Source organism: Helianthus annuus, chromosome 2, assembly GCF_002127325.2.
Source record: "Helianthus annuus cultivar XRQ/B chromosome 2, HanXRQr2.0-SUNRISE, whole genome shotgun sequence".
Classification (NCBI taxonomy): Eukaryota; Viridiplantae; Streptophyta; class Magnoliopsida; order Asterales; family Asteraceae; genus Helianthus; species Helianthus annuus.
The window spans coordinates 42312044-42384132 of NC_035434.2; the positions used below are offsets into that span (position 1 = coordinate 42312044).

The 72089-nt window shown below is 39.3% G+C and overlaps 1 protein-coding gene, 1 long non-coding RNA gene and 1 other non-coding gene across 4 annotated transcripts; 2 read left to right on the top strand and 1 right to left on the bottom strand.

Moving 5' to 3' along the window:
• Positions 1-25845: 25845 nt before the first annotated feature.
• LOC110903076 lies at positions 25846-26979 on the top strand. 2 transcript variants are annotated; one of them, XR_002571649.2, is made up of 4 exons: positions 25846-26127; positions 26221-26372; positions 26478-26548; positions 26618-26979. It is a non-coding gene; the product is annotated as an uncharacterized LOC110903076 (long non-coding RNA). The 2 variants fall into 2 exon arrangements; XR_004886915.1 differs by having other exon boundaries at positions 26478-26979.
• Positions 26980-30847: 3868 nt separating this feature from the next.
• Positions 30848-33745, bottom strand: LOC110913581 (putative dihydroflavonol 4-reductase). Its single transcript, XM_022158406.2, has 5 exons — positions 33400-33745; positions 33199-33327; positions 32160-32324; positions 31355-31660; positions 30848-31255 (listed from the first exon to the last, which is right to left on the bottom strand). Exons 1-5 carry the CDS (start codon positions 33670-33672, stop codon positions 31115-31117), a joined length of 1014 nt encoding a protein of 337 aa, XP_022014098.1. The 5' UTR covers positions 33673-33745; the 3' UTR covers positions 30848-31114.
• A 14387-nt stretch (positions 33746-48132) lies between these two features.
• Positions 48133-48239, top strand: LOC118490011. Its single transcript, XR_004888022.1, has one exon. It is a non-coding gene; the product is annotated as a small nucleolar RNA R71 (small nucleolar RNA).
• Positions 48240-72089: the final 23850 nt, after the last annotated feature.

Consider the following 72089-nt stretch of genomic DNA (forward strand, 5'->3'; position numbering starts at 1 on the left):
GATGGGTTTTTTTTTTTTAATTTTCACTCCAATTTTATTTCAACCCCTTCCTCACCTAGGGTGTGGAGAGTTTAGTTATCGGTTAATCAGTTTGGTTAATTTACCGGTTTTCAGTTTGGTTTGGTTAATAATCATATCAAACAAGAGCTAAAATTTTTTTCTGAGAAATACATGTAATGGAGGTATAAATGCATGTAATGGATGTATAAATAAATGAAATGGAGGTATAAATACATGATATGAAAGTATAAAACATGAAATATGTGAAACGGATGTATAAAAGCTAGAAATATATGAAAATATACATGGTTCGGTTCGGCAGTTAATTTTGGTTAACCGATGGTAAAAATATAACCGATAACCGACTTTCGGTTAATTAGGTTCAATTTCGTTGGTTTTCGATTCGGTTAACGGTTCGGTTATTACACACCTCTACCCTCACCTATACATTTCATATATGGCTTCATATAGGTGACAACCACGCACTAAAAGCTGAAATTGGATAGTTATGCTCGGAGTAAACCTTATATGGGCGTATACGAATATTTTTTTTTATTAGTTTAAATTTCAATTAATATAATTAATATGATTTTATATAAATATGTTTTTTAAACTTAATAAAATTTTATTTAATACAATAAGGCTTTTAAAATTATGTAAATACAATAAGTCTTTTTAAATTAAATTTTATTTAGTATAATAGGGTTTTTTAAATAATATAATTATATTTAAATAAGCTTTTCTAAACTTATGATTTTATATAATACAATAACTTTAAATATTCAACATACATGTTAAATATATATTACAAACAAATAACTACTAAACTATTAACCTTGCTGCTAAACCACTACTATCATCATCAATTAACTATCAGTTAGTACCACTGGCAATAACAAGGAAATCATACTTAATGTTGTGTTATTTGTTACGGGTGCATGGATACCTGCATGATGCACGTATTATTCCTCACACTTAATGTCGTGTTATCTGTTACGTGTGCATGGATATGTGCATGGTGCACATATCATTCTTCATGCTTAAGGTCTCTTGTTCGCAAGCAGTGGCGAAGCTTGAATTTTTTGATCGGGGGGTCGAAAACGTATATATCCAAAAATTTCTATAAAACCGGGGGGTCGAAAACGTATATACCCAAAAATTTCTATACGAAAACTACATACTCTCAACTACTGAGCGAAAAGTTCGGGGTTTGGCCGCCCCCACAAAGCTACGCCCTTGTTCGTAAGAACAAGATCCGGACGAGTTTTAGCCACGCCCAGCGTTGGCAACACTCATTTTCCAAAGTTGCTTCTTCAAGTGTTTCCCCATTGTTTTCCTATGAGCTCCAATTGGTGCCCTAGAATTTGGTTGGACGGCATTTTGGAGAAATATAAGGATGAAAGTGAAATAGGAGGATCACGAAGAAAATACTAGGAAACCACTAAAACTGGGAAATTGAAAAATAAGTTATGTTTTGGCTATAGGAGTTGGATTGGATGAGAAGTTGTGTTACGACTATAGGAGAACAGAGGTCAATTAGAAGTTTTGAGAAGAAGTTGTTCATTTAGTTATGGAACTAAAGAGCTGAAGCTCGATTAACACAGTTTGTAAAGCGACATGTATCTTCATATTTTTGTGTTTATTCAACATAGGAAACCACTAACACTCTAAAGAACTTCAAACTCAATTAACACAGGTTGGATTAACACGGTTGTAAAGTGACATGTATCTTCGTATTTTTGTGTTTATTCAACATAGGAAACCATGGGCACTCTAAAGAGCTTGAAACTCAATTAACACGGTTTGGAGAAGAATATGTGTTTCGGTTAACACGGTTTGTAGAGTTACATACATTAGTACAAATGTACAATAGTCGTTTGTGAGGTAGTTCTCTTTTCTTTTTGGGACATTTGAATGAAAAATCCTACAAAAAACTAACAACAACCAAATAGAAATAGAGATAAACTGAATTATTATATCTTCATTCTATTCAACATCTATACTATATTATAATGCATGAGGCAAGGGCATTTTCAGATACCCAAAAAATAAGAACTTTTCCCCCCTTTATTTATAGATAGACCCCTAAAATGAGAGTAGTTTGGTCTTTTAACCACTATTTATTTTTTAGCCCCTAAGCTTATTACATTTAAATCCCTAAGGTTTTATCTAAATTTTAGATAATTAGTTACAATTCACTTCTCCATAACAAACTTATAATTTTTTAACTTATTCTTGACATATCTTATCTATACTATATTATAATGCATGAGGCAAGGGAATTTTTGTCACACCCTATCTTTTGCGGAAGCGTATGATGTGTGACTAGCTTGTTATCATTGCATTCAATCATAATAAACAACTACATGATTTAAAACGATGTTCATCCATTCGGAAAATTTTGAGTATTACAAACACTTGTTATTTAAGTTTTAAAACACAACCTTCATCTAGGTTACAATTCAGCAAAAGTGGATGACATCTAAACTTGTAGTCTACTTCTAGTTACGACACTTGCGCCCAAGATCCATCCTGTCACCTGAAATACATGTAATTTTGCAAAACATCAACATAAAGTTGAGCAAGTTCATGCGTTTTACATACCGTGTATGAAAACATGGTATGTATCTTGTATAAATAAAGTATTCTTGTATAAATCAAGTTTTCTTGTGTACACCACGTACTAATTGAATGTTTGTACAAGGACATTAAGGCATGTGAGGACATATGGAGCATTAGTGTTGGCTCCTTTAAGGCATGTGAGGACTTATGGAGCATTAGTGTTGGCTCCTTTAAGGCATGTGAGAACATATGGAGCATTAGCGTTGGCTCCTTTACCGTGTCGATTACCCTCGACTGTGTCGATTAACCTCGACTGTGTCGATTTCCCTCGACTGTGTCGATTTCCCCCGACTGTGTCGATTAACCTCGACTGTGTCGATTACCCTCGACTGGGACTCTGAAGCACTACTAGGTACTAGTTTTGACCATGAGTGGGGTTCGGCCGTACCCGTTAGATCTAACCCTCGTCCCTAATTACTGAATGTTTTTAATGGCTTGGTACTAGTTTTCACCAAGACTTTATGGCATTTTTAGTATTAAGTCTATGCTCACATGATCTAGTATTTTCTAGACATTTCTTAAAGCACATCATACTTGGTTCTCGTTCTCACCAAGTGTGCTTCTCGTATTTTTGTATTCTCAATTCGTATTGCACTCGGTACTCGTTCTCACCAAGAGTGCTTCTTGTATTTTTACCACTTGTAAAAATTGTAATATTTGTAACATGTATTTCACCCCCGAGAGTTATAAAAGCAAAAACTGTTATAGAAAAGGGGGAGCATGAACTCACAACTTTGCGTTCCTTGTGTCGTAAACTTCACCGGATTTGCTTTGCTAGCGTCGTGACCTAAACGTGTTTTATTAACGTTAGTCACTAGACTTGTGTCGCACAAGTACAAGTCACTATCTTTTGTGTACGTATTCTTGTGTTAAAAATAAGTTATATTTTTAACTAAGTGTCTTACTTATATTATTTTCCCGAAAACAAATATAAGTATTTTGTATTTTGCACTTTGCATCTGAATTATGTATTTTGTCTAAATATGTTGTATGTGTAATTGCAAGTCCTAATATACTAGCACGTATTATATATACCACATACATTTAGCACAAAGTTTAGTAATCAACAAATATATATATTTTTCCTCAGATAACATACTCGACATTTAGACACGCAAATTACAACTTATGTCATTTCAACTTAAATATCCAAAACTGGGCTGTTTTCAAGCATTTTAATAAAATAGTTAACTTATTCCAAAAATTTCCAAATTTTTACAGAATATCTCAAACGATCCAAATATTATTGTGTAAAAATATCGGGGTCCAGTTCATTGCCAATATTTTATAAAAAATCATTTTCCGGACTGCAATCAGATTCATTATTTTCTGACTGCAACCCACGGAATAATTCACTAAAAATTCATTGTAAGTCGGATTGACGAAATTCCAGTGGGACAATTACTACGACATTAGTATCCATCTACAGTACCAATTTCATGATCTAACTCTATACAGAACTCAAGTTATGATAGAAAACATATCGTCTATTTTCAGCAGCAAAAATGCAGCTCTAGCTGCTGTTACGAAAAGACACTTTAAAAATAGTAAACGGAGTCCAAAAATTATGATTCCGGTGCCATTAGAACCGTATTTCATAATACATAAATCTAGGCTTCAGAAAATACATTTTTCGTTGAGTTATGGTCCTGTTACAGCCAGTTAAAGTCGGCTGAAAATACAACTCAGCATGCTGTTTTTAGTTTAAAGGTTACTAAAACGCACGCATACGATCACCATTTGTCCTAATAACGATTTATATCGTAACATATATTATTTACAGCAGATTAGTGTTTGTATTACTCAGATTTATCATGTTTTACACATATATCTTCTCTTTATCCAACATATTCATCTTATATTCAAGACTTTACATTATGTTCTTGTGGGTTCTTAATTTTTAGCCTTTAAATCACCTATTAACCATCAAAAACAAGATCAAGATGAGGATTAGAAGCAGTTACTACTAGCACAAGGCTAGGGAAGTTCGAGTGTAGAAAAGTGGTGGATAAAAGAAAATGAGAACGGTCCTTCAACTTCAGAACGCACCGAGCTTCGTTGTTCACCTTCTTGCACCTTTGTATGGATGGAAAATGGCAAGAAGGTGACTTGAAGGAGGTTGTATGGTGGTGTGGTGGTGGCTGCCGATTTCAAAGAAGGAGAAGGGGAGAGAGTGTGTGAAATGTTGTGAAGTGAATGAACGTGATGGATGTTCTTATGGTCTTATTTATAGACCATGTATATGTATTACCCACTAAGCAATATGTCAACAAGATATTAGACAAACGGGATTAAAATAATCAAATTTGTAAGAGTGTGTCTCCTCTTGGGGGGCCGATTGTTGGGGGGGGGGGGGGTTATCTAGTTGGATTTCAACCAATTGGTTAAGTAGTAGTTGGTTTGGTTAGGAGTTTAAACTAATTACTAGTGTGTAGTGTTTTGTGACGGGTGTTAGGGTGTTCGGGGACCCTAACTAGCTCAAAAAAGGAAAACAATGTTATTGTTAATATTTTTATGTTCCGGGTAAAGTCCGATTGTTCGGTTGGATACTGATCCGTTAAAGTGCCTAATAAGCATTTAAAGTGTCGTTAAGTACCTTTTTGTAATATTTTCGATTCCCGTCACTTAGGGAAATATTCTGGATGATAAAACGACATTTCTGCACAATATTTATGTTGTTAAAAGCTGAATTATGCTGAAATTATTAAAATTCTGCACTTTAAGTGCGTTTCGGCTGCTTTTTAGTGCGTATTTTAGCTTCCGTAAAGTTTATACACAAACCCTTGTTTGTACTCTTGGGTTTTAATGTATTTTTGACGTTGGACCTACACCTAGGCCCTAATTCTAATGTCTGACTGCCTTCTGCAGTTCTGTTGACGCATTGCGTCCTACCGGTGAGTTTACTAGTATTTCTGACGCAACGCTCTCGTTAATGCTTAAAGCAATATTTGGTAGTATAGAACGTGCATGAATTCACTTGCATGGAATTCAAAATTTTATTTGTCTTGTAAACTAGATCATGTACGTTTATTAAAGCACACTGTTCATTTAGTGTACGGAATGTACGGAAAAGTGACGGTTGTCACAGTCTCCCCCCGTTAAAAGAATTTCGTCCCGAAATTCAAGCGATGCCATCGGTCGCAGGGGAGTGGTGAAACAAATATGGTCATTCATATTCGAAACACGTCTTCGTGTTCTCATGTCATGTATTTTATCGTACTTAAGTAAATCAATCATGTCTTTTCTGCATCTTGTGGACTCTTGGTCCGAAACCTCATCAGGTTCTATAGTATTGTGGACTCTTGGTCCAAAACCTTAACAGGTTTCTATAGTATGTCATTGACGTGAATCTTATTTGTGGGAACTATGATTGTCCCTTGGGTCAGACTCCTCTAAAGACTAGACACATGAATGTGTCGCGATCACTACTGATCTTTCCTGGAAGTTTCATCTTGTGCGCAATGGTTCTGATCCCTACATCGGGGATTCAACCTTTTTGTTTTCCAATCACACTACGCCTTTTCTAGGCGAGGCTCTCATTTTAGTCATGCTTCTTGTCTCAGTTTCTTACAGCTTCTGCCACTCATCGGCGTAACCTTTCTGTATCTTACGGGTCGTCTCGATATGATCACATATCTGAATGACCTTGCCTCTAGATTTTCCCGAACTAACGCGGGTCAGTAGATTGTTCATCTCCGGTCTCCGTCCAACATGACGGGGGTTAACTTATTACGTTCCATCTAAAGCTTCACATAAAGCGGTTTAGACGGCGGTGTGATAAATATTGTTGTAGGAAGACTCTACTAAGGGTAAGTGAGTGTTCCAACTTTTTATTGAAGTTTATCACACAAGCACGTATCGTGTTCGTATAGTCTGCATCGTTCAACAGCTCAGTTCATATTCGAGTTCTTACGATCATCGGTGTGCTGCATTCCTTGTGATCAGTAAAGATCGTGCAGCGTTTTCTTTCAAGTAATAACGTCTAGTTTGCGGCGCGTAATTACTGTATCCATCTCAAGGTCTCTTCTCATGATCCCTTAATCAATGTGTCGCGTATGCTGTCACACCCCAACCGATGGCGGAAACATCGAGATGAGACGTACAAACTGTTCAAAGACATCATAACGCTAGTTGTGACAATAATTAAAGTTTATTTCATTGATATTCATAAGTTTCATACAATACATGGAAATGAAAAAGTACATAACATAGATTGTAAATTTAAATAGTTGATGGGTTTCTAAGCCATCCTAGCCTTTTCTTGTTTTCTTGAATCCTCAGCCTGCAGTATGCATTTAAAATACAATCAACAAATAATTGCTGGCGAGTATACAGGTTTGATATAGCATAATAGAGTTAATAGTTTATCAAATCTAATCCATGTGAACAACTGATATTCAATTAACTGTCATACTCGTAACGATGAAATCCACATGTCCAAACCATAGTTACGCAATTAACATAGCCTAACCCTCGAAAGGGTGGTAATAGAGTTAATAGATTAAACCTAACAATACCCGTATATACGGGAGGGGCGTTACAACCTACAGCTCTAAAATTGGCGGATGTTACAGTCTCCCCTACTTTAGGAGATTTCGTCCTCGAAATCTAAGATTAACGTATTTCATAAAAATTTAGAACAATCCACATGCCATACTTAGTTAACAAGATTAACGTATCCCTGGCATGTGAATACACAGGTCAACCCATCGAGTATGTTAAGGTGTGGCTTCTTACGAAGTTAATGACAAGTTTATCACATAAAGTTTAACCCAAGGAACACGAATCCAGTATATCGTATTAGCATGCACGTGAAATAAATTCTAAAATTTTTGAAAAGGAACGTTCAATCATAAAATTTCATTGAGAACGAATAAAAGTTGGTAACTACCTCCGAGGTAGGAGAATCACCTCTAGCTCGTTGGTGAAGTTAGAAAGTGAGTGGAGCTAATCATCAAGGTTTGGGAATCACCCCTATCTTGATGATAAGTTTCCATTTTTTTTTTTTTGGGAATATGAGTATTAACAAGCATCAAGATGTATCAAAGTATTCATATATAATGTATTATTTTGTGCATTGCATAAGAAAATGTTCATGTTTAAATGGATAGATTGTGCAATGAAAGTGTTTATCATTGTGTTTTTGATAAGGAAATGCATACTACACCCAAACGTGTAAAAAGAAAATGGGTCAAGTATACTCACCTTGGAGTGCGTTGCGTTTCTTGGAATAAGATAGAATAAATAAAATGATAGAATCCCAAGAGATGTGCACAAGAAGATTACCCTATTAAGTTGGATGGATTTATCAATTATTGGGAATTTTGGGAATTATTAATTAACAAGGCAATTAAAAAAATAGAATTTAACATCTCTAAATTATATAAATTATATGCCTTATATGTTTAATAATTTATGACAAATAAATAGATAAAATAAAGATTAATCCTATCAAATATCACAAATAGGATTTCCAAAATATTGGATTAGATAAATAAAATTTAAATATGTAAATAATTATTTTAGATTAACAATCTAAGATAAATAATTTAATATTAACAATTCTATAAATAATAAACTTATTTATAAAATTCTAGTTATAATAAATCTGAAAAAAAACAAATTAAATAATAATTCTGATTTAATTTTATTAATAATTCTGAATATAATTCTGAAAATAAAATTCTGATTTTATTAATAATAATTTCTGATAAAAGAATTCTGAAATAATAAATAAAATATTTGATTTTATTAATTTCTGATATTAAATAAATAATTTCTGCATTAATAAATAAGAAGAATAAATTCTGAAATAATAATTATAAAATTCTGAATTAAATAAACTGTTTTAAATAAATAATAATGATAAATCTGATTTAGAATAAATAAAATATAAATTCTGTTTTATTAAAATAATAATCCAAATAATATAATTTCTGATTTATAAATATAAATTCTGTTATAAATAATAAATCTGAATAACATTTCTGAAAAATAATAAATTTCTGATATAAAAATAGTTATAAAATTCTGATTAATTAAGTGGTATAATAATAATTAATAATTCTGATATATAAACTTCTGAAAAAAATTCTGATTTTAATACTTAAAATTCTGAAATATCATATTCTGAAAAAGTATATTTTCTGATTTTAAAATGAATAAACTGATTTATATAATTATTCAAAATTATCTTTCAACATATATAATATATATCTGATTATATATTATAAATCTGTTTTATATTATTATTAATAATAATAATAATACAGTAATCTTATATATATATATATATACAAAAACCGATTCTGTATATATATATATGTACATAAACGAATACGTAACCGGAAAAGAAAGGAAACAAAACGAGTTACCGGAAAAAGGTCGGAGGCGGTTAGCAGGTGACGGAGATGGTCAGCGGCGACGGCGGCGGCACGTTCCGGCGACGAGCAAAGAAGACCGAGTTTGGTTTGGTTTTGATTAGTTCCGGTTTTGTTTGGTTCGGGTTCGGAAATCAGAAAGGAACCGGGAGAAGGATGGATACGGTTTATATAGATGTTGCAGGTTGTGGTTATGAAATCGAAAGGTCAAGTGCCGGTAAGCAGTTGAAGGGTCGGAGAAGAACGATCGGAACAGGCTGGGCGGTTTCTTTTTTTGATTTAAAATCAACATTTAATTACATGTTAAATGTAATTGGATCTCAAACTTATCACCAGTCCAAGATCCAGCCCAGCTGGTTGTGTGCGCGTTTGTTGAGTGAAGGGTCGCGGGTTCGAATCCGGTTTGATGCATTTAAACCACCTTTTTGTTATTAATTAGCCTGACTAACTGGGTTAGCCACTAACTGAGTTTTCTAACTCAGTTAGTGCTGCCCTTTAGTAAAACTAACCAGGTTAGGCTGATTTAACCCGGTTTTCACCAACGGAGTCAGATTCGTTAACGAAAATTCTTGAAAATCATTAAAAATTCATAAAATACTTATTTATTTAATTTAAATTGTTATTTTATAATAATAAATAATAAAATAACCATTTTTAACCCAAATTTCAATATTTTTACCGAATTAGCGTATAAATTCCAAATTTTTGTACGGTTTAGGGTAATCTCTTGGCAACGATGAATTAAAGAGTCGAAATTAAGATGGAATTCCTCTGTTTTTACGTGTTTAACATAGTTTCAGCGTGTTTAACATAGTTTCAACGTGTTTAACATAGTTTCAACGTGTTTAACATAGTTTCAACGTGTTTAACATAGTTTCATAGTTTCAATGATTCATAGTATTCAAACACAAAATATGGATAAAATCATGCAATTTCATTATGATTTCAAGTCTCGAGTACAATTTTGGAATTTGAATCAAGTACAACAAAGGTACAACTTACAAAAGTAGAAAGTACAAGTAGACTTTCCAAAAATGGAAAGTTTGAAAATACGAAATGTTACAGTCTCCCCTACTTTAGGAGATTTCGTCCTCGAAATCTAAGAGGAAGACTGTTGAAAAGATGGCATCCAAGGATTCCACAGAGGGAATAGATGAAACTTGATTGTGAATGGGAGTCATATCAAAGACATGGAATAATAGAGAATAGTGGGAGTATGGAAGTGAACGATTGACTCTAAGTGGATGCAAGTATAAGAATGGCATAAGTATTGGATATACAAAAGTTGCGTAGTAAGAATGGAGTTTCGTCTTGGATAATCGGACATAATGCGTTTGTAAGTTGTTTAAAGTTTGCATTAGGTCCAAAAAGGTGTGCAAAACACTGAATTTCTCATGGCACGTTTCACGAAAGTTTGGTAACGTGGTGAAAACACTTATATATATAGGATGTACCAGCGGTGTATCCACCATGTTTTGACCATGTTACGTCCGTTTCGTTATTCGTGTCATGTTACGTTCCATGTCTTACCATACACAGTAGTACACTCTATGGTTCTCATGCGCTTATTACTATAATCCCGTGTGCACCCGCGATTATACCAATCGTCGCATGATCCGCATAGCTTGTACTAATTTGCGTATGAATCAAGGTATACATAAATTTTTGAAAATAAGATTGTGTGCGTATAAAAATGTAACATGTAAGCATGTTCGCGTTCCCAATAGTATAAGACTAACGTAAACGAATCCTTCGGGTTTCGCCCGTGTACATGTGCGAATGTATAAATTTTGAGTAAAAAGCATGAGCATAGTATAAGTTTAAATTTGAACACGCACGTGAGCATAAACATAAAACGCATGCCAGGAGTGTGAGCAAAAGTATAAGCATAACGTGTATTAAAATGAGCATAAATGTGAGCACAATTTGAGCACAACCGAATGACGTGAGTATGGACAAAATTCGTATAAATGAGAGTATGAACACAAGTACGAGTGTGAATACGAGTATAAATATGAGTATAAACATAAGATGCATGAGTATGGTTGTAAATGTGAAAATTAAGTGTAAAACATGAATGTTTAAGTACGAATGGAATGTATGAGTATATATATATATATATATATATATATATATATATATATATATATATATATGAGTGTAAACGTGATTGTATAAGTACAAGTACAAGTATGTTGTTGCGACTATGAGTATAAATATGAGTACAAGTGTAAGCATACGAACGTATTGTGGGGAGTACGTGTGTAAATATGAGTCAAAGTATAGACACGAAACGTGTCGTGGTAGTTATGAGTATATAAATACGAGGATCATAACAGACGTGAGAATGTGTCTGAATATAAATACAAGTATAAACATAGCGGTATAAGCGTATACGCAAATTGCATACGTATGAATGTGTATATGATTATAAGTAAAACGAAGGTGTATGAATATGAATTTAAGTATCACGTAAATGTATAATTGTGAGTGTGTGTATAAACGTAAAACGTATGAGTTTTGAATCGTGAGTATAACATAAATGCGTAAGTGTGAACATAAGTGAAAGCATAAAATGTATAAGTATGGACGTAGGGATATAAAATTAAAATACATGAGTTTATGCGCATAAAAGGTTTAAAGTTTTGAATATGAAAGGAAAAAGAGAACGAGTGACACGCGTGAGATTGTTGTGAGATATTGACTAAAACGTGTAAAATGATATACATATATAGTTGTCTGTGCAAAACGTGAAGTTAAATTAGATTGAGTTGTCAGGAATGTAGAATCTAGTTTGTGAATTGTAAAGAGAATATAAAGGAAAACATCTTTTGATTATGCGAAAGGATACTTTGTAAAAGAATGGAAGTGCTATTATGGTTTTAAAAAAAAAAATTTTCATAGCTGAAAATTTGTCGTCCTTATAAAGTTTCCTTGCCCACGTGTTTTGAATTTAATTAACGTATCAAGCGAGGTTTTGAAAAGTTCTTCGAATTAAAAAGTTTGCATCGTTTTAAGAAGTTTTTTTTTTTTTTTTTTTTTGTATTACTAACTTCGAAGTTTACAGATTCTAGTGAAAAGGTTTAACCTTAGGAAAAGGAATTTTGGTATATGAACCTGGTGATCGTGAAAGGTGTCCTTAATAAAATGTTTTTGTTGATCTTGAAAAGAGTTTTGATAACTGATCGGATAATATTTGTAATATTCTGTATGAAAAGTTAGTTTGATTCTCAATTGGAAATTTAGAATTCTTTAGTATAGTGATGCGAGATGAGTGCGTTTTAGTAATTACGTGGAATACGAAATTTTGTGGGCAATAGATTTATTAAACTGATTAGGGTGACAGTAGTATTTTGTGAAATTTTTGAAATCGAGGAATACGCGTTTTTGGTAACATTGAAAATTTTTGTGTATGCGAGCGATGTGAAAATAGATTATAGAATAGGAGATACGTCTAAATAAATGAAGCATTTTGAAATACATGATAAATGATTTAGGTATAAACATGATCGTGTTTACGCAATATAATCTATTAAAGAAAGTATTGGTAACGATCACCTAGGTAAGGGAATCACCCCAAATCCGTTGGTGAGGTCGTTGTAAGATGAGAAAAGAAGCGAAGTTAATCGTCAAGGTAAGGAAATCACTCCTATCTCGATGATATGTCTTCACTCGTTGTTACGAAAGTGTAATTAAAATTAAGTGAAATTATGCATGCTAATGATGTATAATCGTATGATGTATGCGCAAAAGTGAAATCCTAAAAATGGTTCAAAATTGACAAGGAAGAGTTTCATCATAAAAGATCGAAGATAATAAAGTGTACATCTGATAAAAAGGAACTTGGATTTTCTGGGAGAGTGAGAGTACTGACGAGATGATGACATCTAGAAATTCAAAACAAGAAATGGATGAGACTTTTAATCATAATGTTTTTGTTTAGGAAAATTGACTTCATGTATGCATCACATAGCACATAGTTTCTCACATGGATCACCAAATAGTTTCACATAGTTTAACATAGTATTACACATAGAATGATGTTTCACATAGAATAATGAAAGCAATATAAATTTAGTTTGTTCACGAAAGAGAGTAGTTATTAATTGTTTTGGATTGCGATAATAACGTGCTTCGTGTTCCCAAATTTGAATTGAAGATAACGCTCAAATATAAATCACATGATAATTGAGATAGCATAAAAAGAGATTTTATCAATAAATATGGAGTGTCACGGAACGTAACATAGACTATTCCAAAGTGAGTCGAAGTCCGTTTCGAATTAAGGAAACGTGCTTTGGCCTAATAGACAAACATTCTCATCGAGGAGCGACTAACGATGTTTGTCCTTCCAGTTACTACACGTCCTTAATCGATTGGGTAAATCGAAACTTTGGCGAGATCGAAAATCAAGGAATGGGACTAGTTAACAAGATGCGAGTTTCACCTCTAACTTGATAACATCGTACCCTAACGTGGTTAGTACCCATCCAAAGATGAGGGTCCACTAGATTAGGAAATGGAAAACTCCCATCAAGATTTGGATATCACTCCTAACTTGAGGGTAGATTTCGTGCAAAATCAAAGTATAGCTGAGTGAAAATCATCACCAAGTGTGGGAATCACCCCTATCTTGATGAATCATTTCGATTGTGTTATAAGAGTGTCTTCAAAGCTTCCAAGTGTGTATTGTGTTAGCCTTAGGAAAGGCTTGTATATTAGAAGTCCAAAAGAATAGAGAGAAGCAAAGAAGAAAGCAAAGGATAATGTCTTTAACAGCAAGCAAATGAGAAAGCTCTTAAACTATAGACTAGGTAAAGCAAGGCAATCCTAATTCCCTATAGTTATGGCTCTGATACCAATCTGTCACACCCCAACCGATGGCGGAAACATCGAGATGAGACGTACAAACTGTTCAAAGACATCATAACGCTAGTTGTGACAATAATTAAAGTTTATTTCATTGATATTCATAAGTTTCATACAATACATGGAAATGAAAAAGTACATAACATAGATTGTAAATTTAAATAGTTGATGGGTTTCTAAGCCATCCTAGCCTTTTCTTGTTTTCTTGAATCCTCAGCCTGCAGTATGCATTTAAAATACAATCAACAAATAATTGCTGGCGAGTATACAGGTTTGATATAGCATAATAGAGTTAATAGTTTATCAAATCTAATCCATGTGAACAACTGATATTCAATTAACTGTCATACTCGTAACGATGAAATCCACATGTCCAAACCATAGTTACGCAATTAACATAGCCTAACCCTCGAAAGGGTGGTAATAGAGTTAATAGATTAAACCTAACAATACCCGTATATACGGGAGGGGCGTTACAACCTACAGCTCTAAAATTGGCGGATGTTACATATGCAATGTTGTGGTCTCGTTGCATTGGCGTACAATCGAGACTTTGTCGAGAGGCGTCACATAATTGCAACTCTAGCTCCTTAGCTCTTGGTTGCAGGGTTGGCATGAATCTCGTTGTTTATCCATCATGTATCTTAAAGTTCTAACTTCGCGAATTCGAAATCCGCTTTTCGTTATCATAGCGCATACTGTTCTTTCTCTAAGAGTTACAAGGTAAATTGCAGCTGTTGCTCACGACCTTCCTTGGTCGTTGGCCATATGAGAATATAGTCAATAAGTATATGGCTTATCTAGGTATGGCTTACACGTTCGATTCATGAGGTCCATGAATATTGTCGATGCATGTGTTAAGCCTAATGGTACGACAAGGAACTCGTAATGCTCGAAGCGAGTTCTGAGGGTCGTTTTAGGGATATTTCCTTCTGGTATTCGCAGTTGAGGACATCCTGTCCTCAGGTTGATCCTTGAGTGGCAACTAGGATCTTACGATTTTGTCTGTTTCATGTCATCAGTCCTTGGCTAAGGATTCTGATTCTCAATTCTCTGGAATTTATGCAAAGTGGAGTCTATCAACTTTCTCCTTGTGCCCTTAACTAAGGATGTTATGTCCTTAATTTCCTCTGTCTAGCAGCTCTTGCAGTTATGTCCGAAGCTCATGCTTTACAGACGAAGCTAGTCGGTAAGACGTCATTCAGCACTGGCGCTGCTCCTGGCCCGAGGTTTATCCTAAACTTCTCTTGACGCGGGGGGGGGGGGGGGGGGGTGGCGTTCGTGGCAAGTCTTTAGGAAAAGGCTTCTGGAACTTCTTCCATTACGGGGATGTTCTCAGGCTCTGCAGTCTACTCGGAGGCGTTTCTATGCCTCTTCGACCGATGAAGGATGTCGTAGATCCGCCGCCTCATGGGGTCTATCATCCTTGCGCCTATTGCAGGAAAGTTGGGTTTCATCATTCGCAAGAGGGATGTGTCTGATTTTCTCATATCGAACGACTTCTGCTGTATACCTGGATTTCCGATCCATGCTGACTATCATATTATGACTTCGCGAGTCAATGGTAACAGAAAGTTCCGGCCTTCTGAGTCCCTAATTACAATCCTTAATTGTTTCGACTGTTTAAACTAGCCTTATATATGCCCATTTCTAAAGAAAACAGGACGTCTATTTTACTTGAAACTAGGCCAAGCAGTTTCTTAAGTTCTAAGCATGTAAGGTTAAAGTTGATGCCAGTATTAATTAAAAGTAGATGCATTAGGTTGGTTAATAGGGAACGTACCCGTAACCGCATCTAGATCCTGGCGTGCTTCACGAGTTTCAATCGTGAAAACCCTTCCTTGTTTGTTTCTTCTTAGGGCAATCTTTCCTAAAGTGCCCTGCTTCACCACATCTGTAGCAACCTGGTATTCTCTTATTTCTTCCATCTGGGTCCTTCGCCCAACAGGCGTCCTTGCTGTGCCCTTCTTTTCCACACCTAGGCCTCAGACATCGACCTTTATGGTGAAAAGTGCATTCCTCGCACCTCGGCTTAGTTCCCGAGTAAATCTTATCACCAACCTTATTAGTGGTTCCAGAAGCATTCCTGTCATGCGGCGGGTTCACTTTCTTTCTTTTGTTTGCTTTAGAGCTTCCACAGCTGACTTGGGTGCTCATCTTTATATTTGAGGACTTCCTCTTCTTGTTGCCTGATGACTCCACATGAGTCTCTTTCTTGTTACCCTCAGATTCCGAAAATTTTCCCGCACGTAGAGCCTCTTCAGTAAGAGTGACACTCATATCGATAGCCTCTGCAATGGTTGAGGGTTTTGAGGTAGTAACCATGCCCCTGATCTGGGGTGCAAGTCCCCAAATGAATCGTTCTATCCTTTTAAATTCCGGTTTGACTAAGTAGGGGACGACTCTAGACAAGTCGTGAAATCGCTGGACGTATTCAGGAATCTTCGGTCCGTCCATTTTCAAATTCCAGAAGTCCACCTCAAGCTTCTGGATTTCAGCCCTAGGACAGTATTTCTTTTCCATCATTTCCTTGAGCTCGTCCCAGCTCAGTGCATAAGCAGCATCTGCACCAAGGGTTTGAACCTGAAGGTTCCACCAGGAGAGTGCGCCATCTAGGAATAACCCTGAGATATAGGTAACACTCTGTTGGGGCGAACAGTTACTCATTCTTAGAATGGACTCAGTCTTTTCTGTCCAACGTACAAATGCAACGGCACCTCCTGTGCCATCAAAATTCAAAGGCTTGCAGTCTAGGAACTGTTTATAGGTGCAGCCAGTTGGAGGGTTATTTCTAGTAGTGCCATTACTGTGCTTAGAGCGGAGGGCTTCATGTCGTGCAATTGCCTGCGAGATGCATTCTTGCAGCTCGGCTTCTGTTCTTGGTAGCGTACTGGTGTTTGTGTCTCGCCTGGGCGGCATTCTCTTCTGCCAACATGGTATGAAGTAGGTTAGACAACATTCCGATTGTCTATGAGGTACATAGCACCATAAGCCATCATGTAATCACCCAATTTCACATGTATATATAATCAATGTATGAGCGAGGAAACAGTTACTGAGCCTTCACATAGGCTTGCCAACTTGGCTTATTGTTTGTAATAAAATGAACTTGAGGCTACATTGCCTTGGTCATTCAAGTTTTAGTTATTTCCCGCTACATTGGTTTTCTTAGGTCTTTAGCTTTACTGGTGCGTATATTTTCCCTTAGAGGGGGTTGCTCGTGTAGGGGTGATAGAGAGTGTAAATTCGCTGAATCTTTTGAATGTTACTCATCTTCAATTGCTTAAATGTCGTTTTCCTCAAACGTCTCGTACGCAGGTAGAAGTGTCAGTCACGAAGTAGGCTGAGACAGGCTTCCTACTTTCTAACATGCTAAAGCACTGTTCTATGAGTTGTTCTACCAGGTGAAGGTGAGGACACCTATAGATTAAATTTGGTGTGGTTTTCATTAGCTCGACCCGCAGAGTCCACCAGGATTTCTGTGCACTACAAGTCGTTATTACGTGGGCCCCCGTAATAATAAATTGTCTTGCACAGTTACCCCAAATTTTCTCTCGTCCAAGCAGATAATCGATCTAGGAGGGGACACTACTGTCCTTATACCTCTTGTCACGGAAAGGACCATTGCGGTGGTCCATGCGCTAACATTTGTTATCGTTACGCGCGTATGGGCACGATGATTAGATGGGATAGGAATAGAGAGAATTCCTAGTAGTTAGAGGGGCACCTTTGTGATGAATACTTCATCTCCCTTTTCTGGTCAAGTATATCGTCAATCTTGCTTCACATAAGCCGCAGGGATCTCGTCCCGTTGATTAAGAGTTCGTTCAAGGTTGCCGCCTCTGCCTCGTCGTCACTATCGTAGTCAGGCACCTTCACGATCGAGAGGGAAGAGCAGCCATTTCCTACGGAAGCGAGCTCAGAATCTCGTCTGGTAATCACTCTAGCTATGAGTTTTGCAATGAACGCGAGGTTGGTAGCTTCATCGTGCGAGTTACGTATAGTAACAGGAGTAGGAGTCGAAAGTATCTTATTCACGTCAATAATCATTCCGTACACTTATTCGTATGTATGTATATTAATAACACATATGCTACCTAGCATAATCAAGCAATTTAATGTATCATATCACGTTTAACTCTCGTTTTGGGGGGGGGGGTCATTTTGTCTTTGGCAAGTCTAACTCGTGTAGACTATGCCTTGGTTGGCACTTTATTCTATGGGTATTCCTCACTATTGTCCTTGCCTTGTCTTTTCTTTGAAAAGTGTCTGACTCGTGGATCTTGGCGCTTTCGTGAATGCAATGAAAACCTTTTTGAAAAATGTTTTTGTGAGAGAACTTTTTATGTTATTGTTAATATTTTTATGTTCCGGGTAAAGTCCGATTGTTCGGTTGGATACTGATCCGTTAAAGTGCCTAATAAGCATTTAAAGTGTCGTTAAGTACCTTTTTGTAATATTTTCGATTCCCGTCACTTAGGGAAATATTCTGGATGATAAAACGACATTTCTGCACAATATTTATGTTGTTAAAAGCTGAATTGTGCTGAAATTATTAAAATTCTGCACTTTAAGTGCGTTTCGGCTGCTTTTTAGTGCGTATTTTAGCTTCCGTAAAGTTTATACACAAACCTTGTTTGTACTCTTGGGTTTTAATGTATTTTTGAAGTTGGACCTACACCTAGACCCTAATTCTAATGTCTGACTGCCTTCTGCAGTTCTGTTGACGCATTGTGTCCTACCGGTGAGTTTACTAGTATTTCTGAGGCAACGCTCTCGTTAATGCTTAAAGCAATATTTGGTAGTATAGAACGTGAATGAATTCACTTGCATGGAATTCAAAATTTTATTTGTCTTGTAAACTAGATCATGTACATTTATTAAAGCACTGATCACTGTTCATTTAGTGTACGGAATGTACGGAAAAGTGACGGTTGTCACAATTTTAAGATACCCAAAAAATAAGAACTCCCCCCCCTTTATTTATAGAAAGACCCCTAAAATGAGGGTAGTTTGGTCTTTTAAACACTATTTATTTTTTAGCCCCTAAACTTATTACACTTAAATCCCTAAGTTTTAACAAAATTATGGATAATTATTTACACTTTTCCCCCTTCTCAACAAACTTATAATTCTTTTACGTATTCTTGTAATATCTTATAAACTATAACGTTTTAAAAAATCTAAAGACAACATGACGACCTACTTATTTTTTTCGACGTTTCGATAGTTGTCTTGTTCAGTATTGACGTGCAGATTAAAAAGTACAAGTAGATGAAGCCTTAGTGTACAAGTGATTAAAGTCCAACGTACATGGTTATTATCATTGAATGTCCAGTGATACCGTCAATGCTACAAAATGTTTAATAGCTAATCTATAATATGTATACTATATTATAATGCATGTTTAAGATAATCAAAAGAAAAGAACTTTTTCTAGCTTTAATGCATAAGCTACAACAAAAAAAAAAAAACTGAGGGTAAATTAGTCTTTCAAACAATAATTACAATTTAATCCTCTAATCTTAATCAGACTTTAATTCCTAATTATAGATAATTAACTAGTAGTTACACTTTATCCCCTTGTGCCATAAAATTATAATTCTTTTATTTATTCCTAACATATCTTTTTAACTTTAAATGTTTTGAATACGTTCGAAGGTACAGTGACGACCTGGTAATTTTTGTTGACGTTTTGATGTTTGTTTTAGTCAATATCGATTTGTAAATTAAAATGTACAAATAAGTAATACGTTAATGTACAAGTGATTAGTGCACCCATAAACCCTAAAATTGAAAAAAAAAACATGTTTTATTGGAGATGTGAGGATAAACACAAACACTAGACTATATTGTGCTAAAGATCGGATGGTTTCATTCAATACCAAATAATAAGAGGTTAAATAGGAAAACATAACAAACGAAAATGCTAAAGATCGGATGGTTTCATTCAATACCGAATAATAAGAGGTTAAATAGGAAAAGATAACAAACGATAATTAAAAAAAACTACCCACCTAAACAAGTACTAACAATTAAAAGTTAGAAAAAAATGGAGAGAGGGAGAGGAGGTAAGGAGGCACGACGATGGAGAGTGAAGGAATCGATGACAGAGGGAAGAAATCGTACGGAGGAGGATGAAGAGTGGGAGTTGGTTAAGAGAAACAAAGGCAAAGCTGAGGACGGGGAGGAACCGAGCACGACATTTTTTGTCACAAACTTGCCGGAAGGGGTCACTCGGAAAGATGTCTGGTTGGAATGTAGGAGATGTGGACATCTTACTGATGTTTATATGCCTAACAAGAGGGACCTTATGGGGAAGAGATTTGCTTTTGCCAGATTCAATAAGATCCGGGACGTCGATAAACTTGTCAAGGCTCTGAATAATGTTTGGATTGGGGATCGACGAATAAAAGCTAACGTGTCTAAGTTCGTGAGGGAGGAAGTGAAGTCGGGATGGGGTGGGAGACAGAATCAGAGAAGCAGTCGGCAGAAGGACCCGCCATCTCAGATCTTTCAAGGGCCGGAGGAGGAAGGGATTGGATGGCCGCCTTTACAGAATGGGGTTGCGGGTGCTATGAAGTCTGGTGGGCATGGTCGAGTCTGGAATTTGGATTTGGGTGGACGGCCGATCTCCAAGGCGACTGTGGAGCTACCGGATTCCGGTGAGGGGATTTTGGAGTTGTCTAATAAGATGTCCATTATTTTGACCGCTAAATGTGTGGATGTTCTTTGCAAAGCCAAGGTGATACTGGGAGACTTTTGTCATCAGGCGATGGAGGTTAGATACTTGGGGGGCCTTAGGATTTTGGTTACGTTTGATTCGTCTCAGGCGGTAGAAGCTTTCTTGAAGGATTATGCAGATGTGTGGGTGCAATGGTTTGATGAAGCAAAGTTGTGGGAAGAAGGCGGGTATCATTACAATAGAATTGCTTGGGTTCGAATCAGTGGGGTGCCGCCTAATTTGTGGGGTAACTCTATTTTTGATTCTATCGCTGGATGCATTGGGAAGGTGGTGGAGGGTGCAAAAGTGAGTACTATCGACGGTAACTTGTCGTATGCCCCTGTTGGCATCTTGGTTAATAATGGCCTCAGAATAAATGTTGAAGTTGAAGCTAAGTTTAAAAGTTCGTCTTTTAAGTGTTGGGTTTCTGAAACTTCAGTTAATTAGGTGCCGAAGTTTGCATCAGAAGAGAACGTGTGGATTAATGCTCCCGTGGTGCTAAGTTCGGATGTAAATGAACAAGGTACAGTGGAAGGCTTGATTGATAAGTCTCATGATTTACATTCAGGCTATGAAGAAGGAGAAGTTATTAGAGACTCATCAAGTCCGGTGACCGGAGTTGACACGCCGGAACGTAATATTGATCAAGATGGTAATCATGACTTTTTGGTTTCAAATATGGAAGGTATTAAAAGTGATAGTAATATGTTTGGTGGGGATTGGAAGGAAATATTTGCTAAGTGCATGGGAGAAGGAAATGAATATTTTAGCATTAATGGTAATTGTGTGGAAACGTGTTTAGAAGAAGGAAATGATAAAATTGGAATTAATGATACTTGTGTGGAGAATATAGGTAATTTTGGAAGTGGGTCCGGGGGGTTTGGCGGTTTCAAAGCAAAAGAGGCAGAGCTGGATGGGTCAAAAGAAAGTGTTTTTAGTGGGACTAATGTGGGCGTTGGCAAAGTTAAAAGGCCCAAAGAAAAAAAGCCCAAAATTAAGGAGTCCACTAACCGGTTTTTTCTTTCAAACCCAGAAGCTGATCCTTTTAATTTACATGATATTATCTGGGGTACAGGGGGTTCAAAACAGACGCAAAAGAGGAAGAAATATGCTGATGCTTTCACCCTTCTGAAGAAAGATAGAGTAGCAAATAAAAAGTTAAGAGCAGCTTATGGAGCAGTGGAGTTAGGCGAGATGATCGATGAAGAAGGTTTTGATAGCCTTGATTGTACCTTTGATCTGAATAAGGAGCCAACGGATGAGATCCAGAAGGAAGTTGAAGCTACTTTGAAGGTGGGAAAAATTGCTGGGATAAGACTTTCAAGATTCGAGTCAGGTATTAACCAGATTGTTCAGGATGAATTGGTGCCTGTTGTCTCGTCATGAATTGGTTGGTGATTAATATTAGGGGTATTGGAGGCGACGAGAAGCCGGAATGGATTAGTGGGCTGGTTAGGAAGCATAGAGTATCTTTTTTGTGTATGCAGGAGACGCAAGTTTCTAAAGTGGATTTAATGATCATTGGTCGGTTTTGGGGTAATGCTGATATGGAGTGTGAATGTGTTGACGCGAATGGTAGATCTGGGGGGCTGGTGTCAGTGTGGGACCCAAGGGTTTTCACAAAACTAAATGTTATTAAACATGAGTATTTTATTGTGATAACTGGAAGAATAGTTGGGTGTGATGCCTTAGTGAATGTTGTCAATATCTATGCGCCTAGAGATGTGTCGAAGAGAAGAGTGCTATGGGAGGAATTAAAGAGGATTAAAGTAGGTGGAGACGGGTTATGGTTATTGGCTGGGGACTTTAATGAGGTTAGGGAGGAAGGAGATAGAATGTTGTCGCGATTTGATAGCTTCGGGGCGTCGATTTTTAACATGTTTATTGCTGAAACGGGGTTGATGGAATATCAAATGAATGGTAGTAAATTTACATTTATGCCGGAGGATGGGACGAGTTTGAGCAAAATTGATCGGGTTTTGGTGTGTGATTCGTTTTTGAATAGATGGCCTCTAGCGCGGTTTGAAGCTCTTTCCAGACATCTTTCGGATCATAGGCCATTGTTGCTTTCATGTTCAGTGATGGATTTTGGACCGATTCCATTCCGTTTTTATAATAGTTGGTTATCTTGTGATGGTATTGAGGAGGTGGTTAATCAGGTTCATGGGTCGTACGTTTCAGATGGTAGCAGTATGAGAGGTCTTGCTGGTTTTCTTAAGGCCCTGAAGGCTAGTATAAAAGGTTGGAGAAAGCAAGCTAAAGAGGTGGAGGAGAAAGACTTGATTAAAAATAAAGAGGAGGTTGATTTTATTGAGAAATGTGGGGAAACCAGAAGACTTACTGCGGAAGAAAGAGAGAGGAGAATTCTAGGTAGGTGGAAAATTAAAAAGTTTGAACAAAAGAGGCTTAGAGATCTGAAGCAAAAGGCGAAATTTAGATGGGCGAAAGTGGGAGATGAAAATTCAAGATTTTTTCATTGCTTAATTAATTGTAGAAAAGCTAGAAATCGTATTAATTCTCTTGTGATCGACGGGAAGATAGAATCTGATCCTATGGTCATTAAAAATGAGGTGAAGACATGCTTTGCATATCGGTTCTTGGAACCTTGTTCGAGTCGTCCTTCATTGGATGGGAGGGGTTTTAGACGACTAACGGAATCGCAAGCTAGCTCTCTGGTTATCGGGTTCTCTAAATTAGAAATTAAAAATGCTGTGTGGGCGTGTGGAAGTGACAGAGCACCGGGACCTGACGGGTTTACATTCAAATTTATTAAAAAATTTTGGTCCGTCTTTGAAAGTTTTTTTGGTGATGTCCTTAATGACTTTTATAATAAAGCTTATATCGAGCGAGGTTGTAATGCGTCATTTTTAGCTTTAATCCCTAAAGTCCGGGACCCGAAAGTGATTAATGAGTTTCGTCCCATTTCTCTTATTGGGGTGATTTATAAAGTTATAGCAAAGATTCTTGCCATTAGACTGAAGAAGGTTTTAAACTCTCTTGTATCTCCGGTTCAAACGGCATTTGTCGAAGGTCGTTCAATTCTTGATGGGCCGTTGATTACTAGCGAGATTATTTCTTGGGCAAAGAAAAGCAAGCAAAAGATCTTCGTTTTAAAAGTGGATTTCGAAAAGGCATATGATTCACTAAATTGGAAATTTTTGCTGGCTAATTTAAAAGCAATGGGTTTTCCTATTCTGTGGAGGAAGTGGATGGGAGCGTGCCTAAAATCTAGTTGGGCTTCAGTGCTAGTAAATGGATCTCCAAGTTCGGAGTTTCAAATGCAAAGAGGTCTCCGACAAGGTGATCCTCTTTCTCCTTTTCTTTTTATCTTGGCAATGGAAGCGCTGGATGTCGTAATGAACAGGGTTGGTGTCAGGGGTACTTTCAAAGGGGTCAATATTGCTAATAAAGGTCCTTGCGTATCTCACTTATGCTATGCGGATGATGTGATTTTTTTGGGAGAATGGTTCGAAGAAAACGTTAAGAATCTTAACCGTGTTCTTAGATGTTTTTTTCTTTGCTCGGGATTGAAGGTTAATCTTAGCAAATCCTCTCTATATGGTGTGGGAGTTAGGGATGGGGAAGTCGGTCGTTTGGCGAATGTGTTAAGGTGTAAGGCGGGGGAGTTACCTTTTGGTTTCCTTGGCTTGCCTATAGGTGCAAATATGAAACGGTGTAAATTCTGGAAACCTGTGATTGATAAGTTTAATTCTAAGCTTTCAGCATGGAAAGCTAGATATTTATCACTTGCCGGTAGGATCGTGCTTGCAAAATCAGTGATGGGAGCGTTACCTAATTATTATTTCTCGTTGTTTCGCGTTCCGAAGAAGGTCATAAATACCCTTGATGCCATCAGAAAGGATTTTATTTGGGGGAGAAAGGAGGGTTCTTATAAAATAAGATGGTTAGCATGGAGTAAAATGGTTAAACCGAAAATCTACGGGGGTCTAGGTATTGGGGATCTTAGAAGTATGAACTTAGCTCTTTTGGCGAAGTGGTGGTGGAAATATAAGGTTGAGTCGAAGTCACTTTGGGCGAGGGTGGTAGGTGCGATTCATGATAATAAAAGGCTAGCAAGTTGTGTTCCGGTTAATGGTAAGTTCACTGGTATTTGGAGAGATATAGTGTTGGTAGGAAAGGAGTTTGATGTGCTTGGTGTCCCGTTAAAAGAAAACATAGTTGCTAAAGTTGGAAATGGGTTGAATGTGGGCTGACTGTTGGGCTGAAGGGGGTGTGCTTATGGACCGGTTCCCTGCAGTATATAACATCGTGAAAAATAAACAAGCTTTGGTTGCAGAAAACATGGTAAAAGTTGGAAATGAGCTGCAATGGAATATTAGATGTGTTCGGCCTCCTTGCAATGATATAGAGTGGACTCAATGGGCGGATTTGCTGAAGACGTTATATGGTATAAAATTTAAAAATGACGGCGATATGTGGGTTTGGAAATCGGACTGTAACAATAGCTTTAATGTTGCGGCGGTTAGGGATCAAGTTATAAAAAGGTCGATTTGCGTTGAAGATAAATGGCCATTTTGGAATTGTTGGGTTCCGCCGAAGGTTAATCTTTTTGTGTGGAGATCAGTGCTGAATAGAATTCCGGTTAAGGAAGAGCTTATCAAGAGAGGAGTTTGCATTCAAAATCCTCTATGTTTGATATGTGAAGACCAAGCCGAATCTGTTGAGCATCTGGTGTGCAAGTGCACTTTGTCAAAGTTTATCTGGTGGAATATATTGGATTGGGTCAAGCTGCCAGTTGATGTGGAGTTTGGTTCATGCAAGGAAGCCATGGAGTTCATTGAAGGAAGGTAAGGATCTAAGGTTTGGAAGAAAGTTATCAACCTTATTTTTCAATCAACCATGTGGCATATTTGGAAGGCTCGCAATGAGAAGGAGTTTAATGGGGTCCTGTTATCCGGGAATGTGGTGGTAGAGGATATTAAAGCTGATGCGTATATTTGGTTAAAAAGTCGGTCTAAGTTTGATAAGTTGGATTGGGGTAGATGGGTGGACTTTAATGTTAGAGACGTTATCTCTTAGTTTGGGTTATGGGGGTGTTTGGTGTGTTTTGTTTTTTCGTTCTTGTATTGGCACTCTTTGGGTTTTTACAGCATATGCTGGCCCTGTTCTATAAATCATAGAATTTCGCTGTTAAAAAAAAAAAAAAAAAAAAAACCTAAACAAGTACTTCATGACCTCCACCATTTCTGCCCCAGCTTCCATGACTCCGTCAAGGCTGACCACATTTTAGGCAACAAACATGTGCTTGGAATTCTTTCAACATGTTTCCCATGCTCCTAAAACCTCTAAAATTCAAAATCCTCTTTGATACCGCCTAAAACCTATATGTATACTTGTTCTCTCACAATGTACTCATCGCTCACACCCATACACACAAAGGTGTGAGGAGAGAGAGCGCGAGATGCTTGAAAGAGGCAGATAACTGGTGGGTTCCGGCCATGGCGGCTGCGGTACATGCCAGTTTCGCAATGACGAGTTCAACCGATCTAGCAGTTCTTCCTCCTGATACAGGTGTATTAAAGTCATTCTTATCTTGCGTTTTGTGTGTTTATAAATTTGAGTTTGAAGGTCTAATTGATGGTCAATTATTTGGTTCCTTCATAGGCATCATGAAGAGGGACTAGGAAATAGGAGAAGGCATAAACTTTTATCTTTATGAACATGTTAATGCCAAAAATTATTTCTTTTATATTTTCAAGACGAGTATTATCTTTACATTAGAAGAAGCCCTTGGAGTGTTCGCTCTAATATCAAAGGTGAGTTCTTTATTCACTCCTCCATTTAAAACCATCGTTATAGAAAAATAAATAAATATGACTATTGATTAAACGTCTAAATTACCACTCTAAATCTTTTCCAAGATCAAGAGCCGACCCCAAAGGAAACGTTTGCACAGGATTGTTGATGATAGCAACAAGGGCAGCTCTAATAAGTGAGTGCAATTATTTTTAAATAACTTTCTCTGCTTTCCATATTGTTTAAGAGATTCTTTTATGTGAAGTGAATTTTAAGAATGTTCACAATGATCGCCGGGCTGTACTCTATCTGAATGATTGTGATTGTGCGGAGGAACTTTGTCGTGAGAAGGCAACATTTATAAGGAAAAAATTATGTGCGCAAAGTCAGCCTCAGGACATGGCTGTGGAATTTCTGATAAGATTATTCATCTTATTCTGTACTGTTACCTATTAGTTTTTTTATACTAATACTCATTAAAGTATCGTCTACTTGATTCTTTTTGAACTTGGTGTACTTTATTTGAGGTAATATCCATAATCCATCGGTTACAAATCACTTTGGGATATATTTGATCTCTAACAGGTCAAACTGTTTGAAGGTTGACTAATCTTTTTTTATAATGCAAACAACCTTGTAAATTACTTTATTTAAAGAAATTTGATTATTTTTTATATAATACAGTTTCTCTAATCAAGTTTAACACAATATTTATATATAAAAGTTAAAAAAAAAATGAATAGATAAAAAGTGCTTGTTAGGCCGACCCATCCAAGTTATTTAGATAATACTATTTTTAAGTGTTTGGGAAGTGGTTTTCAAAGGATACATATATCAAGGGAGAAAGCCAGTTCACCGTAGTCCTTCATCCCGCACCGCTCTTCCAGATGCTGAGTTAGAGGTAAGTAAATCAACAACCTATTTCTTTTTAATGTTAAACTTTCCTATATAAATAATAAAAAGTTCAATTATATAGTCAAAGTTTGTAACATTTTCATACAGGTGTTAAAGCTTCCAGCATGTTTTCAATTTTTAAATTATTAAATACTCCAACTAAGGATGCATTACTAGATGAATTCCTTCCCAAAATAGTCCCTTGCAAATTGGACCACCACTCCCTGGATGATCCATGCAAATGCTGGTATGTGTTTTGTGTGTGTAAGTTTTCTAAGTTATCTACATGTATCCACATGTTTATATTTTCTTTCTTAAAATACGGTTTGCCAATAAAATAAGAGGCTGAGATATTTAGTGGGCTTGAGGTATTAGGTGATGGTAATGCGATGTAATTATCGGTTGGGTGAAAGTTTGTAAATTGTTATGGTAGAACCTTTCAGCAAGTCATATTATGCATCGACAAATCCAAATCACAACTACCTTTAATTTGTTATACCAATGAAATGGTTTTACTAAAACTTCTAATTTAAATTTATTTTTAGAGCACAATTATCCGTAGGATTGGCGAACAAAGTATCCGTATCAAATTTCGTTTGAAAAATTATTAATGAAGCAATTTAGGATATTTTTTAAACCCCTAAACCATGATGCTTGGTCAAGAGACAAGTCAGACATCTTCCAATCTTGGCCATCCAAGTGAGTGTTTTCCATCTACCACTGCATCGTGCCTTGACTTAATGAGCCATATTCACTAGATGTCAAAACTGGTCGGGTTGACCGCTGAAAATTGTCGCCCCCGCAGCATCGCGCGGGTATCCTACTAGTTACAATATATAGTTAAACACAATTCTAATCCCGATAGCCCATAAGTATTGGGTTAGACCTAAAATGTATGGTTTTATAACACTCCCTCTCAGACATTTAGAATTATACACTATCAACATTATACTACTGGATAATGTTCTCTTGATTCTTTAAGATCAATATTAACTGATACTGTAGGATCAGTTATGATGCCTCGTTAAAATCTTACTAAAACCAGTGGGACAAAACTTAGTTAAGGAAAAAAGTACGTGTATCTTCAAATTAACATGTATCTGTGAGTCTGTAGATTGACTTCAGTCTGCATCCATCTTGAACATCTTGAAGCTATTAATTTACATAAGTAAAATCGTATTTGGATTGAGATCGAGCTTTGTGGGGGTCTGATGGATATCCTTCATCATCATAACCTATTAGTTGGGACTCCATATTTTTCATAGAACAATATCATGTCTCGAATCCCGTATCTTTAATGCACTTTGTGATTATGCCTCACCAAAAACCTGTCTAGGAAAAAATAAGGGGGACAAAACCATTGCTAAGGGACCAAGAAACTAATCTTCTCTACTCTAAACAACAACTATCAAGGCTCAATCATTAACTAGTCGTCAACCAAGAAATCAACTTAATCACGTCAATACTTGATTAAAAACACAAACACACTTGACAAAACTCCATCACACACGAGCCTTTTCACGCACAACCTTTAGATTTACGAAGAAAATATGAATTTTTTACTCCCCCTTTTTCTTTGTAAACTTTCAAAGTCTAACCAAGTCTTACTATCTTCACCTCTAATGCCCGATAATAGTCCCAACTAGTTACACAAATCTTTAGTAAGAGCCACATTCCAACACTGAGAATCTTGTAAATAATCATGGACCGCCATTATCGGACAAAAATTCTCAGAAAAAAAAAAATTCATCAACAAAATTTTCCCAAACACTCTGCTTATCAAACTTATCAAAATCCATCATTTACAAAAAATGGAACTTTGACATTTTCATGCCTTTTTTTGCTCCTCATCCTCACTTAATCAATACAACATAAGTACCCTGGAACTTTTCAATAATCCGAAACCGACTTCAAGTTTCCGAACTACACAAACTTCTAAACTTAGCTAATAATCTGACACCCCAGGTAACCCGGAATACTAGAAAATTTGGAACTCGTAAGATCCAGAAGCTTTTGAAACCTCGGATCAGATCATCTGAACAGTACTTTTGAATACAATGAAATTCGGAACAAGCAAAGAAATTCAGAATATTTCCTCCTGTTGTTGTCGATGAATCAATAAATGGATGATATTGTGGTATAAAACGAGAAGTCTTTGTAACCGGTGGCAGCGACATCGCTCGAGAATAAAACATTCAGCAGCAGGGATGGAAACTTGCTAGCGTTTCTCCTGAGAAAGGCCATGACCTTCTTGACATGAAGAAATTCCTACAATGGTTTGAGTGCGTGTTCAAAACATAGTCAAATCTCAATCAAAAACCGATACAATCTAGAGCTAAAGTGATGATAATGTGAGAAAAACTAAATAGAAATAGAGAAGGCAAAACAATTGTGATGCTTTGAGTGCGTGTTTGAAACATAGTCAAATCTCAATCAGAAACCGATACAATCTAGAGCTAAAGTGCTAATAACGTGAGAAAAACCAAAGAAATATAGAGATAAACTGAATTATTATATCTTCATTCTATTCAACATTACAATAATTCTATTCTAACATTACAATATACAATATACTAATATACTGATAAACACTATTGTAAACCCTAAAGCCCATAAGTATTGGGTTGAGCCTAAAATGTCTAATTTTATATATCATAAACCTAATTTTAGTTTGTAACAAAAAGTGATTACCTTATAAAAATGTACGTTTACTCAATCAGTCTAATTTTATTTTAGTTTTAGAAAGTTTGTTATGAATTATACAGAAATGATATAAATCATTGATTTTCATAGTTTCCTATCACACAATAATTTTAAAAGAAATATCGAAACCCTCCCTTAAAAAAAACCTTTGTTCGAAATCAGATCACACATAAATTAGTTATGGGTATTAATCTGCCATTTAGGTTTTGTACTAATGGTAAAAAGGAATTACCACTTGTGGGGCCAAGGTTCAATACTTAGAATAGAATGTGCAATTTAGTATAGGATTTATGGGAGAAAACTTTGTTAAAAAAAAAGTTATGGGTATTAATCCGGTTGTGTAGACAGGCCAAGCAAGACACGAACTCAAACACGACTTTCGTATTCACAATCTGACAGGAAACATTCTACTTAACCTGATTTTTTTTTTCCATATTTAATACTCTAAGGTTGTAGGGTGTGGTATAAAGCCCCTAGCCGGGCCCTAGGGGCTTTATCACGTCACATCAGCGCTACGTAGACGCCACCACATATGGGGGGCTTTAAAGCTCCTTCCTTTAACATCCTTGCAATGGTTTAAAACCCCTTTTAGACAATATAAAAAAAGAAAAAGGAAATCAAAAAAAGAAGGAAATCTGATTGGTGAAAATGATGGGTCCGACATGCTGCCACTATTTTCCCGTTACTGGGCTGGCGAGAAGGGTTTAGCGCCCCTTCAATGGCGGGCTGGGAGTGGGGTGGGGCGCCAGAGGGCTATCTTTGATGAGTTGGCGGGGTGGCGGCGCAAGGCCACACCCCCTGGCCTAAAAATTAATAAAACTAAGGAACACACAAATTTGTATAAAACAATTGGACAAACTAAACAACCTAAAAACTTATTCTATTTTTAGTCCTGACATAAAATAACAAGTTTAATTACGACATAAATACCTATTAAAGTGTACAAATATAAAAGGTCGATACGTAAACCCATCAAGCCAAACCTGACCCGTTTAGTTAAACATGACCGCGAGTTGAGCCTGAAACTGACACGAACTCATTTATGTTAAAAGAAACCTGCATATTTCGTATCATGTAAGAAATCCACCTCCCTAATTTGAGCAAATGTAGTAAGTGTTATATACTTATATTACAAGTAACAAAATGACTGCCTGTATTTTTGTTGTTAGTATTTAATAGCCCCCGAGTTCTTCAACCAAGGAAGAACCTCTTCTAGACCCTCGGTTAAGCTTCGAGGCTTGTAGTCCAGTTCTCTTTTTGCCTTATCACAAGAATAAGCCCATTGGTGTTTAAGACAGGACACAGCCTGTTTCATTCAACACGAAACGGTCAATTTACGTTGTATTTGTTAGGTTTCATGTCAAAGATATCGTAAAATAAACATGAAAATGGAAAATGGAAGTACCGGAGGGCTAATAAGTGGAAGTTTTCCAGTTATTCTGGCGAATAGCACGGATAACCAGCCATAAATCTCGATCACGAACATAGGAATGTTAAACCGAGGTGTTTTTGTGTTGGTGATAGCAGCTGCTATATCGAAAACTTGCACGAAGGATGCATTTTCACCCGTAAGAAGATATCTTTGACCTGGTTGACCTTTGTCCAAAGCTGCAATGTGACCATCTACCACATCATCTACATGACTGAAAGAAAACTTATCGTTTCCATAACCTATGTAGCCAGGCAATCGTCCGTTAAACCGTTCAACAATCTGATCAGAAATTAAAAAAATATCGGATCTTTAATACTTAATTCTCCATCCGTAAAAACAAATATCCAGTGGGATATGGATCAAAAAAATGCACAATATTGCACTTAATTACGGTTTTATGATTCATTTTCATGTGGTACTTACTACGTTTGAGGGATCCTAAATTCCTAATTGGTGTTGTATATGAATTGAACGTTCAGCGAACAGTTTGTGAACCCTTCGGCTGAAAGTTCGTTCTTGTTCGTTCGTTTAATAAATAAATGAACATGAACAAGAAATTCCATTCGTTTAGTTAAATGAACGAACATGTACAAAGGCCGCGTTTGTTCATTTATGTTCGTGAACATTCGGTAACTTGTTCGTTTCTGTTCGATAATTCATTAATGTTTTTAGTTTTTATATTTTATTTAATACTTCAAAATTCCAACAAATAAAATATTTAATAAGTTGTATACGATTAATAAAAATGAAAGAACGTGCAAGGTTTTCTGGAAATTACCATTCGAGCCACCACATTCCCCGCAGTGACTTTACCGGGTCCATATATAACTCCGGGATAAACAGCCACTATCGGTATGCCTTCCTTTGCAGCTTCTAGAGCAATTTTATCAGCAACGGCCTTTGATTTCTCGTATTCGGTACAGAAGAATTTGGCTGAATGCACCTATCACCATATACAACTATATTCAGCCTCAAATTATAGAAGTAAAACCCTATCGATTAGATTCAAGTAATCTACATTCCACAAATTAATAGACGCTAAACAGTGATACAGAGTTGAACTTTGAAAGGGAAGAACATAGTACATACAAAAGAAACGGCAATTAGCATTTCAAGAACATATTTATGAATGTTTCTGATCATTCACCCCTTCTTAACTAATAAAATTTAAAAAACCGGAAGAATATAAACGACATATAAAACCAGTCATCATCATCATCATACTCGGTAAATCCCACCAATAGCAAAGCTAAGGTAGGGTCTGAGGAGGGTAAGATGTAGACAGCCTTACCTCTACCATGTAGGAATAGAGAGATTGCTTCCAGTGAAACCCCTGACTCGATAATAGTTTTGCATCAAGCCTTGGACATAAGGCACATAACACTTAGCAATTGGGACAAAAGCCGATTAGTGCACGTACCCCCTTGTCTTTCGGCTATCAACGCCATCACATGATGCATGATTAACGTCCCTCTCTTTTTACCGTTATTTTCACGAAATTAGTAAAATAACGTTAAATATAGTGCACTTTCACTTTTGCCCCCCGGGCCCACACATATATACGTTATATGCGCATACCGCAAGCAGCGGGGCGTAAACGACATATAAAACCAGTGTAAAAGGTAATAAGAATCTGAAACAATTGATCTTAAATCAATAGATCTATTCCATGCTATTTAATCATTGACCTCTTCTTTTCCACAAATCAGAAGAACAATAAGCATAACAAAACTAGTGTAAAACGCATCAAGCTAAATTCACAAAATCAAAAAATACAACAAATAACATAAACAAAAAAAGGAAGAATAACTGATTACCTGACTCTCATCAGCGGTATATCCATCAGTGGATCCCAAGGCGAAAAACGACGACGTATAAACAATCTTCTCAACCGAATCCGTCTCCTTACACGCTCGAATCACGTTCTTCAAACCTCCAATATTAACCTAATCAATACAACCAAAACAATTCATAACAATATAAACACAATTTTTTCAACTTTTAAAACCTTAGCTTACAGAAGTAAATTTAGAAGGATCTGGAAGCCACGGTTCGACTAACGCAGCGGCGTGAAAGACCACGTGGCAGCCGGAGCAAGCGCCGAGGAGTGAGGGATAGTCCGTGACGTCACCGTAGGCAAGTTCTAGGGTTCCGTCGTCGGAGGGAGGAGGAAGGGAGGAGAGGTCGCTGGTGCGACGGACGAACGCCCGGACGGAGTGGCCGTGACGGAGGAGGGCGTCGCAGAGTCTGCCGCCTAAGTAACCGGAAGCGCCGGTCACCAACACTTTCATGCTTCACCGTCACTAGTTGTCTACAGGTAGGTGTTGACTCTGAGTTTCCGGTTCCAGAAAAAGTTAAAAAATAATTAAATAAATAACACAGCGTTAAATAGACACACCAAACTATTATTAAGGGGCTGTTTGGTTACGGGGCTGTTTGGTAGCATCTGAATGGTCATTAAGAGGCTACTTCTTAATGAGGCTCTTAATGGTTCAGACCTCTTACTGGCTTAGCACTTAATTGTTCAGACTGTTTGTTTCACGAACATATGTCTGAATGGTTCAGACATTTGCCTCTGAATGGTTAAGATTTATACAGAGTCTGAATGGTTAAGACCTCTAATCTGAATTGATCAGACACTTGCCTCTGAACGATTAAGCATTATACAGGCTCTTAATGGTTCAGACCTCTTACTGGTTCAACACTTAACCATACAGATGTTGCCAAACAACCCCTAACTCGTGTGCAAACACAGATAATTTTTAGAAAACCATTCATAACACATTTTAATAGAAAGTATAGCTAGGTATATAAATATTGTATCAAAACATGTTATCTATTATAGCTAATAGACAACTATAAACATAGATCATCGGTTAATATATCAGTTACATACGACTATTTCTATTCTCGTATCCAAAAAAGGGAGTACCCACCTATTGACAATGTAAACTGCTTATAGATATAAGTACATATAAAAGAGGTCTAACAAACTTAATAGAATTTGAATACAACTTAAGTTTCAACAAACATTAACTACAACTTTCACCAAAGCTCAATCAAGGTTGATCAAGCCTTTGACTTCCAGCAGTTCTTTGACCTCAACAGATGATAGGTCTTCAACAGACTTTAGACTTCAGCATATCTATGTGTATAAAGTCTTTATAGATCAGCAGACTTTAGAAATCATCAGATGTTGGTTGCCATTGCTATTGGAGAGAAAAAGAGTTCAAAGCACTGTTATTAGGTTCAGTTGTTGCAGAACCAGTTTTGGCTTTGTATCATCTGTTCTTCAGGAAGGATCACATGAGCCAACAATCTCCTCCTAGAATAAATGATACCAAAACTCTTCTTTTTCTGATCTTTATTCTCTCATCAACAGTTCCCGGATTTGCCCTTTGAATTGGAGCTCAAAATCCAAGGAATCTGTGTCATCTTCATCCCTTTGTAGTTGAAGGTTCATTAAATCTTGAAGGTCATCTGCATTCAGACCATATGCAGCCTTCCTTGACAGCTTTTCAACTCTACCATCAGACCTGAGCAGAGTCAACACGTGGGTATCTTTGTCAGACTTCCACTTTAGTATTTTTGGGTCTGATGGGTGTCACACCCCAACCGATGGCGGAAACATCGGGGCGTGGCACTAAGCGAAACAGATTATCCAGAAGTTTCCATAACAACTATAATTACCAATTATTTAAAGCATCACGTCCCATACCATGACATAAAAAGTAATATAATTATTACAGACAAAATCTAGTCAAATTGTTCTGTTCCGACAACTCAGATTTCAAGTACAGACAATTCATTTATTCGTTTCTAGACCTTTCCTAGCCTCGATTTCACAGCAAGCCAAGCATAATAACATCTTAAGCACCTGCCACATACGTTAAAGTAAAAGTCAATACACATAGTGTAAAGGTGAGCATACAAGTTTAATAGATATAATAGAATTCGAAATCGTTTACGCATAACCAGCACGTACACAGTGTGAAATGAAGCACGTAAGTTATCGACTTGATCCTATCAATACCAACGACTGCGGGTTGACTGCGCAAGGCAGTTCGTAATACATGATCACCACTGTGTCCCATATGATTAATTGTCCTTAACAACCCCGGCGTAAACAGGTGCTGAGTCCAAACTATAGTACTATCGTTGCTAAGGCAGGTAGATAGCAATCCATGTGTAAACATAACAAACAAGCATTCATTAAGTCACGTATAACATGCGATAACGGTTAGCGTTAAAGTATTGCGTAGTGTGTTCGATGTAGTTTAGAATAAGTAACGTATGTAACACCCAAAAGTGCGGAAAGCAAAAAGGGTTCGAGTATACTCACAGCGATGATGGATTGAAGGGAGCGCCTAGAGCAAGATTAGCCTGATCAGAACGATAGCATAATCGATAAGCGAAGCGTAAAAACGATACAAGTGTTAGTGGGTCGGACGACAATCCGATCGGGTGGTAATCCGATCGGGTGGCCGGTCGATCGGGTGACAATCCGTTCGGATGGTCATCCGATCGGGTGACCATTCGATTGGATTGTTACCTCGTTTGGGATGGATGTGTTTGTGTATGATGGCTTGTGCTTTGAAGTTTTCATTATAGCATTTTGAAAACAGAGAAGTATCTCTACCCTTCAGGTCGAACGATCGGACGGCGGTCTGATCGGGCGGCAATCCGATGGGTAGGACACTTCAGTGAGAACAAGTTCACAGCAGTTTGTCACTCGATCGGATTGCAATCCGATCGGGTGACAATCCGTATGCATTGAACATGTTGAAAATTGTTTAAGTGTTGAAGTCAAAACATCACATGGTCGAGTGGCAACCCGATCGGACGGCAATCCGTTCAATGTTCAAGCCTCAAAAATGTTGAAATAAAAGTTAAGTGTGGGACCCAAGGTGCAATCCGATCGGGTGGCTGTCCGGTCAGGTGGCAATCCAATCGGACAACAATCCGATCGTACGGAAATCCGTCCCAGACGACCTGATCGTCTTCTTCACTTGGTTGTTTTGATAGTTTGTAGTTTTCTTGAGATTGTACGATATCGTGTCAAACAACAGAAACCTCGTCAAGACTTAGTGACCCGATCAGACAGGAATCACCTAGATCCGACCCGTTCACAGGTTCGTGACAGTGTTTCATGTTTAACCCAAAATCTTTAGTCTTCTGGATAGAATTTAGATCTTGAACCGATACATCACTAAGAAAGAGTAGAAGATCAGAACGAGCTCCGAATTCTATCGGTTTTAAGTGCATTGAGTGTAGAAGAGTTGAAAGAAAGTTGGAAAACCATCTTTCAATCCTTTTCACCATGAATATGTTCAGATATATGCAAGATCTTTGTTTATTTGTGTGGAAATCGTTCAGATCTGAGTTATTCTTGGTGGATTGAAGCCAAAACATGAAGTTCATAAGAACACCATGATGACATCATCCTAGAACACCTCAAATCTAGTGATTTCACGGTTAAAAGTTAAGATTCAAAAGATAGAAAGGTGCAGGAGTGTGTGTAGATTAAGAAAGTACAAGATTTAGGTTGAAAACTTACAAGAAACGTGAGAAATCTGAAGAAATAGCGGCTGGAGCGAGTTGAGAGTGAGAGAGAGAGAGCTGTCAACATCAAGGGATGTTGACATATGAGGGGTATTTATAGGGTTTCCATAAATGGAAAGGGGGAAAGGTGGAGGAGAGTAGCTGGCCGATCGGGTGGCACCTCGATCAGTTGGCCACTCGATTCAAGTGTTTGGTGTGACGAGTTTTGTTGTATCGATTTGCGTGACGAGCGTTGCGATGCGATAGAGTTTCTCATTCAAATTACTTTTAATCCCAACTACTATATCTAACATACAATCATCCTAATTAACTTGCGTTTAGCGTTTGCGATTCGATTGCGATTGGTTTGCGATTGCGTTTCGATTAATCACCACAACATAACATAAATAAACACGCACAAGTAATACATAAATAGTACACACACGTAAAACAATATCCAGAGTGCATAATTCGAGTTGCGAATGCGATTGCGATAAGCGTGTAAGCGATAAAACAAGCGATAAACATCGATAAATATCGATAAAACCTCGATTATTAATAAGTACTCCACATAATACAACTAACGCAAAAACATAAATATACTATCTACAAGTCAAAGAAGTCAAAACAACAGTTGAGCAAGGAGTGACAGATCGCAATTAGCAATCTTTTCTTCCTTTGACTTCAATCTTGACTTTGACTTTGACTTTCGAAACACGAGGTGTTACAGCCTCCCCCTGTTAAGGGAATTTCGTCCCGAAATTAGGCTTCAGCCGTAACAAACGACTGCGGGTACTTCGCCTTCATGTCGCTTTCGAGTTCCCAAGTGAACTCTGCGCCTCGTTTGCCTTCCCATCGAACCTTCACAATGGGAATGCGCGAGCGTCTGAGCTGCTTGGTTTGGCGATCCATGATTTCGACAGGCTTCTCCACGAAGTGTAGTGTTTCGTTTACTTGGAGATCTTCTAGAGGTACATAGAGATCACGCTCACCCAGGCACTTTCTGAGGTTAGACACATGGAAAGTCGGGTGAACTTTGCTAAATTCCTCCGGTAGTTCGAGTCTGTAGACCACTTTTCCGATCCTTTCCAGAACCTTAAAAGGTCCAACATATCGAGGCGTGAGTTTCCGTCTCTTGCCGAATCTAACCACACCCTTCCAAGGTGATACCTTTAGGAGTACATGGTCGCCAACGTCAAATTCAAGGGGCTTGTGTCGTCTATCGGCGTAACTTTTCTGACGACTCCGAGCTTTCAGCAAATTGTCTCTTATTTGGAGGATTTTGTCAGTGTTTCTTGCAATAGCTCGGGACCGGTTAATTGCGAGTGCCCGATCTCGTGCCACACAATGGGCGACCGACATCTTCTTCCGTATAAGGCCTCAAACGGTGCCATTTGAATGCTGGAATGATAACTGTTATTATACGAGAATTCGACTAAAGGCAGGTAAGCGTCCCAATTACCACCGAAGTCTATGACACACGAACGGAGCATGTCTTCAAGGGTACGGATCGTTCTTTCAGTCTGACCGTCGGTTTGGGGATGGAAAGCGGTACTTAGATTAAGCACAGTACCGAGAGCCGTTTGAAACGTTTCCCACAGACGCGAGGTAAACCGAGCATCACGGTCAGAGATGATATCGTGAGGCGTCCCATGTCGACAAATGATCTCATTGGTGTAGATTCGGGCTAATCTTTCCACCTTGTAGTCTTCTCGTATTGGAAGAAAATGAGCAGATTTGGTCAAACGATCAATGACAACCCAGATGCTGTCGTGACCTGATGGCGTACGCGGAAGCTTCGTTATAAAGTCCATAGCTATGCTTTCCCACTTCCACATCGGGATCGCGGGCTGTTCAAGCAAGCCAGAGGGTCTTTGATGCTGGGCCTTGACTTTCGAGCAAGTCAGGCACTTTCCAACATAGAGAGCGATATCCCTCTTCATGCCCGGCCACCAGTACTTGTAGCGAAGGTCCTGGTACATTTTATCGGCACCGGGATGAATAGAATATCGGGATTTATAGGCTTCGTCCATCAGAATCTGTCGTAAATCGGTACGCTTAGGGATCCAAATTCTGTCCAGATAATAGAATATCCCATTCGACTTATTCACTAGCTGAGCTCCATCGTGATGAATCCTTTCCTTCTTCAAAGTACATTCGGTAAAACAAGCATGTTGGGCTTCACGGATGAGAGATTCGAGGTGATGCTGGGCGGGAACATTATGGGTGTAATGGAGATAGCTTCGTCGGCTTAGAGCGTCGGCAACGACATTTGCTTTGCCAGGGTGATAACGAATCTCACAGTCGTAATCGTTGAGAAGTTCTACCCATCGGCGTTGACGCATATTAAGTTCTTTCTGGCTGAAAATGTGTTGTAGGCTCCTATGGTCGGTGAAGACCGTACATTTTGTACCATAGAGGTAGTGTCGCCAAATCTTCAATGCAAAAACAACTGCGCCTAGCTCGAGGTCGTGGGTTGTGTAGTTCTTCTCGTGGATCTTAAGCTGATGAGACCCGTAAGCGATAACCTTGTCTCGTTGCATGAGGACACAACCAAGACCAAAGTTCGTGGCATCGCAATAGAGAACGAAGTCATCGTTTCCATCGGGTAAAGCAAGGACGGGAGCATTGCAAAGCATGTGCTTGAGGGTTTGGAAGGCAGATTCTTGTTCAGTTCCCCAAATGAAGGATCTGTTTTATGCGTGAGAGAAGTAAGCGGCTGATGTGTGTAAAATGAAACATATAAATTACATCAAATGAGGCATAAAACTAACCCTTTTTAAGTACTAATATTGGAAAAAGAGTGCTTTTGTCTTCCTTTTGTATTTTCAGGATTAAATGAGCTCAAATTCACAAAAGAAGCAAAAAGACAGCTAAATCTAACATAAATACAAGAAAAGGAACACAAGTGGACTGCCCGACCCCTCAACGGCATCCTCCCAAGCAAAATAGAGAAGGCAGAAGACTGAACACGCCCCGTGCTCAGCCAGCACGGGGCCGTGCCCAAGAAGCAGCAGAAAAGACAAACCTATAGAAGCTTCTATTGCCCACCACGGGGCCGTGTCCAGCGGACACGGGGGCGTGGCGAAAGTACAGCAGACGCATTAATTGTAATTGCGAATTACAATTAATGAAGAGAGAGAGTGTCAGACAGGCACGGGGGCGTGTCCAGCGGACACGGGGCCGTGCCCGGCCTTCTGTTCAGCCTATAAATAGGAGTGCTTGGCTTCATTTCAACTCATCCCTTGGCACACCACCTCTCTCACACTTCATCCACCACCCACCACCATCACAACACCATCATCCACCACCATCATCCATTGTCCATCATAGAGTGTGTGAGTCGTCTCGGGATCCAAGATTGATCGTAAGAGTTCTTGACAATCAAGGCCATGTTTGCCTAAGTCTCTTACATCACTTGGTGAAGACAAGTGTTTAGTATAATACTTTTTATTTTTAATCTTTTGCACTTTTTATTTGGTTTTGTATTAATGACTTTAATAACTAGTTGCTTATGTTGAAGGTGATCTTTCCTTATCGTTTGTCCGTGGTGTCTTGGCATTATTTTACTGTCTATATAAAATAAAAGATTTTCACCATTCATATCTCCACGGTCTATATGGAGGTATGTTGGCTACCTGGTCGGGGGTTAAGGGAACGGTTTGGTAAGGTCTTGCCCTTGTTCAGTGTTTAGAGGTCCTGCTTGGGACCTGGGTCAAATTTAGTAGGATCTCCTTCAATGCCCATAGGTATTGGATGGCGGGGATCCAAACTCTTTGACCCCCTCATAAGTTAACTACTATTAATACTATAACCCGGCTATTTAGGACTGTATCCCTGCTGACTCAGACTACTTAGTCGAGGGTAACGTCACCGCCAAAAGCGGGGCCTACCATAATTTGCATTAATAACTTAATTCATTATCTTCCAATAATCCAACCCTTTAGGATTGTATTCTTGCTGACTCAAACTACTGGGTTGAGGGTAACGTCGCCTTCAAAAGAGGGGCCTACTACAATAACTAAGATAATCTCTTAAACAAGTGCAAAAGTGCGAAAATAATCAAAGGTTATACTAATACACGAGTCGGATCCAAGTGATTCATCTTGTCTATCTGTTTTTATTTTTATTTTATTTTTCAGCATTTAGTTAGTTTTTATTTTCTTAGTTTAAAAACCTTTTCTAACTTTTTGATTTGATTAGACGTTGAGGATAAACCGGTACTAAAAGCTCTTGTGTCCTTGGACGACCTCGGTACTTTCCAACACTATACTACGCCCACGATGGGTGCACTTGCCCATATGTGTGTTTACTGTTAGTGAATATCGTGTTTTATAAATTTAAAACTTGGCTTAAAGTGTAAAACGGGCTTAAAATATACATTAAAAATATATTACACTACACGCACATCAAGTTTTTGGCGCCGCTGCCGGGGACACAAGGATTTTAAGAAAGCTTAAAATCGATGGCCTAATCAGTTTTTCAAAACCTTTTAAAATCGCGCGCACATTTTTCTGCATTTTAGTTTAGTTTGCATTTACAGTAGCCTGAACACGGGGCCGTGCTCACTGAACACGCCCCCGTGCTGCATATTTTTAGTTAGATACCCAGATACAGAGTCTGAACACGGGGCGGTGCTCACTGAACACGCCCCCGTGTCCAACGTGACTAGTAACTTTAGTTAAAACGCCCAGATACAGATCTTGAACACGGGGCCGTGTTCACCAGACACGGGGCCGTGTCCAGCTTCTGTTTCCGTCTTTATTTTTGTTTTCTGGTCCCGAGACTCAGTTGTGGTCTGTTGAGTGATTCTTATGGATCAATACTCAGGAGGCTATAACTACACCTATGAGGAGGATGATTATATGATAGACTATTGCACTAATTGTGGAAACCCGCACTCGGTACAATATTGTAACTTGTTCCAACCATCCGCTTCATACAACCATTATGAGGAGCCCAGGTACGAGCCATCAACTTCATACACATCCTATGAAGACCAAAGGTATGAACCTCCTCCCTCATACTCATATTTTGATGAACCAAGGTATGAGCCTTCATACTCATACTTTGAAGATTCAAGATATGAGCCACCACCTTCATACACTTATTATGAGGAACCATGGCGTGAACAACCCACCTCATATGAGTACTATGAAGAACAAAGTTTTGACCTTTATCCATCATATACTTACAATGAAGAACAATGGTGTGAACCATCTACTTCATATGAGTACTATGAGGAGCCAAGGATCGAACAACCGGATTCAAGCTTCGAGGATCCCAATTCTTTTTCTCTCACCGAAGTGACTAATAGGATATTAGAACACATTAAAACTATCGAACGTTGCATAAAAGAATCTCGCGCAAGGGAAGAGGAGTCCCGCGCAAGAGAAGAGTTAAATTGTAATAATAACGTAGAGATAGTTGAAAACGTAAAAATGGAAGAACAAGAAAGTGAAAAACCGACACATGAGTTAAACAACGAAAGAGGTGAGGTCGATAAGGTTAAATTACAAGAAGAGTCTAATTTAGAAAAAAATAATCTCTTGTCACCTACTTTCGAAAATCATTGTTTAGTAACCCCTCATGCTAAGTTTTTAAAAGAGCTAAACACTAATACTAAAGTTGAAGAAATGGTAAGTGTTAAGTTAACTAATGATCAAACCTCACTAATAAAAGAAGATCCTTTTGAAATTAACATTACACCGGTTCCATGTTTCTTTCAAAATTCATTTATTAGTAATATCACCATTGATAAAGATCTTTGTGTTAACATAATGCCTAATTACATTTTTGAAAAGTTAAGTATTCATGAATTCGCTCCACTTCAAATACCCATTTTTCTATTCGATCGAAAGGTAATAAAATCAATCGGTGCGGTTGAGGATGTCTTGGTTCAAACAAATCAAATGGTTATTCCAACCGACTTTGTCATCCTCGATGACGCTCCTTTAGTCTTAGGAAAACCTTTTGTGAAAACTCATGAAGGTTTGAAAAACCGGAAATTCAACAATCTACCTCTTCAATTAGGGGCATTCAAAAGGAGCATAGATCTTGAGCGTTCAATGAAATATCCTTTTGGCAACAATGACTGATGTGCGTGAAGTGTGTTATATTTTAGATGTATATTTAAGCCCCTTTTTACACTTTTAGCCAAGTTTTAAATTTATAAAACACGATATTTACTAACACTAAACACACATATGGGCAAGTGCACCCATCGTGGACGTAGTATAGTGTTGGTAAGATACCGAGGTCGTCCAAGGACACAAGAGCTTTTAGTACCGGTTTATCCTCAACGTCTAATCAAATCAAAAAGTGAGAAAAATGTTTTTAAACTAAGAAAATAAAAACTAACTAAATGCTGAAAAATAAAATAAAATAAAATAAAACAGATAGACAAGATGAATCACTTGGATCCGACACGTGTATTAGTATAACCTTTGATTATTTTCGCACTTTTGCACTTGTTTAAGAGATTATCTTAGTTATTGTAGTAGGCCCCTCTTTTGAAGGCGACGTTACCCTCAACCCAGTAGTTTGAGTCAGCAAGGATACAATCCTAAAGGGTCGGATTATTGAAAGATAATGAATTAAGTTATTAATGCAAATTGTGGTAGGCCCCGCTTTCGGCGGTGACGTTACCCTCGGCTAAGTAGTCTGAGTCAGCAGGGATACAGTCCTAAATAGCCGGGTTATAGTATTAATAGTAGTTAACTTATGAGGGGGTTAAAGAGTTTGGATCCCCGCCATCCAATACCTATGGGCATTGAAGGAGATCCTACTAAATTTAACCCAGGTCCCAAGCAGGACCTCTAAACGCTGAACAAGGGCAAGACCCTTACCAAACCGTTCCCTTAACCCCCGACCAGGTAGCCAACATACCTCCATATAGACCGTGGAGATATGAATGGTGAAAATCTTTTATTTTATATAGACAGTAAAATAATGCCAAGACACCACGGACAAACGATAAGGAAAGATCACCTTCAACATAAGCAACTAGTTATTAAAGTCATTAATACAAAACCAAATAAAAAGTGCAAAAGATTAAAAATAAAAAGTATTATACTAAACACTTGTCTTCACCAAGTGATGTAAGAGACTTAGGCAAACATGGCCTTGATTGTCAAGAACTCTTACGATCAATCTTGGATCCCGAGACGACTCACACACTCTACGATGGACAATGGATGATGGTGGTGGATGATGGTGTTATGGTGGTGGTGGGTGGTGGATGAGGTGTGAGAGAGGTGGTGTGCCAAGGGATAAGAGAGAATGAAGCCAAGCTCCTCTATTTATAGGCTGAACAGAAGGCTGGACACGGCCCTGTGTCCGCTGGACACGGCCCCGTGCCCGTCTGACACTCTCTCTCCTCATTAATTGTAATTGCGAATTACAATTAATGCGCCTGCTGTACTTTCACCACGCCCCCGTGCCCGCTGGACACGGCCCCGTGGTGGGCAATGGAAGCTTCTACTGGTTTGTCTTTTCTGCTGCTTCCTGGGCACGCCCCCGTGTTCGCTGGACACGGGGCGTGTTCAGACTCTGTTTCTTCTCCTTTGCTTTGGGAGGTGCCGTTGAGGGTCCGGGCAGTCTACTTTTGTTCCTTTTCTTGTATTTATGGTAGAATTAGTTGTCTTTTTGCTTCTTTTGTGATTTTGAGCTCATTTAATCCTGAAAATGCAAAAGGAAGACAAAAACACTATTTTTCCAACATTAGTACTCAAAAAGGGTTAGTTTTATGCCTTAATTGATGTGATTTATATGTTGCATTTTACACACATCAAATACCCCCACACTTGAACTTTTGCTTGTCCTCAAGCAAAACTCTTTAAATGTGGCTTACACTCCCAAATGGAATAGGTAGAAGAGAAGTTTTTTAGCTTGTCCTAGAGTGTCGGGAATCCAAGGTTTTTATAGGTTTTATTTTTATTTATTTACAATCCTATTCGTTATGGTTTATTTTGAACTTTTCATAAGATGAATTACTTATTTGGGCATAGCATGCCTTATTAAAATTCCATTTATATACAAGTTCACATACCTCACGGGGGATCACTCAACACTCGGCCGAAGGTGTATATTTTTAGTGAATCACTCGAGAGCGGCATGGAACTTACGCCTTCCATAGGCTTGCCAAGCAATCAATCCTCCTCCTTTTTAACTTTTTACCTTTGTAAATATCAAGAGGACTTTTGGGGTGAAGGGTTAGGCTTGGGTTAAAGGTGGGTGGTTGGTTAGTGGTTAGTAAAAAGGGCGAAAATCGTAACAAGCGTCGGTTTTCGTGAAGTACCTTGTTTTTAGTGACTTTTTTATTTTGAAGTATTTCTCCAAACAAGCTTTTATAGCTTTTGTTTGTTTTTGACTTCATCATCATTTTTTTTTTGATCGTCACATAAAAAGGTGAGTTTACGAAAAAGCGAGCTTGTTACTAAAATAAAGGGTGAAAAAAATAAAATAAAAAGGTTTTTGGTGGGTAAAAAGGGTTTTGGGGTAATGAAATGAAAGGTTTAGGCTCAAAGGGGCTATCTAGGGGGATTTTGGGTAGGTAAAAAAAATGAAAAATAATGGTTTTGAAAGAAAAATGGTTAGTCCTAATGCCTCCATCATTTACTTACTTGGGTTTAAGTTGGTAAGGACCGGGAATGTATCGTCGTGGCAAGTTCTAGATTTGTAAGAACCGAGCGGCTATTCACACAAGAAACGAAAAATGAGCATTTAATCTAAATATGTGTATTTTTATGCTCAATAAAGGCTCAAAACTCACTTTTGTGGGAATGGGTTTTTAATGTGATCAAGTATATATAATCGAATTTTTAACTAGACTTGTTATACCGTTTCATAATTTTCTTATGTTGGTTCCTTTTATCATGACGCTATCGGTTGTAAACTTGTAAAAATATAACCTTTTTAGAACTTGTTATTCCCAACTTAAACTAAGACAAGTAAATAAAAAAATGAAAAAGTTTTTTTGAAAAAATTTGGGGTGTTTAGCGGTTCCAATAGAGTTTTGTGTAAGGCTTGTGTTTAGGATTTTGCAAAATTTCAAGGTTTTAGCATCCCCCCCACACTTAAATTACACATTGTCCTCAATGTGTCCAAAAATAAAGTTTTTGGTTGATTAGAATGTGTAAAAGTGGGTTAAAAAGCAAAGATTTATGTTACTGGCATCCTGGACACGGCCCCGTGTTGACCGGGCACGGCCCCGTGGTCAAGTGCCAGTAACAAAAATTACAGAATTGAAACAGAAGCCTGGACACGGGGGCGTGTCCGCTGAACACGGCCCGTGTCCAGTTACCTGAACTGGGTGATTTTCTGCAGGGGGCTCAGCACGGGGCCGTGTTGGTTGGGCACGGCCCGTGTTGAGCCTTCTGTGATGGAGATTTTTGTCGGGTTGCCCTTTTCTTTGTGCATGGTTCCATTTTTCTCGTTCCCTTTTTCATCCATTACCACCATGAGTGTGTTTTATTCTGCAAAAACTAAAAGATTAAACTAAATTAAGGATAGTTCCGCGGAATGCCTCCGTGGTGCGCCACGTTTATAAGGGTCCTTGGCTAGACCCGATTTGAGGCTATATATCTTCTGAGTGGGATGCCTTGCTTCCCATGTTACACCGTCGGAGAGCAGCATCCAAGCTTGAATCAATAACCTTCATGTAGTTTACTGGGTCGTCGTCCTCTATTCTTTTCCCAACTCCGAACTTCACTTCATCATCCCCATACCTCAAAGTGAGTGTCCCGTCATTCATGTCTACCACCGCTTGTGCTGTGGCAAGGAAGGGTCTCCCTAGTATAAGGGGGACCTCGGTGTCTTCCTCCTTATCGAGTATGACAAAGTCAACTGGATAAACGAATCTGCTTACCCTTACCAAGACATTCTCGATGACACCTTGTGGGAACTTGACGGATCGATCAGCGAGTTGTATGCTTATCTTTGTAGGGCTCGTGGTTCCCAAGCCAAGCCTTTTGAACATTGATAAGGGCATGAGGTTAATGCTAGCCCCTAGGTCGGCCAAGGCATTGCGAACGGGCGATTCCCCTATTGAGCATGGAATCGTGAAATTTCCGGGATCGATTTTCTTTTGGGGTAGTTTATTGAGTACGAGGGCAGAGCATTCTTCGCCTAAATTAACTAATTGCAAATTTTCAATTTTCTTTTTATGTGTAAGGAAGTCCCTCATAAATTTAGAGTATTTGGGCATTTGGGTTAGGACTTCGATAAAAGGAATATTGACATGCAATTGTTTTAACAGACTTTCGAATTTTGCGAATTGCTCATTGGTCTTTTGACGAATTAACCTACCAGGGTACGGAACTCGAGGAGCCTTGGTAGGCTCTGGTGATGGAGGAGAGTTCTTTTCCTGCAGAGGTGTTGGCATTGTTTCTTCCGTAGGTGGCGGTACTTCTGCAGGCCCTACGGTGCGGTTTCGTAGTGTGATGAGGTGAACTTGCGCCTTTGGGTTTGTTTCGGTATTGCTAGGTAATGCGCCTTGCGGTCTCTCGGAAAAGTTTTGAGCTATTTGATTTATTTGTTTTTCTATGTTTTGAATGCTAGCTTGTTGATTCCTAAAATTAGACTCTAATTGTAGAAATCTTTCCGAGTTTTTCTTATCAGTGTCAGAGACAAGGCGAGATATAGTATCTTCGAGCCTTTCTCGTCCACCTTGTTGTTGAGTGAAATTTTGTGACTCATTTCTTGATTGCTGAAAGTTTGTTCGTTGGGTTTGTTGGTTACTACTATTGCCGGGTTCCCTCCAACCAAGGTTTGGGTGGTTTCGCCATCCTTGGTTGTAAGTTCCCGTTGGAGGACCCGACGGCCTAGGTCTATTATCAATGTAGTTTACCATTTCTTGTTGATCGTCCGTTTCTTTCATGCAACTCCAATTTTCATGTGACCCACCACACCCTTCACAAGCCATAACCGAGACTGTTTTTGTCATTTCTAATTTTTTTATTTTTGAAGAAAGGGCCTCGATTTGGGCTTGTAAAGAAGTGCTTTCGTCGACCTTATGGGCGCCCGGGGCGATAGACTTATTTCCCCGGGGGGTGTGCCATTGAAAATTGGTTTGAGCAATTTCCTCAATCTGATTATATATTTCATGTGGGCGTCGGTTACCTAGAAGTCCCCCGGAGCTAGAATCAAGTGTCTGCCTAGTGTGTGGCAACAATCCATTGTAGAAAGTGGATACTTGTTGCCATATTGCGAGGCCGTGATGGGGACACTTGCGTAATAGCTCCTTGAACCTTTCCCAAGTTTCATATAAGGATTCCCCGTCCTCTTGTGAGTATGTATTAATTTCAGCCATTAATTTAGCAGTTTTAGCAGGAGGGAAATACTTATATAGAAATTTTTGGGCTAGTTCATCCCAGGTGTTTACCGAACCAGCTGGGAGGGCGTTGAGCCAAGCTTTCGCTCGGTCTTTTAGCGAGAATGGAAACATACGGAGGCGGATGGCGTCGTTTGATGCTCCATTGATCCGAAAGGTATCACATATTTCTAAGAAATTAGTTATATGTAGATGGGGATCCTCGTCCGCAAGCCCGTGGAAGGTTGCGGAGTTTTGGAGCATTTGTATCAAATGCGGTCGAAGCTCGAAGTTATTGGCTTCGACATTCGGAGCATTGATAGCGGCGCCTAGATTACCTACGGTGGGCCGTAGATAATCCATAAGGGTACGTTGGTCCGCCATTGGAGGTGGATCACCCGAAACCTTCTCTTGGTTTTTTGCTTTTAACCTTTTTCTGAGAAAGCGTTCGGGTTCTTCTAATGGTTCTTTTATGTCTTTATTGGAACTGGAGCTCATACACTACGAGAGGTTGGCGTCGGGTTCCAAGTCCTGCAATAAAAACAGAAAAGAATGTTGGTCAGAAGGTTCACCACGGCCCCGTCTTGAGTGAACACGGCCCCGTGGTCGGAATTACAGTGATTGTTTTTCAGATCCCAGTTACTGGAAGTTGGACACGGCCCCGTGTTGCACCGGCACGGCCCCGTGGTCAGCCTTCTGTAACTTGAAAAACAAAAAACTGCCAGTAACAATGCTGAGCACGACCCGTGTCCGACCAGGCACGACCCCGTGCTGAGCTCTGCAGAAGCTGAAAATCTAAGAAAAAATCCTAAAAAATTAAAGAAAAATAAAAATATGATTAGGCCGTTGATTCCTAACTTTCTTAAAATCCTTGTGTCCCCGGCAACGGCGCCAAAAACTTGATGTGCGTGAAGTGTGTTATATTTTAGATGTATATTTAAGCCCCTTTTTACACTTTTAGCCAAGTTTTAAATTTATAAAACACGATATTTACTAACACTAAACACACATATGGGCAAGTGCACCCATCGTGGACGTAGTATAGTGTTGGTAAGATACCGAGGTCGTCCAAGGACACAAGAGCTTTTAGTACCGGTTTATCCTCAACGTCTAATCAAATCAAAAAGTGAGAAAAATGTTTTTAAACTAAGAAAATAAAAACTAACTAAATGCTGAAAAATAAAATAAAATAAAATAAAACAGATAGACAAGATGAATCACTTGGATCCGACACGTGTATTAGTATAACCTTTGATTATTTTCGCACTTTTGCACTTGTTTAAGAGATTATCTTAGTTATTGTAGTAGGCCCCTCTTTTGAAGGCGACGTTACCCTCAACCCAGTAGTTTGAGTCAGCAAGGATACAATCCTAAAGGGTCGGATTATTGAAAGATAATGAATTAAGTTATTAATGCAAATTGTGGTAGGCCCCGCTTTCGGCGGTGACGTTACCCTCGGCTAAGTAGTCTGAGTCAGCAGGGATACAGTCCTAAATAGCCGGGTTATAGTATTAATAGTAGTTAACTTATGAGGGGGTCAAAGAGTTTGGATCCCCGCCATCCAATACCTATGGGCATTGAAGGAGATCCTACTAAATTTGACCCAGGTCCCAAGCAGGACCTCTAAACGCTGAACAAGGGCAAGACCCTTACCAAACCGTTCCCTTAACCCCCGACCAGGTAGCCAACATACCTCCATATAGACCGTGGAGATATGAATGGTGAAAATCTTTTATTTTATATAGACAGTAAAATAATGCCAAGACACCACGGACAAACGATAAGGAAAGATCACCTTCAACATAAGCAACTAGTTATTAAAGTCATTAATACAAAACCAAATAAAAAGTGCAAAAGATTAAAAATAAAAAGTATTATACTAAACACTTGTCTTCACCAAGTGATGTAAGAGACTTAGGCAAACATGGCCTTGATTGTCAAGAACTCTTACGATCAATCTTGGATCCCGAGACGACTCACACACTCTACGATGGACAATGGATGATGGTGGTGGATGATGGTGTTATGGTGGTGGTGGGTGGTGGATGAGGTGTGAGAGAGGTGGTGTGCCAAGGGATAAGAGAGAATGAAGCCAAGCTCCTCTATTTATAGGCTGAACAGAAGGCTGGACACGGCCCCGTGTCCGCTGGACACGGCCCCGTGCCCGTCTGACACTCTCTCTCCTCATTAATTGTAGTTGCGAATTACAATTAATGCGCCTGCTGTACTTTCACCACGCCCCCGTGCCCGCTGGACACGGCCCCGTGGTGGGCAATGGAAGCTTCTACTGGTTTGTCTTTTCTGCTGCTTCCTGGGCACGCCCCCGTGTTCGCTGGACACGGGGCGTGTTCAGACTCTGTTTCTTCTCCTTTGCTTTGGGAGGTGCCGTTGAGGGTCCGGGCAGTCTACTTTTGTTCCTTTTCTTGTATTTATGGTAGAATTAGTTGTCTTTTTGCTTCTTTTGTGATTTTGAGCTCATTTAATCCTGAAAATGCAAAAGGAAGACAAAAACACTATTTTTCCAACATTAGTACTCAAAAAGGGTTAGTTTTATGCCTTAATTGATGTGATTTATATGTTGCATTTTACACACATCAATGACCCCCTAATTGAAGATGAAGATGAACCACCCGATACAATTGAAGAAGATGACCACTTTGTTGAAGAAGAGGTCGCCATAGAACAAACCTTTAAGGTTCTTGATCTAGATGAGCCACAAAATAAGATGTCTCCTAAAGACCCACCCATTGAGCTCAAAGAACTTCCTAAAGGTTTGGAATATGCTTTTCTAGACAAAGATGGTACTTTACCTGTAATCATTTCATCTAAATTAAGTAGCATAGAAAAAGAGAAATTAGTTAATCTTCTTAAAAAACACAAAAATGCGATCGCTGGGAAGCTTGTAGATATTAAAGGAATAAGTCCTTCCATGTGCACGCACAAAATTTTAATGAATGATGATTACAAAATAGTAATTCAACCACAACGCACAAAATTTTAATGAATGATGATTACAAAACAGTAATTCAACCACAACGAAGAGTAAATCCCAATGTACAAGAAGTGGTTAAAAATGAAGTCATCAAGCTACTTGACGCTGGACTAATCTATCCTATCTCCGATAGTCCATGGATAAGTCCCGTCCAAGTAGTCCCAAAGAAAGGAGGTATGACGGTAATAACTAATGAGAAAAATGAATTAATACCAAGGAGAACCGTCACAGGATAGAGAGTTTGTATAGACTATAGACGATTAAATGAAGCAACAAGGAAAGACCACTTTCCTTTGCCCTTCATTGATCAAATGTTAGAACGACTATCCGGTCATAAATTTTATTGTTTCTTGGATGGTTTTTCAGGTTACTTTCAAATACCGATAGCACCTGAAGACCAAGAGAAAACAACTTTCACATGCCCCTACGGAACTTTCGCCTATCGACGCATGCCATTCGGTCTATGTAATGCACCTGCAACATTCCAACGTTGTATGGTAGCCATTTTCCATGATATGATAGAAAAGACAATGGAAGTCTTCATGGACGACTTTTCTATCTTTGGAGACTCATATGACCAATGCCTCGATAACCTCGAACGAATGCTATCCCGATGTGAGGAAACTAACCTCGCCCTTAACTGGGAAAAATGCCATTTCATGGTAACAGAGGGAATAGTACTCGGTCATAAAATCTCAAGCGAAGGTATGGAAGTTGATCGAGCAAAAATAGAAACTATTTCTCGATTACCTCCACCATCCTCCGTTAGAGCAATCAGAAGTTTCTTAGGGCATGCCGGATTTTATAGAAGGTTTATCAAGGACTTTTCAAAAATTTCAAGACCTCTAACAAAATTACTTGAAAAAGATGCACCTTTCATCTTTGACAAGGAATGCAATCAAGCATTTCTAACCCTCAAGGAAATGCTAGTCAATGCACCTATCATGATAGCGCCAGATTGGAAATTTCCTTTCGAAATCATGTGTGATGCAAGTGACTTTGCCGTTGGAGCAGTCTTGGGACAAAGAAAAGAAAAGCATTTCCACCCAATTTATTATGCTAGTAAAACGCTTAACGATGCACAAGAAAATTACACAACTACAGAAAAAGAATTACTAGCTGTGGTGTTTGCTTTTGATAAATTCCGTTCTTACCTTGTTCTTTCTAAAACTGTAGTCTATACAGATCATGCAGCTATCAGATACCTCTTCAAGAAACAAGACGCAAAACCCCGTTTGATCAGATGGATTCTACTCCTCCAAGAGTTCGACATTGAAATCAAAGATAAAAGAGGAGCAGAAAACACTGCTGCAGATCATCTTTCACGCCTAGAAGACCCAACTTTGGAGGCAACCAGGGACGAGCAGATCAACGAAAAATTTCCCACGGAGTCCTTGGAGATGATGGAGGGTAGACAAGAACCATGGTATGCCGACTACGCTAATTATCTAGCTAGCGGTATAGTCACCAAAGGATGGCCGCATCACCAAAGGAAGAAATTCTTTGCTGATGTAAAGCATTACTTTTGGGAAGATCCTTATCTTTTCAAAATGTGTGCCGACCAACTCATCCGAAGATGTGTCCGTGGTAATGAAGCACGAAGAATTCTCCGTCATTGTCATGAAGGTCCATACGGAGGACATCATGGTGCCACTAGTACCGCACGAAAGGTATTTGATTCAGGATTTTATTGGCCAACCATTTACAAGGATGCACAAAATCTTGTAAAGACATGTGACGCTTGCCAAAGATCAGGTAATATTTCTTCCAAAAATGAAATGCCTCAAAACGGCATTCTCGTTTGTGAAATTTTTGATGTGTGGGGACTCGATTTCATGGGACCCTTCCCACCGTCAAAAGGAAACAAATATATACTTGTGGCAGTCGATTACTTGTCTAAATGGGCGGAGCCCGAAGCTCTTCCAACAAATGATGGAAGAGTAGTGGTAAAATTTCTGAAAAAATTATTCTCTCATTTTGGAACACCAAAAGCTTTGATAAGTGATAGAGGTACCCATTTTTGCAATCATCAACTCGAAAAAATATTAACAAGGTATGGGGTCTATCACCGGGTCTCAACAGCATATCACCCTCAAACAAATGGGCAAGCCGAAGTGACTAACCGAGGTTTAAAACGAATACTTGAAAAAACCGTAGGTTTAAATAAAAAGGAATGGGCTGATAAATTAGACGATGCTTTATGGGCTTTTCGAACTGCTTATAAAACCACTATAGGCACAACCCCACATAAGCTCGTCTATGGAAAAAGTTGTCACTTGCCGGTAGAAATAGCTCACAGAGCCTACTGGGCAATAAAAAACGTAAACCTAGACTTAGAAACTGCAGGTAAAAATCGATTCTGTCAAATGAATGAATTAGACGAATTAAGAAACTACGCATACTCTAACTCCGAAATTCATAAGGAAAGAATGAAAAATTTACATGATAAATATATTAAGTCTGATGAATTTCAGGTAGGAGATCAAGTTCTGTTGTTTAATTCACGACTTCGATTATTTCCGGGTAAACTAAAATCTAGGTGGGCTGGACCTTTTTCCGTCACCCATGTTTTTCCTCACTGTGCAGTAGAAATTAAAGCTCGAAATGGTATACCATTTAAAGTCAATGGCCAACGGCTAAAACTCTATCGAGGATCCATTGAGGATGAAGAGGAGGAGATCTCACTTCAAACGGTTGATGAATGAAAAGCATCCACATCATACCTGACATGTTACGAACAAGCGAGTATACATCAAAAACCGGTAAGTCTTCTAACCATTTTTCGGAAAAATAGGGGCATGCACACGAGCACAAAAAAAAAATTAAAACTTTTGCTCGGCACGAGGCCGTGTCCGCTGGACACGGGGCCGTGTCGAGGCAACTGTCGGGATAAAACCCTCTTTTCATAACAGTTACCTCATTCCACACGCCCCGTTTTGCCGAAAACGCTCTGGTTCGAGGCGATTTTCCGCAGATTTTCGACGTTACCTCCACGTTTAACAACATCAAGGTATGATTCTATCATCATTAGTAGTTAGATTAGTTATTTGCATGTAGTAGAAACATCAAAATTTGGGGAAAAATCTAGGGTTCTTCAAGTTCATCCGGATCGAACTTCAAATTTTTGATGAAATCTGTTAGTATTAGTTTAGATTAGTATAATGGAAAGTAAATACACTTGTATTGTTGATAGATTTGTCCGATTTCTCACCAAAACCTCAAACCCTTGTTTTTAAACCGAAAAACATGAAATTGGAAGGGTAAACGGGTTGTTTTGGGAAAAACGACACTTAGGGTTTCATTTTCGGGGGAAACCGCACATACTTGGCCAAAAATTTTCAGATTTTCGGGACCGGGATGAAAAATGAAGTTTTTGGGTTACAGACGTCTGGACACGGGGCCGTGCCCGCTGCACACGGGGCCGTGTCCAGCCCGCTGTTTGCAGTTTCTTTAAAAATCTCATTGTTTCGTGCTAACTTTTGGTCTGTTCTTTCAGATGGCAAAGTTCACAAGGTTCAATGCAAGTGAGCTCGATGCTAGGGCGAGATACGAAATACTTCAAACAAGACCCGAGGAGTACCCCAGGCGAGCATGCACGGACCTGTTAACCTTGGTAAACCAGCTGGACCGATTCAACAACATCGTTACGGGACCACTAGTAGTTGCATTGAACACTCGGCTTCGGTCGGTGCATCAATGCACCATGGAGTTCTACAGTACTTTCACCTTCACTTCAAGGTGTGACCCATTCGACAATGAAGGGGTGGCATTTCGGTGTGGCGGGACAAAGTACTCGATCTCTATGTCACAGTTTGGAGCTATAATAGGACTGTACGGGGAAGAGGAATCGGGAAACGAGGAAAATACCGGGGGATTACGAGACTTGGATGAAAATGAACGTCAAGCCGCATGGGCTCAAATCGGTGAAGGAATCTACAACCCTAGCAGCACCAAGAGTACTAAGCTGAGGGATCCGCTCTATCGCTACATTCACAGGCTCCTCACATACTCTCTTAACCAACGTCACGACAGTAGTGGCGTTGTAGGGTTGAAAGATTTGGTTGTCCTTCACTGTATCCACAACCGGAAGCCTCTCGATGTTCCATATCTCCTGTTACGCAACATGCATCTCAACCGCCTTGCTCGCGCTCCAACACCTATCTTCTTCGGAGGGTGGGTGTACCGTCTTTTCAAGCATCTCACGCGAATTCCGAGGTCTTTTGAAAGAAGCCCATGGTCGGGACGAGTTGACTACCACATTTGCCGAGCCATGAACTTACTTTATGAGGCGGAAGACGGGTCGGTGAGCTTCCAAAGGACGCAAGGCTATGCATGGAACCCACAGGAGGCCCTAGTTCTTCACGCACCACCTCCCCACTACCAGTATCAACCCCATGGTGATCCGGGTCAATCCTCCTCACAAGGAGGCGGTTTTCCTAACTTTCAAAGCTTACATGATCTTTTGTAGGAAAACCTCATGTGTACCAGGAACACCTACAACCTCGCCAACAACACATACCACCGGGTTGGAGCTGTTGAATGCAACATCAACGATATACAAGACGATATCAGCAGCATCCGGGAGTATATGGCAGGGCATGGGGATGGAGGTGATGATAGCGATGAAGACATGGAATAGGGGGTTTGTAGGAGCAGGAGCGGGTTGACAGCGAGCCCACAGGTTTAAGTCCCTTTATCTATCGAACAGTTTGTGGCCTGCGTGCCAAGTATTGAACAATTTACTTTCCTTGACTACTTTTATTTTCCGTTCTATTTTTCTTTTACTTTATGCTTGAGACAATTAACTATGGTAATGTAGGATGTTTGTGTTGCTTGGTGTGGTATTAAGTGATGAAACAGGTACAAACCAAGGCTTGGAGTGCTAAGCCTTAGCACTTATAAGGCCTGGATGGAAAAACCGGGGGAAGAAACCTGTTTTTCAGGCTTACAGACTGTCCACACGGGGACGTGTCCAGCCAACACGCCCCCGTGCTCACATCCCAGACCTGCTGTTTGGTTACTGTCCTGCAGATTTTTGTCAGACACGGGGCCGTGCCTAACCTACACGCCCCCGTGTTCGCCTTCTGTAAGTTTTCGTTACTGGCAGTTCACCACGGGGTCGTGTCCAGTGGACACGGGGCCGTGTCCAGACTGCCAGTAACATAAATTTTTGCTTTTAACACCATATTACACATCTAATCAACCTAAAAATTTATTTTTGGGACACATTGAGGACAATGTGTAATTTAAGTGGGGGGGGGGGGAAGCTAAAACCTTGAAATTTTGCAAGTCCTAATAACAAGCCTTACACAAAACTCTATTGGAACCGCTAAACACCCCAAATTTTTTTCAAAAATTTTCATTTTTTTTATTTGTCTAAAGTTTAAGTTTGGAATCCTAAGATTAATAAGGTTATATTTTTACAAATTTACAACCAAGAGCGTCGTGATAACAAGAACCAACATAAGAAAATTATGAAACGACATGACAAGCTTAGTTAAAATTTGATTATATATACTTGATCACATAGAAAAACCCATTCCCACAAAAAGTGAGTTTTGAGCCTTTATTGAGCATACAAATTTACATCTTTAGACTAAATGCTCATTTTTTGTTTCTTGTGTGAATAGCCGCTTGGTTCTTACGACTCTAGAAATTGCCACGACGATTCATTCCCGGTCCTTACCAACTTAAACCCAAGTAAGTAAATGATGGAGGCATTAGGACTAACCATTTTTCTTTCTACACCATTATTTTTCAATTTTTTTTACCACCTACCCAAAATCCTCCTAGTTAACCCCTTTGAGCCTAAACCTTTCATTTCTTTACCCTAAAACCCTTTTACCCACCAAAAAAAACCCTTTTTATTTTTACCCTTTATTTTAGTAACAAGCTCGGTTTTTCGTGTGACGAAAAAAAAAAAGAAAATGATGAAGTTTGAAATAAACAAACAAAGCTCTTAAAACAAAAAGCTTGTTTGAAGAAATACTTCACAAAAAAAAATATAAAAAGTCACTAAAACAAAATGTTTTACGAAAACCGACGCTTTTTACGCTTTTCGCCCTTTTCTACTAACCACTAACCCATTCACCCACCTTTAGCCCAAGCCTTTACCCAAAAAGTCCTCTTGATATTTACAAAGGTAACAAGTTAAAAAGGAGGAGGATTGATTGCTTGGCAAGCTTATGGTAGGAATAAGTTCCATGCCGCTCTCGAGTGATTCACTAAAATACACCTTCGGCCGAGTGTGAGTGATTTCTCCGGTGAGGTATGTGAACTTGTATATAAATGGAATTTTAAAAAAGGCATGTTATGCCCAAATAAATAATTTATCCCATGAAACGTTCTAAATAAATCACAACGAATAGGATTGTAAATAAATAAAAATAAAGCCCGAAAAGATCTTGGATTCCCGACACTCTATGACAAGCCAAAACCTTCTCTTCTACCTATTCCATTTGGGAGTGTAAGCCACATATTAAAGAGTTTTGCTTGAGGACAAGCAAAAGTTCAAGTGTGGGGGTATTTGATGTGTGTAAAATGCAACATATAAATTACATCAAATGAGGCATAAAACTAACCCTTTTTAAGTACTAATGTTGGAAAAAGAGTGCTTTTGTCTTCCTTTTGTATTTTCAGGATTAAATGAGCTCAAATTCACAAAAGAAGCAAAAAGACAACTAAATCTAACATAAATACAAGAAAAGGAACACAAGTGGACTGCCCGACCCCTCAACGGCATCCTCCCAAGCAAAATAGAGAAGGCAGAAGACTGAACACGCCCCGTGCTCAGCCAGCACGGGGCCGTGCCCAAGAAGCAGCAGAAAAGACAAACCTATAGAAGCTTCTATTACCCACCACGGGGCCATGTCCAGCGGACACGGGGGCGTGGCGAAAGTACAGCAGGCGCATTAATTGTAATTGCGAATTACAATTAATGAAGAGAGAGAGTGTCAGACAGGCACGGGGGCGTGTCCAGCGGACACGGGGCCATGCCTGGCCTTCTGTTCAGCCTATAAATAGGAGTGCTTGGCTTCATCCCTTGGCACACCACCTCTCTCACACTTCATCCACCACCCACCACCATCACAACACCATCATCCACCACCATCATCCATTGTCCATCATAGAGTGTGTGAGTCGTCTCGGGATCCAAGATTGATCGTAAGAGTTCTTGACAATCAAGGCCATGTTTGCCTAAGTCTCTTACATCACTTGGTGAAGACAAGTGTTTAGTATAATACTTTTTATTTTTAATCTTTTGCACTTTTTATTTGGTTTTGTATTAATGACCTTAATAACTAGTTGCTTATGTTGAAGGTGATCTTTCCTTATCGTTTGTCCGTGGTGTCTTGGCATTATTTTACTGTCTATATAAAATAAAAGATTTTCACCATTCATATCTCCACGGTCTATATGGAGGTATGTTGGCTACCTGGTCGGGGGTTAAGGGAATGGTTTGGTAAGGGTCTTGCCCTTGTTCAGCGTTTAGAGGTCCTGCTTGGGACCTGGGTCAAATTTAGTAGGATCTCCTTCAATGCCCATAGGTATTGGATGGCGGGGATCCAAACTCTTTGACCCCCTCATAAGTTAACTACTATTAATACTATAACCCGGCTATTTAGGACTGTATCCCTGCTGACTCAGACTACTTAGTCGAGGGTAACGTCACCGCCAAAAGCGGGGCCTACCATAATTTGCATTAATAACTTAATTCATTATCTTCCAATAATCCAACCCTTTAGGATTGTATCCTTGCTGACTCAAACTACTGGGTTGAGGGTAATGTCGCCTTCAAAAGAGGGGCCTACTACAATAACTAAGATAATCTCTTAAACAAGTGCAAAAGTGCGAAAATAATCAAAGGTTATACTAATACATGAGTCGGATCCAAGTGATTCATCTTGTCTATCTATTTTTATTTTTATTTTATTTTTCAGCATTTAGTTAGTTTTTATTTTCTTAGTTTAAAAACCTTTTCTAACTTTTTGATTTGATTAGACGTTGAGGATAAACCGGTACTAAAAGCTCTTGTGTCCTTGGACGACCTCGGTATCTTACCAACACTATACTACGTCCATGATGGGTGCACTTGCCCATATGTGTGTTTAGTGTTAGTGAATATCGTGTTTTATAAATTTAAAACTTGGCTAAAAGTGTAAAACGGGCTTAAAATATACATTAAAAATATATTACACTACACGCACATCAGCAGCACAGCGATTTTAGAGAACCCTTCGATGAACCGGCGATAATAGCCTGCTAGTCCGAGAAAAGAACGGGCTTCAGATGGGTTCTTAGGCGTAACCCAACTCTTAACTGCTTCAATCTTCGTGGGATCGACATGAATACCATGACTATTGACAATGTGAACGAGGAATTGAACTTCCTCCAGCCAAAATTCACACTTGGAGAACTTGCCGTAGAGTCGATTCCCTTGGAGTAGCTCGAGAACCAAACGTAGATGTTGAGCGTGTTCGGTTTTCGACCTTGAATAGATCAGGATATCATCGATGAACACGATGATGAAACGGTCAAGAAAGGGTTTATGCACGCGATTCATCAGATCCATGAAAACCGCGGGTGCGTTGGTTAAACCAAAAGGCATAACAACGAACTCATAGTGGCCGTAACGGGTGCGAAAAGCGGTTTTGGGTATATCCTCCTCTTGGATGCGTAGCTGGGGATAGCCTGAACGTAGATCGATCTTGGAGAAACACGTAGCACCTGTAGCTAGTCAAACAAATCATCGATTCGAGGCAGGGGATAGCGATTCTTGATGGTTAGCTTATTCAATTCCCTGTAGTCGATGCACATCCGGAAAGAACCATCCTTCTTTTTGACGAAAAGGACTGGCGCACCCCATGGAGAGGTGCTCGGGCGAATGAAGTCTTTATCAAGTAATTCCTGGAGCTGACTCGAGAGTTCACGCATTTCGGATGGAGCGAGTCGATAAGGAGCTTTTGCAACAGGGTTTGCTCCAGGAATGAAGTCAATACGGAAGTCGATATCACGACTTGGTGGTAAGCCGGGGAGATCATCAGGAAATACTTGAGGAAAATCACAAACAACGGGGACATTTTCACTTCCGTCTTCCCTTTCTTTTCCTTCTCCGCTACTACAATATTTGCCAAGAAAGCTCTATATTCCTTGAGGAGATACTTGTTAGCTTGGACACATGACATGAGCTTGAGGCACTTCGAAGGGGTTTCACCATAAACACATAATAAATCACCATTCGCAAGCGAGAGTCAAATCATCTTATCGAAGCACACAACTTCAGCATGGTTTTCGCGAAGAAAGTCCATGCCTACTATGATGTCAAAACTTCCGAGCTGCATCGGAATGAGATAGATTGGAAAGATGTGATTGTTGAGCTCAAGAGTACAATCACGGAGAACAGAATTGGCGGCGACAGTTCTTCCGGTGGCAACTTCAACATCGAACGTCGAGGGGTGATGGGAACACTTACGATTAAGGAGCTTCTCGAACTCAAATGAGATAAAACAGTTATCAACTCCAGTATCAAACAAACACGAAGCATAAATACCATTCACAAGGAACGTACCATTAACCACATTGTTGTCAGCCTGGGCCTGGCGCACATTGATGTTGAAAGTTCTGGCACGGGCGGCTTGTTGCTGTTGCTGCTGAGGCTGTTGTTTTTGAGGCTCTTGTTTCACAACCCTGTTCGGGCACATGTTTGCGAAGTGGTTGGTATCACCACACGCAAAGCAGACTCTGGCGTTGACCGCGGGTGCCTGAGCCGCTTGTTGGCCTTGAGGACAGTGAGAAGAGCTTGTTGAGCAGGAGCGGGAGCTGCGGCGTTGCGGGGGCCGGTTCGACAATTGGCGGTGAAATGGCCATACATATTGCAATGCACGCAAAATCTGCAGGCTATATGTAACGCCCAGCGTCCCTAAACTTTAGACACATGGCAAGATTAGTCCCTGAACCTTTATCAATTGTCAGTTTTGTCCCTGTAGTTATAAGATGTTATACTTTGAAACTTTTGGCATGAATCTTATTTACGCTTGATACTATGATGCTTGATTCTTTATTCTAGAAGCTTGATTCTTTATTCTAGAAGCTTGATTCTTGACACTTAAACTATGAGACTTAATACTTAATCTAGATACTTGACTCTTGATGCCTAATCTAGACACTTGATTTTTGATGATTAAACTAGATACTTGATTCTTAATATATGAAAACTAGATACTTTATGTCGATTCTTGAAACTTGATACTTGGACTCTTGAATCTTGATACTTGAGCAACTATGATTCTTGACTCTTGAAACTTATTTGGTGCTTGACTCCTTAGACTCGTGAGACTTGATTCTTGGTTGGATGAGAGACTTGAGCCTTGTCACTGGCGGAATCTATGAAACTTGGAAACTTTTGGTTTGTGATGTAATCTAGATACTTTACCCAAACTATACGCAACGCAACGCTTAATCTAACTCATGAAACGAATCAAAATCGGGAACGCGGAAAAGGTAGATTGGCTAGAGTGGCCATCCGATCGGATGACCACCCGATCGGATGACCATCCGATCGGATGACCACCCGAATGGGTGACCACCCGAATGGGTGACCACCCGAATGGGTGACCACCCTATCCATCTTGCACCACCTTAACTCCCTTCCTCGCTATAAATAGGCCTGTCACATCACCATTTTGAGTAATGTGACAGCTCAGCTCGACCAGAGACGCGCACTCTTCAATTCTTCATCTTTCTTGCTGATTTCGGTACGTTTTAGGCTAGATTCTTGTACTTTCTCAATATACACATCATTCTCTACGTGATTCACACTTGAAATCACACTTTTCATTGTGAAATCTCTCGGATCTGAGTTCTTGAGGGTGATGTCATCATGAAGGTTTGTACAAATTGCCATGTGATGTCTTCCTAAGCAAGATCTAGCTCAGATCTAAGATGATTCATGCGTTATTACACTAACTCTAACCTAAATCTAAGCTAAATCTAGAATTTTCCTACAAAACTTGAGTATCTTCATCTTTTTCTCAAACTTTTACTTTATTTGGAGGGAACCGGGTCTACACTAACTGTAGATCTGATGAATAGTCTAGAGTTGGTGTTGATCTAAGTCCTTACCGGAAAAGATGAGCAAAGCACGAATTCCGACATAAACCCGTCAGAGACATGTGACTGACCAGACAGGGGTGGTTCCCACTGATCAGAACGGCTGTGAACTGATAGGTTTACCGTTGTCTCAATACGTGTCGTACCATCACCGTTAAACTTGAAACTTAGAATTTTCACAAAATTGGTAACCAAGAACAAGGGTCGCTCGATCGAGCGGCAAACCGATCGGACAGTCGTCCGATCGGACAACCACCCTATCAGGTGACACTTGTTTTGAAATCTTTTGAACACTTGGTAACTTTTCGGAATTTGGAAGTCTTGATCGAATGACAACCCGATCAGACAGCCGTCCGATCGAGCCACCATCCGATTCAGGTGACCTTGGGTGCTAACCATTCAGGCGAATGGCAATTCGATCGGATTACCATCCGATCGGACCGCCACCTTATTCACTTATGTTTTCCATACGAGTGGCAACCCGATCGGATGGCTATCCGATCGGGCAGCTATTTGTCTTTTCACTATGTCACTGGATCGGCTGACCATCCGATCGGACAGCCATCCGATCGAACAACCATCCTATCCAGTGACTAGTTTAACACTTTATTCACTCTCGTTACTCTGCCCGAATCTTATCCTATTTGTCACACCCCTTTCTGCGGCGGAAGCACGAGGTGTGATCATGAAAGGTTCTCATTGCATACGAAAGGTAAACATACTACATGCTTATGAAAATAACTTCAAATACCATAATTTGAAATCATAAGTTAGCGTTTACATCGCGAGTTAACATAAAACATTGTCTTAAAAGGTTTACACTTTATTTAAAGACAAACACAAGCGACATCCACAAGCATAAGTGAGACCACGCGCACATCCATCCTAGTTACCTGAAATACATGTGAGTTTTGGAAAAACGTTAACATAATGTTGGTGTGAATTCATGCCGTTTTGTTTTGCACTTTTGTATACTTTGTATGAAAACATATTTTGTGAATAAATCGAGTTTTCATAAAATCCAGTTTCATGTGTACACCACGTACTCATGTATGATTCAAATTCTTCTAGAGTACCCCACGTACTCAAGTATAATCCATGCTTTTCTTGAGTACCCCACGTACTCAAGTATTCATCAAGTTTTAGAATGGTATGAGTTTTTATGTAAATTAAGTATTCCTGTATGTATCAGGATTGTTAATGGGTTGCAAAGCCATTAACATGTGACACGACATAGGAAGTCACCAAACCTTAGGCATTTAATTGGTATATTCTGAGACACAAAAGCACTACTCGATACTCGCCCTCATCGAGAGTGTGGCTGCCCGGCACCCGTTAGATCTAACCTTTTGTTCTGCGGTCTAGGTATATTGTTGATTAATGGTGCTTCTGTACCCTATTCGTGACACGATTCCTCGCATCATTTTTCATAGCGCATCCTACTTGGTACTCGTTTCTCACCAAGCGCGCTTCTCATATTCCTATTTCACAACACACTTGGTACTCGTTCTCACCAAGTGCGCTTCTCGTTTTCTTATTTCACAACACACTTGGTACTCGTTCTCACCAAGTGCGCTTCTTGTATTCTTATATCGCTACACACTTGGTACTCGTTCTCACCAAGTGTGCTTTTTATTATCATACCATTTGTTAAACATAAAAATATCTGTAACATGTATTTCACCCCCGAAGTTATAAAACTGAAAACAGTTAAGAGAAAAGGGGGAGCATGAACTCACAACTTTGCGTTCCTGTGCGTCGTAAACTTCACCGGTTTGCTTATTTAACATCGTAACCTATACGTGTTTTCTTAACGTTAGTCACTAGACTCGCGTCGTACAAGTTCGGTCACTCACTTTTGTATTCGTATTGTTGTGTTAAAAATATTTCATATTTTTAACTAAGTATCTTACTTATATTATTTTTCGCAAATTAATATAAGTATCTTGTGTTTTGCACTTTGCACCCGAATTATGTGTCTTGTATATTGTATGTGTATTTTCATGTTTATACTCCTCATGAGTATTTAGTGTATTTTTACGTCTTAATACGCTAGCACGTATAACACATACTATATACACTTAGCACAGAAGTTGGTGATAAAATAATATATATTTTTCTCTCAAAAATATACATACTTATATCCATTTTTATTCTTGAAGAAATCCTCATTTCTTATCACCAAAAATTAGGGAAACCTTGGTAATACTCTTAAATACATTTTTAGGGAATAAGTTTCTCAAAAACTTATATTTTTCTAAGTATCAAAATTTATAAAAATTTTGGCAGAGTTTCCCCTAAAAATGGAGGTTTCCCATGTTTTCAAAACATGTGTTTATTTTCTTTTAAATCGTCAACAATCATCAACAACACTTATCAACAATAATCATCCACAAATATCACTAATTTCTCCATTTCATGAACTTGGTTATTTACTAAAATTGTGTAGTAACTTACTAGCACATTTAGTAAGTCTTGTTATCTTTAAAAATAAGTTTAGTTTCTTAAAAACCTTATTTTCAAAGAATATAAAGTTTCACAACTTCTAGTCGGTTTTTACGAAAATTATTTCTTTGTTAAAACTTTTGTTACACAAGTGTCCATACACTTGTTTGTTCACAAAAATCACTTTTGTTTGTGTAAGATCCGGTTTAGAACATGTGGTTTCTTTTGACGCTTGGTCTTTTGAAAATACCACTTGTAGATTCATAGATCGGCAAGTTTTAAACACTATTTTACAAGAAAAAATACTTTTACACAAGTTCATGTTTCTCGTGTGGTAGAGTTTCACCTCTTAACCCTTGTACCGTCCGAAACAAGCTTATGTCAAGATCTATGATCTTAACAAAGTCGGGTTAAACGGTGATCCGAGCTACCACAACGTAGATCGGGCCTAAATAGCCACACATTTCAATTACTACAACTTTTACACAACTTATATGCTTTTAACCAACATTATTCATGTTTTAGTAGACTTTTATGCTTCAAAACGCAAGTTTCCGAATTTTAACCGTTACATATCGTATTAACCACCTTAGATTAGTACAAGTATGAGTTTTAAGTGTTATACCTCTAGCTCGGGGCTAGGGAAGATTCTATGCGAAAAATGAGTGGATAAAAGCAAGAGAAAGAGGTCCTTCGCCTTCCGTTTGCACCAAGCTTCCTAATACGGGATCCTTGATGCTTGTGTATGCTTGGAATGGAATGAACTAAACTCGAAAATGGTGGATGGATCTAGGGATGTTTGGCCGTGAGCTTTGTAGAGGGAGAGAGTGTGTGTGTTGTGGTGTGTGTTAAGTGAAGGTTATGGTGGATTGATCTTGCAACTTATAGACAATTCTCAAGGGCATTAACCGGTAGTCCATATGTCTTCTTGATATAAGACAAGACTCAATAAAATATAGCAAAGAAATCCCTTGTGGGATCTTGGTCTCCCAACCGTCCAACATAGGGGGGGGGTATTGGTTGCATTTCAATTGTTAGTTACCATATCTAGTTACTTGTTAAATGTTAGGTTTAATGTGTTATGTATGTTATATAATGTGAAGTGTGTTAGGGTGTTCGGGGACCCTAACAAGCTTAGAAAAAAAATAAAAACAATGCTTCTAGCATTATTTTGGTGTTCCGGGTAAAGTCCGGTTGTTCGGTTAGACACCGATTCGATTAAGTGTTAAATTACACTTTCTAGTGTCTTTTAAGTACCCTTCTTGTACCCTTTCAATTCCCAACACTTAGGGAAATATTCCGGATGTTAAAACGAAATTTCTGCATAATATTCATATGTCTAAATGCTGAATTATTGCTGAATTTTACAAATTCTGCACTTAAAGTGCGTTTCGGGTGCTTCTTAGTGCGTATTTTAGCTCTCGCAATGACTATAAACTAAACCCTTATACGTACTCTTGGGTTTTAATGTATTCTAGTCGTTGGACCTACACTAGGCCTTAATTCTAATGTCTGACTGCTTTCTGCAGTTCTGTTGACACATTGTGTCTTACCGGTGAGTTTACTTAGTATTTTTGACGCAACGCTCTCGTTTATGCATAAAGCAGTATTCTATAGTATACAACGTGCATGAATTCACTTGCTTAACATCAAATCAGTCAATGCTGATATTTAAGCACATAATTGCAGTCATTAAATAATGATTAAAGTGTAAGGAAATTACCGGTTTTGTGCCAGTTGTCACAGTTTCCCCCCGTTAAAAGAATTTCGTCCCGAAATTCAGGATGAACTAACCCTCGCAGGAGTCTCTTTGAATAGGTGGGGATACTTTTCCTTGAACTGGTCTTCGCGTTCCCATGTATACTCGGGTCCGTGCTTAGAGCTCCAACGTACTTTGACAAGTTTCACACTGCTCCTCCTAGTCTTGTTGACTTTCCAGTCAGTAACCTCAACGGGTTGTTCTGTAAATCGGAGGGCTTCATCAATATGCACTTCATCCATCGGGATGATCACGTTTTCTTGGGTTGGACTCTTCTTCAGGTTGGATACATGAAACGTATCATGTACTCCACTAAGTTCTTCCGGTAACTCCAGCTTGTACGCCACGGTACCAATTCTTCTCAAGATTCTGAATGGTCCGATGTATCGTGGGTTCAGCTTTCCACGCTTTCCAAATCTGACTACGCCCTTCCAAGGTGAGACTTTTAACAACACTTTGTCTCCCACCTCGAATTCTACTGATTTTCTTTTCGGATCAGCGTAGCTCTTTTGTCGATCTCGAGCCGCCTTAATGCGCTCTCGGATCTGCGCAATCTTGTCGGTTGTCTCTTGTACAAGTTCAGGACCAACCATACGTTTATCTCCGGCATCTGCCCAACATAAGGGCGATCGGCACTTGCGGCCATACAGAGCTTCGAACGGCGCGGCCTTTATGCTTGTATGATAACTGTTATTGTAGGAAAACTCAACTAATGGTAGGTGAGTATCCCAGCTGCCGCCTAGGTCCATGACACATGCGCGAAGCATATCTTCTAACGTTTGTATAGTCCGTTCGCTCTGGCCGTCTGTTTGCGGATGGAATGCCGTGCTTAGATCTAACTGAGATCCAAAGGCTTCCTGAAATGATTGCCAGATTCTTGAGACAAAGCGTCCATCTCTGTCTGAGATGATTGAGATAGGCACTCCATGACGTGCCACAATTTCTCTTAAGTATATTTCTGCAAGCTTTCCAGTGCTATCCTTCTCTCGGATTGGCAGGAAATGCGCAGATTTCGTCAACCGATCAACTATTACCCATATCATGTCGTGCCCCCTCGGGGTCCTGGGTAATTTCGTTATGAAGTCCATCGAGATTTGTTCCCATTTCCACACGGGAATCTCTGGTTGTTGTAGTAGGCCGGACGGTTTTTGATATTCGGCCTTAACCTTGGCACAGGTTAGGCATTTTCCAACATAGACAGCAACATCGCCCTTGAGTCTCGGCCACCAATAGTACTCTTTCAAGTCTTGATACATCTTGTCCGATCCTGGATGGATTGAATATCTCGATTTGTGGGCTTCATTAAGGATGACTTCTCGTATGCCACCATAGAGTGGAACCCAAATACGCTTCTTGAAGTATAAGGCTCCCTCTTCATTTGGCGTCATGTACTTCAATGCACCTCGGAGGTATTCAGCTTTACGGTTCTCTCCTTTAAGAGCTTCTTGTTGTGCATCACGAATGCGTGCAGTGAGGTTCGTTTGAATGGTCATTTCTAACGCTCGAACTCTTAGGGTCTTAACCCTTTCTTTTCGACTTAATGCGTCTGCTACAACGTTTGCCTTTCCTGGGTGGTACTTAATCTCACAGTCGTAATCATTTAGCAGCTCGACCCATCGCCGCTGGCGCATATTCAATTCCTTCTGATCAAATATGTGTTGCAGGCTTTTGTGATCTGTGAAGATTGTACATCGGGTACCATATAGATAGTGTCGCCAGATTTTCAAGGCGAATACCACTGCGCCCAGCTCCAGGTCGTGAGTGGTATAATTTCTTTCGTGTACCTTCAATTGCCTTGAAGCGTAAGCAATGACTTTTTGGCGTTGCATGAGCACGCATCCCAGTCCTTGTCGCGAGGCGTCGCAGTATACCACGAAGTCTTCCGTGCCTTCGGGTAGTGACAATATTGGTGCATCGCATAGCTTATTTTTGAGTAGCTGAAAAGCTTCCTCTTGTTTAACACCCCAGTCATACTTCTTGTCTTTCTGTGTAAGGGTAGTTAGCGGCTGAGCTATTTTCGAGAAATTCTCGATGAATCTCCTATAGTAGCCCGCTAAGCCCAAAAATTGCCGAACTTCAGTCGGGGTTTTGGGAGCTTCCCAATTCTTTATTGCTTCAACCTTGGAAGGGTCTACATGAATGCCCTTCTCATTCACAACGTGACCAAGAAATTGTACTTCGCGAATCCAGAATTCGCATTTCGAGAACTTTGCATAAAGTTTCTCCTTTTTCAGTAGTTCCAAGATGGTTCTGAGGTGTTGCTCGTGCTCTTCTTTCGTCCGAGAGTAAATCAGGATATCATCGATAAATACAATCACAAATTTATCGAGATATGGTTTGCATACGCGGTTCATCAGATCCATAAAGACCGCTGGTGCATTCGTCAGCCCGAATGGCATCACAAGAAACTCGTAATGCCCATAGCGTGTTCTGAATGCAGTCTTTGGTACGCTCTCCTCTTGGATTCTCAGCTGGTGGTATCCAGACCGAAGGTCGATCTTGGAATAATAGCTTGACCCTTGTAACTGGTCAAACAAGTCGTCAATCCTCGGTAGTGGGTACCGATTCTTGATCGTTAGCTTGTTCAGTTCCCTGTAATCGATACACATCCGCATGGTTCCATCCTTTTTCTTCACGAACAAAACTGGAGCTCCCCATGGCGAGAAGCTTGGCCTTATGAATCCTTTATCCAACAACTCCTGAAGTTGTGTAGATAATTCTTGCATTTCGGATGGCGCAAGTCTATACGGTGCCTTGGCTACAGGAGCAACTCCCGGAACCAAGTCTATACAGAAATCGACTTGTCGTTGCGGAGGTAGTCCTGGCAGATCCTCAGGGAACACATCAGGAAATTCCTTCGCCACAGGAATATCTTCGAGCTTCGGTTCCTCAGCCCTCTTATCTATAACGTGTGCTAGGAAGGCAACACATCCTTTCCTTAAGCACTTCTGTGCCTTCATGCAACTGATGATTCGAAGAGGCGCGTCTCGTTTTTCTCCATGCACGATGAGAGTTTCATCATTCGCCAAAGGGATGCGAATGATCTTCTCATGACAAATAACTTCAGCTTTGTTCTTGGACAGCCAGTCCATTCCGACTACTACATCAAAGCTACCCAATTGAATAGGTAAGAGGTCGATGCTAAACCTTCGCTCACCAAGTTCTAGCGTGCAGTTTCTAACAACTTCACCTGATTCAACAAGTTTTCCATTGGCTAATTCTATGGAATATGGAACTTCTAATCTACTAGATTCTATTCCGAGTATGCGTTTAAATTCCACAGACATGAAGCTATAATCGGCGCCAGTGTCAAATAATATGGATGCAAAGTGATTGTTAATGAGAAACGTACCGGTGACCACGTTAGGGTCCTCGCGTGCGTTCTTTGCTTCAATCACAAATGCCCGAGCCTGAGCATTGTCTTTCTTTGGGCAGTCTCTCATGAAATGATCGTTGCTTCCACACTTGAAACATCCTTGGTTTCGCCCTTTCTCGTTATCATTCCTGTTACCAGCACCGTTTCCGTTTTGATTCTTTCCCCTGCTCCAACAGTCTCCTGTTCGATGACCCAATCTACCGCACTTGTCGCACCTTGGAATGCGACAAGCTCCATCATGATGATACTTGCATTTTTGGCACTTAGGCATGGTGCCTTGGTATCCTTTGGCTGAATTCTTTGCCTCCTTAGAGGGGTTGGTGTCACGTTTCTTATTGGAACCCTTGTTGTTGCGAGTTACTTGATTCAGGTTCGCATGTTTCCTTTTCTTGTCACCGGACGACTCGGCATGCGTCACGGTCTTTTCAGTGGGGTTCAGTGATAATTTCTCCATACGAACACAATCCTCAGTAAGACTGACAGCCAGAGTTACAGCCTCAGTGATTGTTTGTGGTTTGGCCGACGTCACCATGCCACGAAATTCTGGGGCCAATCCCCAAATGTAGCGTTCAACACGCTTGAATTCGGGAGTCACCATGTAAGGAATCACCCTAGACAAATCATGGAACCTCCGAGTATACCCAGTGATGTCAGATCCTACCATAGTCAAGTGCCAGAACTCTGTCTCCAACCTTTGGAGTTCGGCACGAGAGCAATACTTCTCTCTCATCTTCTCCTTCAATTCATCCCAAGTCATGCCATACGCAGCATCATCGCCTAGGGTTTGGACTTGTAAATTCCACCATGTCAGTGCTTCGTCGACAAACAGCCCAGTAGCAAAAGTGACTTGCTGATCTGCGGTACACTTGCTCATGCGGATTGTGGCTTCAGTCTTTTCCGTCCAACGCACAAAGGCTACTGCTCCTCCAGTGCCATCGTAGTTCATAGGTTTGCAGTCGAGGAACTGCTTGAAGGTGCAGCCTTGAACTGCGTTTCCACCGGACAAATCTCCATGTCCGTTACGCCTGGCACTGCTTGGCCCTCCACTGTCTTGGGTACGGTTCGCCTCGTACTGGGCGATAGCAGCAGAGATTCTCTCTTCCAGTAGAGCGTTCAGCTCTTCAGCAGTTTTTGGTAGTGGGGGAGGAGGAGGTTGATCATCATTGCGAGCATTCACAGCTTTCCTGGGTGCCATGTTCTGACAGAACATAACACAGCAGGGTTAGGCATTTGTTTTGACGTCGTCATACTGGACAGTAGTAGTATATATTCACAGGTATATACCACATAATTAACATCAAATAATTATTACTCTAGCAGAGTACTTAGTAGGCTTGTACTGAGGGAATCTATACGTGACAAGACTTGCTGTGATTTCTGTGCACTGAATTCCATAATTATGTATGCATCCATAATTACGTAACTCCTTGCACAGTCCGCACAGTTCGTTTCATCCTCGTATCTCTTCCTTGGTATGGGCCATCGTTGCAGGTAAAGTCACGTATACCTGTGACATTCTACATCTAGTATATGCTAATTATCACACATAATTGCACGTAATTTCTCAGCTAAGACAAGTGCTACTCCTGTGCACCCTAAGTCTCGTAGTGTCTTTTCTAGACTCATGTAGTCAGTTTCAGGTAGTGGATGTCGCGGGACGTTTTATGCAATGAAAACTCTTTGAAAATTGTTTTCGTGATAGGATCCTAGAGATTGTAGACTAGACTCGAGAAGGAATCCTGGTTCACTACAATCGCAGCTCTGATACCAATCTGTCACACCCCTTTCTGCGGCGGAAGCACGAGGTGTGATCATGAAAGGTTCTCATTGCATACGAAAGGTAAACATACTACATGCTTATGAAAATAACTTCAAATACCATAATTTGAAATCATAAGTTAGCGTTTACATCGCGAGTTAACATAAAACATTGTCTTAAAAGGTTTACACTTTATTTAAAGACAAACACAAGCGACATCCACGAGCATAAGTGAGACCACGCGCACATCCATCCTAGTTACCTGAAATACATGTGAGTTTTGGAAAAACGTCAACATAATGTTGGTGTGAATTCATGCCGTTTTGTTTTGCACTTTTGTATACTTTGTATGAAAACATATTTTGTGAATAAATCGAGTTTTCATAAAATCCAGTTTCATGTGTACACCACGTACT

Bases quoted from the DNA above. Each gene is read 5' to 3' on its own strand.
- LOC110913581 (XM_022158406.2), bottom strand. From the start codon at position 33,672: ATGAAAGTGTTGGTGACCGGCGCTTCCGGTTACTTAGGCGGCAGACTC. The intron at 32,325-33,198 runs GTAATCAGTTAT...ATATGGTGATAG, and splicing joins ATACCGCTGATGAGAGTCAG to GTGCATTCAGCCAAATTCTT. The intron at 31,256-31,354 runs GTACTTCCATTT...TGAATGAAACAG, and splicing joins TTCCACTTATTAGCCCTCCG to GCTGTGTCCTGTCTTAAACA.